The following is a 72089-nucleotide window of genomic DNA, read 5'->3' as shown; positions in this document are numbered from 1 at the left end:
TCGTAGATTGACGACTGACGAGCACGTCTGTTGCTTACGCCACCGCCGAGTGATTCAGTTCTTTTGCGGGCGCAAGTCAGCCCATATAGAGAGCTTCGTTTCCAAGACTGGTTGGTGTCTTCCTGACTGCCGTCACTACAACGTTACATCTGGTGGAGGTGCGGGTTAGCCTTCCATGTTACGGACATCCCCTACAAGTCATGACGCCAGTCCTCTGAGTCATTCACCGCAGGACCTGAGTCCAGTCCACCGCGCAAGCCGACGTCTGCTAGGGGACGACACCGAGTTCGGGATTCTGCCGTACCCTACCCGGAAGCGAAAGCCAGTAGCAACGTCCACCATGAGCTTCCCCCAGACGACGACTCCAGTCATTCTTCAGCAGCCCCGGGTGCTACCAACTTTCGACGCTTCGTCTGGCGCCGACCCCGAAGAATGGCTAGAATAGTTCGACCGTGTGGCTATTTTTAACCAATGGGACGATGCCACGAAATTAAGGTACATCTTCTTCGCCTTGGACGGACCAGCAAGAATCTGGTTTGAAAATGAGGAAGCTAGTCTCACGAACCGGCAAACCTTCAAGGAGCAGCTTCTCAAGACCTTCACAAACGTCGTGCGAAAGGAGAGAGCCCAGCAGCTGCTACAGTCTCGCATACAACACCTAAACGAGACCGTTGCAGTGTATACTGAGGAGATGAGGCGTCTCTTCTGTCGTGCCGACACCAACATGAAGGAAGAACAGAAGGTGAAGTTGGTTATGCGAGGAGTTAAAGAACAACTCTTTGCCGGCCTCGTCCGCAACCCACTGTTAAGGACGAGGTAGCAGCATCCCACCGCTGCCACCAGTTTGTTAAATACGAGGTAGCAGCATCCCACCGCTGCCACCAGTTTGTAACATACGAGGTAGCATGGTCGTGTGCCCGAGAGAGAATGAGGGACTCCTGAGACGAGGCTGCTGGAAAAAGACAATGAAAGAGGACTTTATACAATATTTACACTTTTACAAGTGAGCTGCAGGAACGGTGCATCACGACAGCTCATCAGGAGATCATTCAAAGAAAAAGCTCTTCGGCCGTGCCGCTGCGGGCTTTTTAAGAGTTCCCTTCCCTAGGGTCCCTAGATGGGGGCCGGGTTTCACTGGCACCAATCACAGACACACACGCACTCACTCACTCCCGAGAGATCACGCCGTCGTCACGCGCTATGAGAGGGGAACGATGCCATCCACGTAGCGCAGACGCCGTAATGTCCATGAGCGGCGTTCGCGCGCATTTCGAACGCGCGTTCACACTCGGTGTACGGGAAACGCTCGCTCAACCGGGCAGACGGACGCGGCTTCCGTGGCAATCCAGGCGCTCACCCAACGCGCGTCTCGGGGTTTGTCGGTGTTTCGCTGCTGCCATGTCGTTGTCTTCCCCACGACGAAGGCGAGACGTAACAGACTGCCCCGCCGGGGGAAGGAGATCCTGATGGACAGGGGACAGCATCCGCTGTCCGGAGGGATGTCGCTTGAGGCTGGTCTCAAGCGGAGTCAGTTGTCTCTCGGCGGTTCTGGAGCTCAGCGCACCCCGAAGTCTTCCTTCGCATGTGCAGGTTCCCAAAGGGCACTGGAAAGTGACTCGTGCTCCGCTAGCGTTAGAACCACGCCGAAAACCCAACCGCTCAGTCCGCAAGCAGGACACAATCCCCACTAAGCAATGCCAGGCTCTTTCCCTCTTACAAAGTCAATTAGACCCTGGGAGTGGTCCAGCAGCACTCAGAAAACTCCCACAGATCGGCACATTACACCACAAAGCGCATCTCAAATTTAAAACAATAAACAAAACCAATAGGTGCAAAATCCTACATCAGGAAGAAAACTACCAGCAAACTGCAATTATGATGCTGACTCTTGCGCTAGGGTCTTCAATTTAAACTATCGGCTTTACCTTTGAGACTTCCCTTTTTGTGATGTATTCCGATTAGTAATGACCACAACATTTCATTCTGCATAGCAGCATACTGCCGTCACCTTGCATATCCCCGCAAAGATTCGCTCAACATCGAAGCCAAAGTCACCTTAATTTCCCAAATTCCAAAAAAAATCAAGCGACTCCAGCCGCGTATGCTAGTGGCCTAAATGGCCCGTCTGGCTAGCACTTCGCGTTTTAACGGACGCTGCTACACATGGGCACCACTAGTGCATTTTTCGAAACAATCTTTGTCAAAAGAAACGCTTTCAATGCAAACAACGCGTTGGAAACCTATTCCTGCTAAAAACGTTTTTTTTCTCCAAACTTATTGTCTGCAGGAATGGTTTAAAAAAAAGAAAAAGCAAACAGCAGAGACATCCTCGGAATCCGCTGCTAACGAGCCGCGCCGCGGCTCAAAGGGGTTGCTATTCTTCAACCGCGCCCTGCGCGGACGCACAACAACATTGGCTTTAGCAGCCGACAATTCCCAAAAATCGAAGGGCTTAACTCCGCTTTGACATCTGCGAGCCCCAGACGCCACGCGACATTGATTTGTTCCGCACCCCGGCCGCGTGTCTCCAACACCTGAGCCGCGTCTGAACATTTGAATGCGAGGGGATGACGGTCGCGTATGAAAGAAACGCCTACGAGGACTCCTTTCTCGATTCAACAGTGTCCTTCGACTGCAACGCGTTCTGCGGCGTTCTTCCATGCGGTAGCTGGGCGTCCTCTGAGGCCCGCTGCGAGTTTTACGCGTCCTGCTACCATAGCGTCTCCACAATGGGTCAGGTGGCTTTCGCGCTGTCTGTACACGCCAAGCTAGTCTGGCCTTAGCGCGGTGCCTGACGCATATGGAGTGCCGTGATGATAGCCTCGGACGATTACGCTGCTGGCCGGCCTCTAACTTTACAATGTCCTCGGCCCGTACTTCGTCCGTTCTCTCGAGAGCACCCCTCGTCTTGGCTTTCCTTGCGCGTGGTCGCTTTCCTAAATCTGCCTTCGCAGAACGGCCCTGCGCGCCTCCCTTTCTCGCGGTTCCCTCAACCTCCGCATCTTCTCCCTGACGCAGCACCGAGCCGTATTTCACCCTTAAGTTCGAATTATCGGCTCGTGCTTTCGGTGAGTCACTGCAGGTCGCAGTAGCTAGCTGTCCCGAAAGCACTTTACCTCCTGCTGAGCATAACTTGCTCTCCTGAGGCTTGCTAATCGATCCTACTACCCTAACGCTCTTGTCCGGAACTTGAACTATGAGACGCTGTTCGGCTAACGTAGCGTTATTGTCCTGGGTACTACCTTCTCGATCGCAGCAATCAGCCTCCTTCCCGGAAAGTGCATGCTTCTCTGGGCTCAAAACCAACGCATTGCCCCTTTCCTTATTTTTAGCAGTAACTACATTATCCTCCGAGCCCTCATGGCTGGCGGATCTGCACTCTTCCTCATTGCTAGCCTTAGTGCCTATATTATCCCCCGAGCCCTCACGGCTTGTGGATCTGCACTCTTCGCTAGCTTCTTGACCGAACTCCTCGGTCCTCGCTGCCGAAGTGGCCTTTCTTTCCTGGACCAAACCTGTCCTATGCCGCCACTTCTGCACATCACTCGTGTCATCCGGCGACTGAGCGGAGCTTCTAACTCGATCCCTGACACTATCGCGGTGTAGCTTACCACCGTCAATTTGGCCTTCCAAATCTTCCTCCGCGGGAATACGAAAGTATCGGAGGAGCGCACTTTTGGTTATCGCGTAGTTGTGGGCATCCTCGTCAGACAACCTCGCCCAGACATTACAAGGTTCACATGAGAGAAATCCCATCAACACAGTTGGCCAATAACTCTGGTCAAGCTGCTCCTCCATGCAAATGCTCTCAAAATTTTCCAGAAAAGTTCTGAAATTTTCCCCTTTTCTGAAAACTCTTAAGCGAGATCGCGTTCTCATACTTCTGATCGCGTTAAGTTCACGCGTGAGTTCCCGCCTCTCTCTTTCGTATTCCTGTTCCCGCAGCTTTGTTTCGCGTTCATGTTCCTGCTGCTCTCTTACGCGTTCCTGTTCCCGTAGCTCTCTCTCCTCAATGGTCTCGAGGCATTCCAAAAGCTCGTCATCATCAGCCTCTAACGCAAGAATAGCCTTCAGCAGTTCTGGTTTTCTGAGTTTGTCTGATACCTCCAGACCCAACTCTTTCGCAAGCTCCAGTAACTTTGGTTTGCGCAGCGTCTTCAAATCCATGGCTGCTCCGAGTGCTGTTTCTCTACTGCCCGCTATTGTCTTGCTGCAACTAACCCAGCAGCAAAGACAACCCAATTACCAGCTCTGTTTCTGACACTAACAAAAGCCTGGCAAAACTCAGCAGAAGAAAGTCCCGCACTCACCAAACCTCGCAGCCAAGAATCCAGCGCAGTCGTTCCGCTGCAGGCAACCAGTCATCCTGGGTGTGTTCATCAATAACAAACTTAGGCCGGACTCTACTATAGCGAAACTCAAGAGCATAGGTGAACAGGTAGGGCGCATGATCCGCCGTGTTTCCAACAAGCGGGGTGGTCTGCGGGGCAGGGACGCGCTACGGCTCGCCTATGCCTTCGTGACCAGCCGGATCCTCTACGCCGTGCCGTACCTACGCACCACCAAACAAGACGAGCGCATTGACGCCATCATCAGGAAGGCAACAAAGCGAGCACTGGACCTCCCGGTGGCTACCTCCAACGCCGAACTGAAGGCGTTGGGAGTGGTAAACTCCTATCAGGAGTTGCGGGAGGCCCACCTCGTGAACCAATATACGCGGCTATCGCAGACGGTGCCTAGGCGCCGCCTGCTAAACCGCTTACACATCCAACACACATGCATACCAGAGGGGACGGAGAACATCCCGGTGCTGTGGCGCCACATGCTCTTGGTCGCTCCGCTCCCGCGTAACATGGACATGCCTTCACATGAAGGCAGACGACAAGCGCGGGTTCGCACGCTTGAGAGGCAATATGGCTATAAAGAGGGCGTCTATTACGTTGATATCACAGGGCCGTCGCCCGCGGGATTCTTCACGGCTGCCGTAGTCCACCGGGGAATGAATGTCGATAGGCTATCTTTTCGGGCCCCAAATTCAACACGAGCGGAGGAAGTCGCAATAGCTCTCGCTGCCGCCGATCCAAAATCGAAAATGGTTATCACAGAGTCTCGCCGGGCCTGTGAACATTATCTTGAAGGCGAAATATCACCTCTTGCCTCGCAAATTCTAAGACGCGCTCTCGCCGATCCAACTCGCACAAAAGTGATCTGGGCTCCTGGCCACCAGGGTCTACGAGGCAATGAGGCCGCTGATGCGGCCGCCCGAGCGCTCACACACCGGGCTCCTCATCCTAGCTCTCATGGCTCAGAAGCTCATAAACCGCTTCTGCGGTTCCGCGAAATCCTAATTTATTATTGCGACAGCCACCGTCTCTACCCGGCACCTGCCAAGGGGTTGAGTAAGGCGGAGGAGCGAACTCTGCGGCGCCTGCAGACAGGAACCCTTCTCTGTCCTGCAATAGTAAAACACTTCGATCCGAACACAGATGGGCGCTGCCCGCACTGTGGAGAGATCTGCGATATCTTTCACATGGTGTGGGCATGTACTCAGAATCCTCACCTTCCCCCCTCCCCCACCCCCACCCGAGAGGCATGGGAGACTGCCCTCCTGAAGTGCTCCACACTGGAGTCCCAAAGGGCTCTGGTCAAGCGGGCGCGAGACGGGGCCTCGTCATGCGGTGTCCCGGACTAAGGACACCGACCATGCAGCAGGGTTTTTTTTTAACCCTCAAGCTCTCTTTGATTAAAGTTTTTCACCACCACCACCACAAAGGGCTGTTGCACTGCCCCCGACTCGCCGTTCTGCTGCTCAGCGTCTCGTTGTCCGCAACTCTCCGCTGGCGTCCGATGTTTCGCGTCCCACCGCTGCCAACCAGTTTGTAAAGGACGAGGTAGCAGCATCCCACCGCTGCCACCAGTTTGTTAAAGACGAGGTAGCAGCATCCCATCGCTGCCACCAGTTTGTTACATACGAGGTAGCATGGTCGTGTGCCGGAGAGAGAATGAGGGACTCCTGAGACGAGGCTGCTGGAAAAAGACAATGAAAGAGGACTTTATACAATATTTACACTTCTACAAGTGAGCTGCAGGAACGCTGCATCACGACAGCTCATCAGGAGATCATTCAAAGACAAAGCTCTTCGGCCGTGCCGCTGCCGGCTTTTTAAGAGTTCCCTTCCCTAGGGTCCCTAGTTGGGGGCCGGGTTTCTCTGGCACCAATCACAGACACACACGCACTCACTCACTCCCGAGAGATCACGCCGTCGTCACGCGCTGGGAGAGGGGAACGATGCCATCCACGTAGCGCAGACGCCGGAATGTCCATGAGCGGCGTTCGCGCGCATTTCGAACGCGCGTTCACACTCGGTGTACGGGAAACGCTCGCTCAACCGGGCAGACGGACGCGGCTTCCGTGGCAATCCAGGCGCTCACCCAACGCGCGTCTCGGGGTTTGTCGGCATTTCGCTGCTGCCATGTCGTTGTCTTCCCCACGACGAAGGCGAGACGTAACACCACCGAAAACCGTCGCGGAATTCGTAGAGGAGGCATCCACGATGGAAAAAATTCTTGATGCCCGAGCCCGCCAGTATGACCGCCAGCAGTGCGTTTTCTCAGCAAGCTGTCTGGACACCGCTAACAACAATGACCTGCGGGAGATTATACGTCAAGTTGTGCGCGAAGAGCTCCGACGATTACTGCCAACGGGAACGCAACCGCAGCTTACAGCGCTCACTGACGTCATCCGGGGCGAAGTTAAACAGGCCTTGGGTGTGACGCCGTCCACCACGCAGCCTATGGAGCCCCCAGCCATGACTTACGCCGCAGCAGTGCACCGTCCTGCACCTCGACGACGGGACCCAAGCCCCTATCACCCTCAGCCAGCTGCGCTAGACAGCCGCCCTCTCGCCGCAACTCGCCCGTCCTAAGAGCGTCGCACAGGGCCGAGGAAATGCGACGAGTGGAGAACACGCGATCAGCGCCGCCCATTATGCTTCCACTGCGGCGAAGCCGGTCACATTCTTCGGTACTGCCTATACAGGAGAATGGGCATCCGAGAGTTTTCTTACGACGCCCCACGACCCCGACCCGGCCAGCGACCAGCCGAATTTGAGGAGTTTTCGCGCGGGAAGAGTACTCATCGCCGAGCCGCATATCGCGTTCTCCGTCGCCATCCTCACCGCGCTATGTGTCTTCTAGCCGAAGCTACGCAATGCGTGGACGCTCCCCAGCCGCCGAATGTTAAACTAAATAAAGCAGCCTCTGGAGGTGAGGTTGCTTCTGAGTGCAAGGAAAAATATCCTCCATCGACGAAAACGCAAGGCCATGCCTCAACTACGACGGCAACACCGACGACGACGACGACGCGGCCAGAGTCGAAGCTTTCACCGCCGCCCAGAGAAGTAACGTCGGAGTACGCCCACCGCAGCCTCACTGCTCGACGAAGTCGAGATCGTGCACCGAAGGCTACGTGTAATACGAAAACGCGAACAAGTGACCTTGAAGTTACGGTCGACGGTCACGCGGTTATTGCCCTGGTCGACACGGGAGCTGACTACTCCGTCATGAGCGGGCCACTTGCTGTCCGACTCAGGAAAGTGACAACAACTTGGGATGGCCCGCTTCCATGGACAAAGGCGTATCTGCAGCGACGACAACGACTCATCACGTTGCCTTAAACGTCCTTGACGAAGCATTGAGCGTGCCGCTACGATCACGTGCCGTCGCCTGCATAGGTACTGGAGACATCGAAACTGCCGAAGGCGTCGTCGAGGGGAACACCCAGTTACTCCTGGATCGAGGACTGGGCGTCACAAGGAGAGTCGCGCAAATCTGGAATGGCCAAGCCCAAGTGCTGCTAACGAACTTCACCGAAGAATACCGGCATCTAAACAAAGGTACGACGACTGCTTTTTTCAACAAGCTGGCAGACATCAGAGGCATATTTCCCTCCCCGACCAACCCGTAGCACCATCTGACCAAGGCCAGCAACCCAGGTTTGATATCAACCCAGCATTACCCCGGAGCAGACAACACCAAATACGCAGTCTTCTTCAAAGATACAGCGATTGCTTCTCATCGGCATTGAATGTGCGACGAACCCGGCTTGCCCAGCCCCGCATTGTCACCGAAGAACACGTCCGACCATTGCGGCAGAGCCTCTACCGCGTATCGCCGCTGAAACGCCAAGCCATATCCGCAAGCAAGTAGAGGAAATGCTACGTGACGACGTCATCCAGCCATCCAGGAGCCCCTGGGCAGCACCAGTCGTCCTAGTGAAAAAGAAAGACGGCACCCTTCGCTTCTGCGTCAATTACAGCTGCCTGAACAGCATTACGAAGAAGAATGCCTACCCCCTCCCTCGCATCGATGACGCATTGCATTGGCTGTGCAACGCTAAGTACTTCTCATCGATGCACCTGAAGAGCGGATACTGGCAAATTGAAGTCGGCGAACGAGATCGCGAGAAGACTGAGTATATCACGCCAGATGGACTCTTCGAGCTCAAGGTGATGCCATTCGGCCTCTGCTCTGTCCCAGCGACGTTCCAGCGAGTAATGCATACGGTGCTCGCAGGATTGAAGTGGCAAATTTGTCTAGTCTACTTAGATGACGTTGTTGTCTTCTCCTCAAGATTTTAAGACTATCTAAGAAGGCTTCGGACAGTCCTAGAAACAATCAAGTCTTCAGGACTAACACTGAAACCAGAGAAGTGCCACTTCGTCCACAAGGAGCTGCTGTCCCTTGGTCACGTCGTAAGCAAGGATGGAGTTCGCCCCGACCCTCAGAAGACGGCTGCGATCGCAGTTTCCACAGCCTAACGAAAAGAAAGCTATACGCAGATTCCTTGGATTGTGCGCTTATTACCGGCGATTCGTCAAGAACTTTTCGCGCATCCATGAACCTTTGACCAAACTTACCAAGGCTGACGTGCCCTTTAAATGGGAAACGCCGCAAGTGGAAGCTTTCAAAAAGCTGAAGCACCGCTTACAGTCCCCTCCTGTGCTCGGGCAATTTGATGAAAACGAGGAACCCGAAATTTATTTATTTATTTATTTATTGATACTGCAGGCCAATAAACTGGCCCTAGCAGGAGGGGCAATACAGTAAAAAGTGTGACAATGCAAAACAACAACAAACACTAACGAAAACGAAAAATAATGCTGGATGTAGCAGTGTTACTCAATGAATACATTCTGGCACCAGCACAATAACTAACAAAACATGAAGAGTGGCACATGTGAAATAACAAACAGGCGGGCAATTTTTACTCATAACAACAGAACTGTTTCTGGGGGAAAAAAAAGGCATGACAGAGTGAAGGAGTTAGGAAAACAACAGATTGTGAACACTTTTGTTTCAGTTAGTTTATGGAAGAAAGATGTTTTTCTAGCTCTTCTGCAAAGTTTTGTGACTGCAATACCTCGACAGGTATAGAATTCCATTCATGAATAGTACGCGGAAAGAAACTATTCATATGGGATTTTGTTTTAGAAAATATTGGCGTAAGTGAAAGGTTATGTCTGTGTCTTGTCTGGCGTGAACTTAGAATGCAAGCAGTGTGGGCTTAGGAGCGCTCGTCGTTCAGAAAAATGGCAGACAGGACAAAGTTATCGCGTGCGCTAGCCGTTCCCTGTCGAAAGCCGAAGCCAACTATTCGGCGACCGACAAAGAATGACTCGCCATTATTTGGGCTACGTCCAAATTTCGCCCCTACCTATATGGACGACCATTCAAGGTTGTGAGCGATCACCATGCTCTTTGCTGGCTGGCAAATTTGAAAGACCCTCCTGCCGCCTTGCTCGTTGGAGCCTGCATCTTCAAGAATTCGACATAACTGTAGTCTACAAATCTGGCCGCAAGCGTTCCCACGCAGACTGCTTGTCGCGAGCCCCCGTCGACGCATCACCGGATGAGGAAGTCGACGACGCTTTCTTAGGATCGGTAAGCGCCAGCACTTTCGCGCAGAAGCAGCACCCGGATCCTGAGTTGCAAAGCCTAGTTGATTATTTGAAAGGCAGGACCGAATCCCCCGCCCCCCACGACGGTTCAAGCGCCAACTGTCGTCCTTCGTCTTTCAGAATAATGTCCTCCTGAAGAAGAACTTTGCGCCCAACAGGACAGTGCATCTTCTTGTCGTGCCCAAAAATCTCAGGCAAGAAATTATGTAGGCATGTCATGATGAGCCGACTGCAGGGCATCTTGGCGTTGCTCGCACGCTGCACCGCATCCAGGAAAAGTACTATTGGCCGCGGCTAGCTGCCGACGTTTCCCATTACGCGAAAACGTGCCGTGAGTGTCAGCGACGCAAAACGTCTCCGATTAGACCAGCCGGACTCCTGAACCACATACCACTTCCAACTAAGCCCTTCCAGCAAATAGGGATGGACCTCCTCGGCCCCTTTCCGACTTGATCATCAGGTAACAAGTGGCTTATCGTGGCCACCGACTACATGAACCGCTACGCCGAAGCAAAAGCATTGCCTAATGGTACCGCAACAGAAACCGCAAATTTTTTTTGTCGAACGAATTCTCCTGCGACACGGCGCCCCCGAAGTGCTCATCACAGACAGACGAACGGCGTTCACAGCGGAGCTGACACAAGCTGTCTTACACTACAGTCAGACAAGCCATCGGAGGACAACTGCCTATCATCCGCAAACCAACGGACTGGCAGAGCGTCTGAACAAAACCATCGCAGACATGCTCTCCATGTACATCGACGCCGAACACGAGACGTGGGACTCCATTCTGCCTTACGTGATCTTCGCCTATAATACTGCCGTCCAGGAGACAACCAGGTTTACCCCATTCCAGCTGGTATACGGCAGGAAGCCCACGACAACACTCGACGCAATGCTCCCGCACGTTTCCGACGAAGACAACCTCGACGTCGCCGCCTACCTTCATCTCGCCGAGGAAGCGCGAAGACTTGCGCGGCTTCGCATTCAAGACCAGCAGCACACCGACGCCCGACACTACAATCTGCGCCGACGAGACACGCATTACAAGCCAGGTGATCGTGTTTGGATATGGACACCAATTCACCGCAGTGGATTGAGTGAAAAGTTGCTGCGACGCTACTTTGGCCCGTATAGGGTTCTCCGCCGCATTGGTGACCAAGACTATGAAGTCATCCCCGACGGCACGACAGTATCTCAGCGAAGCGACGACGCACACGCCCGGAAGTCGTACATGTAGTACGCCTTAAGCCCGATTATGAACGCTACAGAACTCGAAGGTTACATTCTCCGTGTTTATTTTCATTTTAAAGCAACGAGGCGATGCTTCTTTGGGAGAGGGGTAACGCCAGGTATCATTGTAGTGTCTCTTCGTTCGCACTCAGGGCTACAGGAAAGGTGTGTTATCATTTTTGTTCGTTTCGTTATGTCGATGACTCCTGAGTAATTGCTACCATTGTGGCTTGCGGTAGACAGTATGTAGGTGTTGGAAAAGAGCAGGCATGGGTTAGCTTTCACCTTTGAGCAATGAAAGCAAAAAGCTTTCGTATTTATGCATTTGCCGTTAAGCTTTTTATCGTATCATGGCCGCTGTGAAGCCATTACTGCATTTTTTATAGCACCCTGTAGAGTTATGAGGACTGTATTTCTCTGTCGATACTGAAATAAATTACCTTATTTGACTTAGTAGCCTTCTCTTAGAGTAAAAAATGTTACTGAATTTTAAGAGCACACATTAAGGAAGCTGTGCAAAATTATGGAGTCTTTTCCACACTGAAGAGTGCTTTGTCACTTCCTTGATTGTAAGCATTTTAGCACAGCTTTCATGTGGAGGTCGACAGGTTGCACGTATCGTGTTTCAATGATACAGCATATCCCGTATTTGCGAAAGGCTTGTGAAGTCAGTAAATACCTGAAGGAATGGATAAGTATGAAACGCTAACACAAAAAATAACAGTGGCAGTCATTTGTTACGTTGAACATACAATACTAAAGGAAAAGACGGTGCGGTGATAAGCTGTTGACATATCCTCAGCTTCCCCGGCGAAAGTTGAAAAGTGTCTGCGGCGGTTGAGAAGAATCTAAAACTGTTGAAAGGTGATCAAGAGCCATTATTTCCAAAATTACATTTATAATGTCACCAGAGGCCACCTGCACTCGGTTCGAGACAACCATGATTGGAGTTCTTGAATGTCGTTGCCCCGATGTTCCAAAAGCTGTCTTTGCGTCATCATGACCACGCACTGCCAATCCTTGGCACTCTAAGTACTGTAATGAAGATAATACCACTATCAATGCTTTCACTGAGTCTTTCATTTCCTTTTGCTTCCGAATTACACAAGCAGATGCTACGTTCAACTACGCTTTTGTAGCTGCGGTTCCGCTCATGGCCGCACGATGCAGATTCGAGGACTCATGTCTCTAAAATCTTCTAATAGCTTTCTTCCAGTTAGAAAAACCCCTCGTCACAAACGTCAATTGAGAGTCCTTACCCCTGCCGGTATTTGGCAGAAAGGCGTTCATAGCACCAGTAGCGTGACAAGTCTCACAAAATGCCTTGTCCACTGATGCCTCATAAACAAGCCATTCGTCCGCCTTTTGAAGCGAAAAGCTTCACTAGGCTCGTCAACATCGCGTTTCGCGTGGGCCACCCCTGGGCGCCGCCGCGGGGCGCCCTTCCTCCTCCTCGCCACCGGTTTACCCTTCGCTGCTGCCGTGCGGTCTCCGCCGCCCTCCAAGGGGAGAAGGTTCTTCCGCAAGGCGTTGCGATAACGCGTGAGCGGCGGCCACCGTTTGACCTCTCGTTGCGGCCGCGTGTTTACCACAGTTACTACGCATGCGGAAGGAGGGCTAATAACGCGCTTGCCTACACCGTTATCGTGGTGCTCCCAGTGCAGTGTGCGCGGACTGCGACAGCCGTGACGTCAAACAAAGCATGACTGCAGCTTTTCGCTTGTACATCCAGGCTTAACTAGAGCTAAGCCACTGCCAATTTTTTACACATTCGTTGGTAACGCCACACATGCTGTGCTTTAGCAATAGGGGCTGCATCCCTAAAAACAATTTGCATGCATGCGGAGGCAGTGGTTAGAGTAGCAGATGTCGAGCCTGGGTCGCCAAGACAAACCTCAGTGTATTGAGAGGAGCTCGTTGAAGGACCCGTGCCGGGTAAACTGGGTGTCCTTCCATCGCCCTCTTTGGGAAGTTATTCTTTCTTGATGAAATATCTGCCATTGTTCACTGTTTTTCACAGCTTCTTGAAAATGCAATACCAAGAAGGTAAGGCGACCAAGGGATTGAGCGCCGAAACCGTGAGAAAAATAACGCCCATCGCTAATTTATACTAAGTGGCGCGGTCTGTACGCACATCGAAAACAACCAACCGCAAAATCGGCCCTTGAAGAGCAACCTCCAGGTGACATTGCCGAATTCGATAAACGCCTTGCACTTCTGCAGGAAGAGGTGCAACGTCTCTCTCATAAACGGGCCTTGCAAAATCGTCCAGTCACCATACTACTCACCCATCTCCTGTGACGCAGTCGAATGCGCATACATCGCTTGCCCATTGTGCAACACCACAGCCTGCTCAGTCGACTTCTGTACAGCTTTTCCGCTTCATGTCGCGACAACTGCAGCCACCGACAAAGGTGTTGATAGCAAACCTTCCTGCGATTTCCTAAATATGGATACATTTAAAACCCACTCATATGTGTTACAATGGAACTGTCCGGTTTTCCTCAACAAGCCAGGCGAGATCCATCATCCACTGCGCTTAAGTAAACTTTCTGCGTGTACATCACTTCTACAAGCGACAAATGCAGCTCTAGTTTCTTGCGCTTTCTCTGATTCGTCGAAAAACACTGTAATTAATATAACATTGATAGAAGTTTACAATTGTTGTGGTGAGGAAAAGAAAGGATAAGAATACATGAATATCATGTAAAGATTTTTAGACAACGCATTCACTTTTAGAAGGGGAAGCCGCCTGCATGTTTCTCCCACGAAATACGCCTGCCGTGATAATTGTGTTTCGGTCAATATTTGTTTTTGTGCCCTTTTAAAAAGACTGCGTGTTCTCGAAAACCAAGAACGTCAAGCAGAATACTTTACTTACCTATGAGGAGTGAGAGTGTGCACTGCAGATGCTTTCACCATGCTCAAGAGGCGGTGACTCCTGACGACATCCCACTGACCAGCGACTGCAACTTCATCACCAGTGCAGACTGAGAAGGCCACGTGAATTCTTTCGCTGGTCTCACTGGAGCATGTCAATCTCAACCGAGATCACCTTGCCACACTGTTTTTCTCAACTTTGCATCGCAAACAACTCATTTAAAAAGCCCGACAGGAAAGTATCAAACGAGAATCTTCGCAATGCCTTGCAGAGGCACGGACATACTCTGCCACTTTAAATCTGTTTATTCCTCTCTGAGAAAGAACTATTGCTTTTTAATAGTTTTCTGGCCCAGCGGACATCGGTTAGGCTGTATTGAACGTAATTTACCATTGCCGTCATCCCAAGGACCCCCACCGCGGTGCCCAGACAGCGACAACTCAGACTTCTCTCCAGGTATGTGGGAAGGCTTTTCCCATGAATGGTGGCGGCAAAAAATAGGAAAAGGTGTGAACTGTTGAGTCGCTGCACAGTGCTGCATAGAAAGCGCCAACGGGCGTTGAAATGCAACGCAAGCATTAGTCCGGCAGCCATCAATGAAACTGCGAAACCGAGAAGCGAACCATAGGAGTCGATGAAGGTGTGTTCGTGAGCCCTGCGAAGCGAAGTGTAAAAACAAAGCGGAGCAGGAGCATAGTGTGCATACGCATATAAGTCTCATTTCTGTAGGGCAGCGATTCCGACTGAGAAAGCCATGAAATCCACGCGCTTCCGGTTTACGTCATGCCAGTCTCCCCCTTCAGTAGTATCAATTGTGTTGTTCAGTGCAATGTAAGCCTGTAATAATGCCAAAGCTTCAGGCTTTGTCTTAACGTCGTCTTTGTAGCCACCCATAGTGGACGCCATTGCAATCTACTTGAACCCCCTTAGTAATGTTCCTTCTGATTTTTCGTGCAAGAAAACCTGCGACGCAAGAATTGCTTTCCGAGTCGTGCATCTCCGGAACCGGTCCTCGGGAACGCTGACCACATCGGCACTAGTGCTGACAATTTGGTACAGTCCACTTGGAATTAACGCAGTGCAACTTCGGAAGACTCTGCAGAAGCAAACAATAGGTTGCGCGCCTGGGTTGCCACTAAGCTTCAAACATAGATCCGACGGGCCCTGCAACTTTATGCTAAGTAGAGCGCAAAAATACTATTCTTTTTTCGCGCCAGAATTACAGTGTTTTTGAGTGAGGGAACCCCAAGCTCTTGTAACATCTGTGGCTCAAGAATTCGCACCTTATTTGATCATCTGCACCGACAAATTTCAGTGAAAAGGTGAACTCTTGGGCGCTTTTGCGAAGAAGACACTTTCAGCGATGAGTACAGCATCACTGGTCAAACTGTAAATTCTTTAGATGCATCCATGATGGCCAGCATATGTCCTGCTTTTCCATCCCCATCACAATACTCCTGCCAATGCTCCAATTATTATCAAATATCGCCAGTTTTTGCCGCTCACATTCATTGCTCATTAAATTGTGGGTAGCGAACGAGGACGAGCATGTCCATTTGGCGAACGGCAGAACAGCAGTCAAGGTGAAGCCTGGTAGTTTTATGCATGGGATTTTCATGCATAATGGTTTCGTTTTAGTTGCCACCTTGGACGGGAACAAGCGGCAGCATAAACCGGCAGCCTTCCTGTTCCTTTCGGAAATCATGCATCTGTTTTACCTTTTCCTCTTCGCATTTCACAGAGTTCGCTTTTGTAGTTGTGGTGTCAGCGAATTTTGCTGCATGCGCGCTTTAGACACAGAGCTCCAAGAAGCCTAATGTGCACTTCCAGTATCAGCCTCTTCCATACCGATCCCTTTGCAAGAAGAAAGAAAAAATTCATTCGGAGAAACGCGGAGTACAGTGGCTGAACCGTATATTCAGTTGTCCTCTCTTTTTCTCTTCTCTAACTTCAGTATTAGTTTCTCTTCTATATCAGCTGCTGACAACCGTCCAGAGGTTTTAACACCGTACAACTCAATAGAAAAGCAGCTCAGTGCATAAGGCTTCTTCAAGAGCTTGCACTCGGCTAGCCAGCATAATTGCGGTGCCGGCTCGTACTGTTCCCGAAAATTCATCGGCCGTGCATTATAAAGGTGATTTTACCGCCGTTAACCTTTGCGTTGCTTTGGAAAGCGGTGCAGATGCCAGTGGTGCTAAAAAGCAAGATGGATACGATTATGCATACTTCAATGCAAACATTGATGCATACGAAACAAGAAAGCTTCCCTAACGACAATGCGACAGTCTCTGAAGTGCTTCCTGGTGTTGACGGTCAAATGCCTTCGGAGAACATTTATCGATTTTGCTGTACGACAATCATACTGATGCTTGAATACGACGCCTTTACCCCATTGTGCAAGCCCGGGAACTTGCTCAAAACCAGCCCATCAATAACTACTAATATGGGAAGTATTTGCCACCCCAGCAGCTACCTCGCTCCATCATGTACCAGGAATTACGACAACTTTTGCAAGCACGAAGGCAGCAGTACTGTGTGTTAGACGCACGCTTCTATCTGTGCTGAAGAGCATAAATATTAATAGTTTTTATTTGTTCAACATTTTTACGCTCCTGAATTTGGATCGGGAGATTGCGACTAAACGTTACTCTAAGTGCTTGCGTTTTTATACCGTGTTTACGCATTCGAAGTGCCGATGTTGCTGGTTCGGTCGGTTGAAGCTTATCATAATAGACTCATAATAGAGCAGTCTGGAAACATGGAGGTGACACGATTGAGCCTTTTGTTTTCTTTTTCTTGTAGTCCTATAAAACACAAGGCGTAAACTTCTCAACATGGTGCAAAATGAGCATTTACTTCATCACCCAAGCGTTAAAACTGTATATAGGGTGGCAGCTTGTGCACGACAAACTATACCCCTTTTTTCTGAGCATGCCTTCCGGAATTCTTCGTTCAGTAATGGAGTTTTTTTTCTGTTTATAGACAATTTCTTGCAAAATAGGGGTGCTCGCCCCACACCTTAATCCACCAGAGCCGCCGTGTATATTGAAGTTCAAGTGATTTTAACATCATGTATAACTGCCTCCACATAGCTGTTGGAGCTTTGTTCCTCCTTTTGTGTTTTGTACGCCGGCGACCGCCGTCAACACCCACAGTCCGCTCTCGCTCTATATTCGTGGTTGTCAGGTGGGGCGCACGATCTAACGCGAACGCGTGGCCGCAGCGTGCACGCAGGCTTTGCTTCGAGCCTGGTGCAACCTCCGCCATCTTATGGGGCAAGCGATCGTAAGACGCCACAGAGTCCTCAAAATACCTCTCTGAAATACATCTGCGAACTGAGCAGCTCCTAACTCACATGTTTCAATCTTGGTACACCAGTCGTTCTTTCTGTTGTCATGAGCGTCAACGTCATTAAGCTCTAGGAATTCATAGTATCCCTTGCATTTCAATATTTCACATTGAGTACTACCTAGATATGCTGCCCACAAACGCGGGGCCATATAAGATTCACTATGCTCTCCCCACACATTTTATCTGAGATACTAATGTACTCAGATTGCGCTCCAGGTTTCACTGTGAATCAGTGATACTGTACCACCCCCGTCCACTAAAGGGAAGCTTCGCGACGGGAAAAGCCCAGCGTAAAAGTTTGTCATAAAATTCGCTAATTGTAAAGGAACTGCATTTTTGACACGTAATGTATTTAGCTTTCCCCATTCGTTTTCGACATGCGGGCATTCTGCAAAGACAGACACTAAAACTGCACATGGAACCAAAGAGGCAGCACGCGCTCGAAGTGGACTGTGTTCAGCGAGTGTGTTGCAGAACGGGGGAACTGCAGTTTACCGCATCGAATCACTATCGAAGTGTTGGACGCCGTTACCGACTGGCATGCTTAGCGAGAAATGGCCAGTGTTGGCAATTAGAGGCTGATTATCTCTCGTTGTAGAAAAGTTTTACGTAAAAAGCGAGATATCAAATACATCGGATTCTCTGCAATCTTCCAAGGGGAGCAGAAATTGCTTTTGTTATAGGCGAATTTCTTTACATCCGTAAAGCAGTATTGATTTCGAGTTACAATTAATAACAGAGAACCACACATTGCTTTCAGTAGAGGCTGCCGGCCATGCGCATCGAGCTATCGGATCGAGCGGGTTGATAGCGGTTGCCCCATATAAATGAAACTTGGTTCGCGCCAGTTAGTCGTCGTCATAGAAATCATCACTGCATGCTGCAAAACACACCAGAAAAAAAAAATTAATCACATCAAGCCCAGTGTTTCTTTTTTATTTAAGAAACTGATTGAGGAATATTAAGTTGAGAGTTTGAAAAAAAGGCAATTTAGCTTTTCAGTCTCCATGTTATCTATCGTGGTTTCAGAACGGTTACGATAAGGATCCGCTGGTGGTGGTGGTGAAAACATTTATTAGGAAGGGACAGGAGGCATGTATCGAACCGCCCCTAAGGGACCGAGTTAAGTGTTTCGTAAACGTCGGATTGGCAGTTTGTACTGGTCGGATGTTCGTCGCAGGCGACGATAACGATGGTACGTTGGTCCATGATCGTATACACGGCGGTTAGCAGTACGAAGAGCCCTTCGCGTCTTCCTCGACTCGCCCGGCGACATGTTGCCTGTTGGGGCAGCAACTCCAACATTTTCACAAACAAAACTGATTTATTAAAGACAGGACCAAAATACAAGCCGTAAGAGAAAAAGGCGGTTTAAAAGAAAGGCTGTTTAAAACCGGCAGAGATTAAGACTCGGTGCGCTCCTCCCAACTCTGTTTGCGGTTGGCTTTAAATCCTTCGATAATTGGGTGGAGATTCACTAAATCTTCTCTGCGCAACGCCACGATGCATACAAGTGGGCGAAGCCCAGGGCTCGCCAGAGCCCGACACAGCGGACCAGGCGATTCCTGGAACATGCAGGGTGCGCGGTTTCGCATATGCATCGCGCTACACCTGCAACCTGTCGAGGCGTCCCCGTTTCGGCTTTACTGTCACTGCCGCCAGTAAACAGAATCTCATGGCTAAGCTGGACAGTCGGGTGGTTTGAGAAGTCGTCGATCCTAATCACCCCCCCCCCCCCCCCCCAACCTGAGAACTCATTCCTCCTCAACGGAAAATGGTCGTCGGCCCTTTGCGACCCCGACAAGGTCGTTCGCGATGTCACTCCCCATTTCCCACGGCCTTGGACAGCCTACGAAGCGCGCGATGCGCTGACATTTTTCTTAACCCCTCGAGACTTCCCACGGACACGGCAGTTGGCGGCGAAAGGGGGAAAAGAGCCAACGGTGCCGTAGGCTTCTAGCTTAACACTCCGTCGCCGAGAATGCTTGGGGGACGCCTGTCGTACACGCAACATGCCAAAGTGCGCAAAAGCACCAGGGACCCTGCCCTCAACAGTAGAAAAAAAACGCACAACAGCACATGGAACATGGACCACAACTGGGCGCGGCAACAAAAACTGAAAAAGGGAGCGCTTCTCAGGAAGAAGCCTTCAAGTATGTCGATACAAGCGCAATACTTAGCTTGCACATTTCATTAGAGGCAGACAAACAAATGGAACCCCCTGGTAAGCTCATTAGAAAAATCATAGGTACATGCAACAACACGGCAATAAATACGGAATGCAGAGAACATATGCCTGCACAGTTTACGTGAAGTTGCATATACATCGCAACATGATCCCGACGAGGGCAACAATGCCATTAAAAGACGGTGCTCTTCGGTGCTCTTAATGACATTATAGCACGGTGCTTTTTGTCAGACGCCAATAATATCTCATCACAAAAGAAAACACTTCACACAAGACAAAATCAGCACACCAGGATGGCTCTGTCCATTAATTTTCAGAGTCTCTTAGCTGTGAACTGCTCACGTTCCCCCACTCTCACCCCCTGCCCCATCGTGTGCCTCAGCGTATTTTTATGCTTATCGCGACCTGCTAGTGGCAGAGTGGGTTAAGGCTGTGGACATTGGGCGCTGGTCGCTGTCCGCCAGGATCGTGCGCGAAATCTGGTCGCATACATTTGAACATTCCGTGTTTGCGAGGTGCACAATTCTAGCATTCGTCCTCCTTTCCAGTTGTGTCGCTCATCTTCTGCCTCGGTGAAGCCGCCGACTGTTTGCGCATATGGGTCGCAAGCCTCCGCGAAAGGCTCTAAGCGCTCTTTCCCAGAGGGCCCCTTGGAATGTGGCATGGCCAGCTGAACCAATTCCTCATCAGCGAACTCTAATATTGCAGTAAACCTTTTGGGCAGACCAGCAAGAAGATCGCAGCATGGGCTGCGGTTCGCCCCTGTAAGAGGCACTGCAACTTCGCTTCTCTGTGCGCATGGGGCGAATTCGCCATCGTCAATGCTCAGGTTGTGCTCATTTACCACTAAGCTTATCGCGGCGATACACGTGTCTGGGTTGTCGGCTCAAAACAGCCTCGCTTACTAAGCTGTGCTGCTTGTTTCTGCGACGCCGCTGCGTCGCTGCTTTAAAACAGTGCTGCGCATGCTGTTTTAAAGCACACGCCCCTTTCTCCAAAACCTATCTGGCATACTGGCGCTTCAGTTGGCAACAAATGGTCGCACTGGGCACCTCTATCGGCCGAGCATTTCATGTATTTGCGCTAATCAGTGCCATTAGAATCGCTAATAACATGCTAGCCTGCACAGTCGATCATAGGTCGACTTTTTCGCAGTCATAGCCCTGGAGCTCATCTCCACCATGTGAATTAAGGACAGCTGGTCAGTGTGAACATCATCGACTGACTCCACAACTTGTAGCTCCTTGAGGATAACGACCGCTGCACTGTTTGCAGGAACCTGTGATGCCTCTTGTCTGTCTCAATAGCAACTGACTGAATTCCGCTGCTGTTATCCTCTTTATACGCCACCCCGCCTCTGGAAGTGCACACGCAGCTCTCCGTGAGCGTTACTCTTCAGTTATCTTCCACTCCTGCCGTAGATTCTCCTTGGTTATTGCTTATTGGAGCTTCAGGACACGAATATACGCGTCGCTTCTCTCCGTTTTTCTCTGGTTCGCTCGGCCTCTGACATTTGCACTCGCTCCTGGCCATGCCGATACCCACAGCCATACCCACTCCGCCAACTGAATGTAGCCACGTGCCTTGGATTTTTCTGACCTTGCAGAAATTGATGGCACTTGCTGCGCAGCAGCGGCAGGTTGCGTCCTTAGGCACAGATGTGTGGTCGGCATGGAGTTCGCAGCAGGCCCATCACGTCATCCCGGCCCAACCGCAGGTGCCGCCGAAATCGCACGCTTCGGTCCAGTCGGCCAACTTTCGCTCACTCCTCGGCGCTGTCGTGGATTCTTGGCTCCGAGGCCTCTGACAAGGATATCGCCTCATTTGGACCTTGGTCCCCGGGGCTTCCCACCAGGATGCTGCCCCGTCAGTCTCTCGCAAAGTGCTGCCTCCAACCCATTTGCATAAAGCCGCCCTGACGATCCTGATCACGGCACAAGTTAAGTTTTTCTTAACCGTCGGATGGCCAGTTTGGGCTGGTCGGATGCTCGTCCGAAGCGAGGAATAACGATGGCTAGTTGGTCGATGATCGTATGGACGGCGGTTAGCAATAAGAAGAGCACTTCGCGTCTTCGTCCACTCGTCCGGCGACACGTTGCCGGTTGGGACAGTAACGCCAACTTCTTGACAAACAAAACAGATTTATTAAAGACGGCATCAAAATGCAAGCAGAAACAGAAAAAGAAAGCCTGTTGAAATGTAGCCGAGCTGAGAAACGGCGCGTTCCACTCAACTCTGTTTGCAGCTGATGTTACATTTTTCGATAAATGAGCAGAGCTTTACTAAATCTGCTCTCACCAAATTTCTACCAGTAACAGTGCAATACCATTATACATACAAGTGGGCGGAGCCCAGGGCTCGCCAGAGCCTTGCTCAGTGGACCCGGCACTTTCTGGAACATGCAGGGTGCGCGGTTTCGCATATGCAGCTCTCTACACCTGCAACCCTTGCAGACGCCCCCGCCACGGCTTTGCTGTCCCTGCTTCCAGTAAACGGAACCCCAGCGCTTAGCTGGACCATCGGGTGGCTTGAGAAATTGCCCACCCTAATGATTTCCGCACTTAAGTGTTCATCCCTCCTCAATGAAATAAGGTCCTCGGCCCTTTGCGACCCTAACAAGGCCGTTCGCGGTCTCACTCGCAATTTCCCACGGCCTTGGAAAACGTCCAAGCGCGCGACGCGCTGTCATTATTCTTAACCTCTCTACACTTCTCATTGACACGGCAGTTACCGGCGAAAGGGGGAAAAGTGCCACCGGCTCCTCATGCTTCTAGCTTAACAAACCAATACATACAAGCACTAGGTGGAGGTCCCGTGTTTGGAACACCAGTGGCGGTGGCCACCACCCTTGCGCGCCCATCTAAGGCTTGTTGGGTCTGTAAGTCGTGGCAGCCGAGCAGGGCTGCCTCCCAATCCTCCCGGGTTGGGTTGGAGATGTGGGGTATAGCAGGGTTACAGCGGCAGGCCCATAGCATGTGATAGGTGTCCTAAGACACCCCTTTACAGGGCGGGCAGCTGCATTTTGAAGGAGGGGTCATTGCTGTGCTGCCAGGCACAGCAATGTATTGGTGAAAAGGCGGAGAAGGAGCCGCTCATCCGACTACTTGAGGCCTTTAGATGGGTGAGGGTAAAGGCGATGATTATCCTGATAGTAAATTGTAGCATCTTTGAAAGTATAGGCCGGAATAAAATCGGGTTCCTGATCGGATAGGGAGGAGAAAACAGCCCTGTAAGAGAGCGCGCGGGCGGCTGTATCTGTTGCCTTGTTTCCTGCCAGCACCGCTTTCATCATCATCAACTACAAAGAAACCCTCACATTTTTCATGCAGGATGAAAACACCAACGCAATCCGTATCTTGATTCACCTTTGAGAAGAAGCGTACAGACAGATTACCAATATTACAAAAGCAACACGTAATATGCCCTTCGGGGCTTCCGAACCATCAAAATCAAACAGGCAATTCGCCATAACCGTCACTATACTCGCTTGAAAAGACGACGGCTAAATAAATCATCCTCTCTATGACAGCTTTAAGCAGAAAAACAGGAAACGCTCTATGGGATTACCACTGCCACAATATGACTCGAAGACGCTAACCAGCTCTTGCATTTCTTACCCCTCATGCGATTATAGAGGCCTCATTAGGGAGGTCATGAACCTTCATTAAGTGCCCAGCATCTTAGAATTCCGGGTCAATATGCAGGGTGTGGACCAAGATTTGTAAAAACTTGGACCAGGATGTATAAAAAAACTAATCGTTCTTCAGAACTTAAATCGCGTGTATGTTGTTAGGGTTTAACTAAAGTTACAATAACATCTTTTTCGCTCCTTCTATTTGATTAATTAGTCGAGATAAATAAATTAACTTTTTAAATATAGCGGTAAACGTTCAGGCGTCAACAAGAAATTTGTGGAGCTCCACAGATATTGTCCAAACCATTAACTTCCAACGAGATCGACTTAGCGTGGACATTTTTATTCGGGAATAACGGAAGCTCGCAAATTTCAAAAAGTACCACGAGACAGCACGCTACATCGTTCTCATCCGTGCTTTGTAAAAAGCATCACTCGCTTTGCGCCTTTCGTGCTGCCCAAGACAGGGCTTCGTGTTGTGCTTGGTTCCAAGATAAGCGCCAGTGGGTTCGGGCGGCAGTTGAAAGGAAGCGCGGCTTCCGTTTTTCTTCGTGATTCACATTACGTTATCAAGCTTGTTATATACATCTTTGCTTGTTGGAATCTTGCTCCCAAATTCGAACTCATGAGATTGCCATTGTTCTTGCTACATGCATTCTGCCCACGTCAGAGCGCAATTATCGCTGCAGAAACGGAAGCCAAGCTTTCTTTCAACTGCCGCCCATGCCCACTGGCGCTTATCTTAGAACCAAGCTCAACGCAAAGCTCTCTCTTAGGCAGCACGAAAGGCGCGATGCGAGTGATGCTTTTTACAAAGCATGGATGAGGCGCTGTAATTGCGGCGTATTCGGGCACACGGAGCGGGCTGTCACGTGGTATTTTTTAAACTCCGCGGGCTTTCGTTTTCCCGGAATAAAAACGGCCACGCTAAGTCTACCTCGCTGTAAGTGCCCGGGTTGCCCAATATTGTTACGTAAGCCTCCACATGTTTCCTCTTGACGCCTGAACATGTCAAGCTATATTTAAAAAGTTAATTTAATTTTCTCGACTAATTAATCAAATAGGAGGAGCGAAAAAAATGGTACTGAAACTTTATATAAACCCTAACAACATCCACGCGATTTCAGTTCTGAAGAACGCACAGTTTTTTTTATAAACCTTGGTCCATGTCAGCTGGGGCATCCTGTATTACTAACGACGGAAGTGAAACAAAGCGCATCAAGCCTCATTAAAAAATATATTTCTCCACAGCAGTGCAGAAACACATTCAAACTTTCCTATTGCATCGAGCGAAACACAGCGGATTAGGACGAATTTATCAGATTTCTACAAAAGCATAGTCAATGAAATAATGAATTCCAAAAAGCTCCTGGCTGAATTCAAGGCGCCAGATATTAGTAGACAAGTATTTATGAAATGGTGACTTACTAATCAGGCTTTATGCTGCAGAACCGATTATTCACTACACGTTACACTCGTTTATATTTGATACATGTAGCTATGCCCTTAACCCATGAGGTACTTTCGTTACCTCGCAAGAAAAGTTTGTATGTGCTTAACTATGCCCTTAAGTTTTCTTACCACCATGGCAGAAATGAAACTGACCTTCCTGCTCAAATCTTTGCAATCGAAAAAAAAAATTGCCGTCTAATCCGTGCTACATCTAGATTACACCGCTGCAGCGGTGAATGCGTGATTTGTCTCATTTTGTTGTCATGTGTGCGCAATCGGTAGAGCTAAACAAACCTTTATACGCTGGTCGGGTCTCTCGAGAACCAAAGACTCACTGGAAAAAACGGGGACCTAGCGGTTTCGTCACACCTGCTTAAAGCCTACGCCTGTTCTCGGCGCGACCGTTAGTTTTTATTCTCATTTTCTTTCCGTTGTTTTAACGCGCACCTTTATGATGGGCTATAATGAACGGGAACCCTAGCTTTGGCGCTAGCACCGATATTTTAATTCACGCGACACATTGAGAGAGAGTAGGCCACATTTGCACCACCACGCGGCTGCTCGAGATAACGACATTGTAAGGCTTAACCGGCGCCTGAATTTGACGTGAACCCCGCCATGCGCCCTATCTAGGCGGCCATGCTCAAGTTTTCCTGTGGCCCTTTTTCCGAGAACAAATAGGGGTAATAAACTCTGCTTAGGTCTAGTATCAAATAATTCAGCGCACCTGGCGACTGGAAGTGAACTGATGCTTAAAACTGAATTATCCCAACCCACTCTCAAAGCGTGGTAAGGCTGCGGCCGTGGTCGAATTGCCTATGTGACCGGGACAGGGATGCGCTCTTTTTTCCATGGTGATGGTTTGAATCACGATCGGGGATGAAGTTTGTTTGTGCTGGATACCGCTGTCACGGCGGCGATACGACGTCCTAGTTCTCTTCCCTCCAGCCGCTATGGGAGGAAGGTTGCTACCCTTGGCCAAAAACCGCTGAAAGAGCTTCAAACCGTTTCGCGGCGAAGTGTGTCAGCGGGCGCTCTCCGCCGCAACGCCGTGATGGCAGAATTGGCAGTCGGGATATATTTCTGCTCTTTGGAAGCGGCACGTCTCATTTTTCCTACAGGTCCATCGCGTATTCATCAAGTAAATGACATGCCGCCTTTGTCAAAAGTAACCATGCTACATGCTTTGCTTCTAGCTTGTATAGTGGAGCCCTTGTGGATTTCCTAAAGATGTAAAGTTGTTGGAATGTAAGAAGACCCCCAGTCCTTACCGTTAACGACCAATTCAGCTTCAGGGAAGCTGTAAGGGCTCCACTGTACAACCTAGAAGCACACCGTTCAGCCTGGTTACTTTTGACAAAGGCTGTACCGGCGCTTATGTTTTGTGGGCCGTTCGAATGCGAAAGGGTTCCCGCACTCTCAGTGGGGGTTCTCGCTACAGGGCCGACACATTTCCACCCAGAAAAAACGCCGGTAATGTCTCCAAATAGTAATCAATGCATCTCGCGTACCAACTTCTCACATGGACATCAAGAGGGCATGTGACAACACCGCCCACACAGCCATCATTAACGACCTTATTCCTATCAATTGCAGCGCGCGCATTTATCAGTACATCATCTCCTTCCTTTTCAACAACAGCGCCACAATCGGCATGGGCACCATGCGATCCCAGCCCTTCTACACTCCTAATATGGACACTCCGAAAGGATCCGTCCTCTCCACCCTCCTTCTTAATATCAATATGGCCCCTTTGGCCCACGGACTAACTGCTGAGGAGGACATCGGCTACACCTAGTATAAAGGCGATGTTACCTTATGGTTTACTCGTGGCGCCCTCGGGGCTAAGGAAAGGCTCTTCAATGAGCCATTCTAATCGTCTAGGAGAAGCGGCATGCATTGCGCCGCGGTAAAAAATTCAAGTCATTTGAATACACCGACCCGCAACATCTCACTTAGCAATATCTGTCTCCGAATCCATGACCGGCTTATAAAGGAAACCCTGCTTATCCCAGTCCTCAGCCTCTGGGTTCAACGCGACGGCAAACCTACCAACATTCTCCAGATCCTCTGCACCCCCGTTGCCCAAATCACCACACTTGATCCCCGTCATAAAGGGGGACTGAAAGAGCGCGCGCAAAGAGGACACCCTTCGACTCGTCAGAGGGCTGGTTATCAGCCTCATTCAGTACAGCCTTCCCCACTTCCACCTCACTAGGACCAAGCAATACAAGGCTGAAGTCCTAATTCGTACTCCATTACAGACCACTCTCAGACTCCATATGTGCACGGCAACGTCTCGATTAGTGACTCTGGGCATTCCATTACAAATTCGGTAAAACTCGAGATCTGGTACTCTCCTGCTCATGCACGCGCTTACACACCACCTCCGCGTGACGGGCCAGTGGCCAGTAAATAATCTCTTCTTCATCCTTCATTGCACCGCATTGCACAAGTACCCGCCATGTAAAATTTGGTGGAGCTTGCGGGATACCACCGAACTCACGTCCTCCTGGTCATGGTTCATCAGAGCGCTTTGTCTGCATCCTTCTGTTCGATTCGGCGCGCTGTGCTTTAGTTTTTCACACCTGAACCGACCTCGCCGTTGCTTCCGCATCCCGTCCCCTGCATCGACCACCCGACCCGACGAACTGGAACGGACGCCACAACCGACCTGGCCTACCGAGCCTCCCGATCCGAGATGTCACTCATATGTAGACGCCATCTCTCTGTCCATGCCGTTCGGTGCGTTCAAGGGCCTAGGCCGTCAGCTCCTAGTAACCAGCGGTTCGGTAGCTACGTGGACTCATTCGCTCCACGTACTCCCTGTACTCATTCGCTGATCCCTTTCATCGAGGCGGAGAGCCCTATACCGCCTGTTGTACCGTCATCTCAAGCCTATCACCTCACGTGCATCTTCGTCATTCTCTTCCAATCACGATCGGGGCGCTCGCACAAGGGTAGAAGTCATCAACCTCTTGTCCATCGTTCATCGCGCGTCATTTTTTCGGCTCGACGGCACATAACAATATTGAGGCGAACGCCTTTTATGGCTCTAGAGTGGCGTGGACAGGATGTGTCAACCTTGCACCAATCCATAGCCAATCCACAATTCAATGTACAGGCATCCGACAACGAAATCCATATTCCAAGCCAAGTCATAACTCACAATCAATATACACAGTCGCATAACCTTTTAGTACTGAGTCACAACACTACTGCATGCAATCGAAATCCGCAACACCAGCGCTTCTCTCAACACTATCAACATGACCAGTTCAAGCTTGGGTCCTATGTCACTACAGCTGTCATCACATAAGCAGCTGCATCTTGCACATTTGCAGATTACAAAAAGCACTTTCCCGTCGCCGCCGGTCTTATCCCACTTAGCACACGCACAGATCACCTTTTAGGTTTTGTTAAGCAACCTCCGATGCAGCATTATTAGGCGCCGCCTGAGACGTGACTGCATAAAGAGCTCGCCAACCAAAGCCCCACATGACACCGCGCAGCCTAGGAGGTACACTGCACAGTACAAGACCACTGGCTCTTTTTGACCCCTGTCGGGGCTCGCGTGCTGATTACCCGCCAGTCGTCGGTGACGGACGGCGAGCCCCGCTTCCGCAACGGCCAGAACGAGGCGACGATGCTGGTACCTGCGGAAACATGCGTCCGAGAATTCATATCGATATGGCGGCGGCAGAACGAGGTAGTTTGACATGCTTTAATATCAAACTGCAATGTATTCCACGAATGCACCGGCTTTTTTTGTTCCACAAATTTGCACCCCTGCTTGCTAAGAATGAATAACTTCTACTGCAATCGCGCAATCTAGAAACAAAATATGTTTTCTTTGAGCTGCAGGCAAATCTTGTTTCTTTATGCTCCGCAAAAAGCTATCCCTGTGGGTCTAAACAAAGCAGGGAAAAAAGATCGCCTAGTGGAGACGACCATCCAGCAGTTTGGGCGACCATGTGAAGGCTTCGAAAAAAACTGTTCGCTTGGCTGAATTGCACCCGCAAAGATATGAAAAACTCGGCTACGGTGATACCATCAAACATTCTCGACGGCCGTCAAAGAACACTCTCTCTACGGCTCTCGGCCACGCTGATTTTGGAGCTACAAAAATGCTTCAAAATAAGACACAAAAGTCACTACGACAATCTCAAACAAAGTAGAAGCCCTTGGGCGTGGCTTTGATCATTCCAGACAAATGTCGTCGCTTCTTCGATCAAAAACAAAATGGAAAAGCGTCCTGCCCTTCGGCTTTCAGCAAAAACAAATATTAAAACCCGTAGAGACCATACTCCACTCTCTCACAAGCATCGACACGATGCTTTGCAATGAAAGGAAAAAAGTACAAAAATAAACTCTGTGAATACAAGAGCAAAACATATGTAAACGCCCTCAAAATGGCTTTATATGCACGACATCTAGGCCTTCTTGTGGCCAGGGTCACTGGTATCCTGTCACCCCATCAGGGACAACTTCGTGGTCTAGTTCCCTAGACTGCAAATGATGTTATATAGGCCGAAATCGCGGCGTAAAAGTTTCTCGTTCAGACCGTGGCGGTGAACGGGTGTCAAAACAAAAAACTCTAGCCGGTCACCTCGCTTGCATGCTGCGTGGCATCGACGCAGATTGTAGCTTCGGGTGCCGGTGTGCTGTGCTGGGGGCAGACGGTTACGTCGAGGTTGTCAACGTCGGTGACGACCGGCAACACTGCTTGGAGCGTTGTCGCACCCTTACCTTCTCAATAAAGCAATCGGTGGCGCCCAGGGGCTTTTCAACCGATGGGTCACGTCGTAGCGTAACATTTCTTCCGCTTAATCTCCGATGGCTTAGCATTCTGGCGGCGACAGGCGGTAGGTGCTTCGGCGGAAAGGTCGGGAGTGTTCGTCGGCTACAATGCGATGTTTCTTAATTGGCGCTTGTGGGACCACTGACCACGACAAAAAGCGTTCGCTGTAACATTGACTAAGACTTCGTGCCTGGTCTTGTCTGTTACGGGGCAGGGCTGGGGTGGTGTCAAAGGCGGGCCAGTTCTCATGGTTGGGCCAATCTCCGGGAGATCTATAGGACATGGCGAAGGCATCTGGTACGTTGGATAGCTAGTCTAATAAAGCAACTCTTCGTGCCTGATGAGGTGTCGGCATTCTTCGCCTATTTGTCAACACCACTTCAGCTTGTACATCTCAGAAACAGGCGATGCCTCTAGCGATGGCCATTCTGCTCTAAGACCAACTGCATATTTATATCGAGGATGCCCTCGGTTTTCTCTGCAATCCCGGGAAGTGACGTTTTGCCGGCCTGGAATGTTCACTTGTTATTAAGTAGACTCAATATGACGCGATGCTTTGTTGTTTTCTCCGAAGTCAGGGCTTCGTCCATCGAAAACGTGCTAGACTTTACCGAATGAAAATGGCTGCTTGATGATCAGTCCAAAGCAACATGCCTAAGACCACGTCACGGGAACAGTGCTAGACGAATATATAAAGGTTGCAGGGTGCGTATGTTCTCCGACTGTTATAGACCTTATGCGAAATGCATTGCCATCTAGCGGTCGCCGCGCGCGATCCGCCATGTTGGAGGATAGCCGCTTGATGCACAGCACGTACTGGTGCACGTTCATCGCGCGGGCTCGAGTTTAAACGTCCTCAATATGCCCACGTATTCCTTAGTGTCTTGCTGTATGGAGAAGGGTAACAAAGAGGCCCAGGGAAAAAAGGCAAGAGGGCTTGATTTGAGCGCATTTCTATTTTTGGACTGCGATCCCCGACATCCGCGGCACAAATGTTTCACAACCGTCGCTACATGTCGAGACATCGCGCAACATATTTCGTTATCGCCATGTAGCAAATGAAATTAGAAATAAGCTTTGTAGGCACGAAGAAAATATCACACAAAAGCTGTTTTTCGCCTGCGATTGCCTGTGAAGTGCTGCGATTATCGGCCTGGCAAGAGAGTAATAGTGATCAGCTGTTCAGTGGTACGGGTCACGCTTTCTGTGAACCGTCGGTCCTAGCGTTATCCACCGCAGCGATTACACGCGTTAGTTTTAGTGCGAATATTTGTTTCGATGGAAACACTAGGACGGATTCACTTCATTTATCATGCAGCACACCACAGCGAGGCTCTTCGCAAAGCTGCTCATCACTAGTAAGAACTGGCAGCTCAACGCACGAAGCAACTTTAAGCACTAGAGCAAACAAACAAATGCTGCATGAACTTTTCAAGACTACCAACATAAGCGTGAGGTTTACTATCGTTTGCTTTCGGCGCCGACGCAACACACAGAAAACGCTACCACAACAACAGTAATTTAAGCGGCACGCCCATTCGCAAAAAGTATCGAAACAAATAAAAACTGACTCAAACTAGACCGAAATGCGCACATTTTTAGCCGCAAACGAGAATTGTATTTGCCTCGTACATTTCTTGGTCTTCGGCGTCGGCAGACTGACGAAAGACTCCGTGAAAAACTTGTAGCTCCGTAGCGCTGGCGTTCGGAAAGCGTTTTGGATGCCTATTAAGTGTCTGCGAAGTCACTTGGAAACGTGGGCAGCAGAAACAGGTCGACTGACCATTCAGTCATGTTTACAGGCTCAAGTGAGAGGAAATAAGACTTTCGAGCCAGCACAGACGCAAGGAAGCTATCGCACGGCGCACCTAAATCCAGCGAGCAGAGGCGAAACGAGCATCAGTCATCCTCCAACATGGCCGCTATCCACTAGTTCTTCTTTTCTCCGAAAGATAGCAGCAATTTTGCATAAGGTCTATAGTCACTCTCTCTGAAAAACTGGCTACGGTCTTTGGCGGGTTTCGGACCACCCCGGCGAAAAAGGTTTTCTTTGATGTCCCGCATGACGGGGCACACCTTCTTCTCCTCGGTCATGCTAGAGTCTTTGCGAGAGAATACATGCTACAGATCTTCAACGTATGGAACGGGGCTCTCATGGAGCAGCGAATACAATTTTTCCGGGCAGACGAAGTTCGTGAATGATTTCAGGACTCCGTTTTTAAATAAGTTACAAGATTGCGCGGAAGCCTCGTGTTACTCGTGTCAGGTACTTGCTTGGCCATTTAGAAACAAAGAATGCTTAGCGTAGTTTTTCTTGGTCGTCCTATCCGCTGAGGGCCGCCACGCGCTCTTACTGGCCCAAAGATTCCTGGCGCCTGCCTGGGGCAGTCCAGAGAACACAAGAGAATCACGTGGCTTTTGAAGAACCATCGCTGATGACACAACGCCACCCTCCATTTTCTGATCATTGCAGGTTCGCGGTGCACCATCTCCAGCAGATGCCACGTATTGTTAAAGATGGACAAATGTTTTTTCTCAAATGAAAGCCTTTATTTGGCTGATTTCGAACAAAAATAGCGGAACAACTCGGCGAAGGCAATAGAATCAAACATTCTGGGTGGTCGTCGTAGAGAAAAATCTCCACTGCTCTCGGTCGCCCTGAATTTAAAGCAAGAAAATAACCTTCGAGATAACACTAAAAAATTACGCCATTCTCGAAAAATGTAAAGCGCTTGCGCATGTCTGTGACCCTTCGAGTTAAGTATGTTGCCCTCTCCTGCCCCAAAGTGAAAAGACGCATGCCGGCGGCTTTGAACAAAAACAAACAAAATCCTTCGTAGGAAACACTTCGCGGCAATATTTTACTCGTCAATGCTGCTGAAAACAAAATTGGGCGCTCCGGTTGCTCCCGATGAGATATATCGCTATACTTTTCTCCGTAAGCCAGGACTGCTCTTTAGAATTCATCAGCCTTACGCAGGGCCGCACTCTCTAAGGAAATATATCCACCCGTACCTCACTCGCTGAACACTATTTATGTAAGCTTGCCAATGAGGTGCTACAGAAATGGTCATCTCTGTTATAAGTTCGATACCGAATCATTCCGAGAAGTGTGTTGCGATATGGCAATGGTGAACCAGAGGAATAACCTGTAAAACAGTTTTTTTTTACTTTGGGTTTTGTAAATCTGTTATAGTAGTCGAAATACGACGTCTAAGATTACGTTTCTTAATTTTACTGGCGGTGCATCGCTTTTAGACGCGCATTTGAAGGGTGGAAGAATGACTTCACAAAAACTTGCGTATCGCTAACAGGACACTGAATGTGAATGCTAAGCCGAGATAACTGACTGTGCCGGGATCTCAAGTTAGTCGTCTTTACCTGTAACAACACTAAGTCAACTCAGGAATTACAAGAACAAATACACGCAGCGGCTTCTGTCACGCACCCCGGTAAGTGCACTCCTTCAAGAGAATTCTTCACCGTCCCTATTCGTTTCTCATTTTAACGCCCACTGCAGTTTCTGCTGAAACGAACCACGCAGTGCCCAAACAGCGTGGATACAGGGCTCTGTGAGACTGCGGGTGGTCTTCAGATACGTGAATAGGAAGCGTCGCTGGCTTCGTGTAGTGTGAAACATGGCCTTAAACAAGCGGTCGTGCACAGCAACTTCATCAGCTCAAGCTATGAAATCATAAGGTCAGTCACATGCATTCATAACTGTTAGACAGTTATGACCCCGATAGGCCGGTCTTCACAGGCGAGAAGTCAGCTGGCGAATTCATTCTGTTGACACACCTGTTTCCAAAGGTTCTCACAGAGAAAAAAACATGAGCTGTCTCCGACGCAAGCTCCAAAACGTCTTCAGGCTAATGTGTGAACCGTTTTTGGAAGCCTAGTTTAGAATTCCTATTTTCGTAGCATAGTTTTACATAGCTCGACTTCCTTGTGGGGGTGGCAGTGTGGCCGCATATGCATATAATACCAAAATAAACTGTCGTTTAATTCTGAAAAGTTCGTAAAGGCGAGTGAAGCGTTTTTTCTTTATTCATTATTCTTGATTCGACGAGAAAAGTTTGGGATTCATACGTAATAAACAAGACGCAACATCGTATGCGTTGAGCCTAGAGTGAGACCCAAGGCAAGAAACGAGAATTTCCGAATTTACACAAAAAAATGTATATTTTGCGGATATGTGCCCAACGTAATTTCTTGTGTAGATTATTATTTGTTCTTATTGTATCTATAAAAATAGATGCAAAGTGCTAAAAAGCTACAGGGTAATATATTCTTAACGCAAAACAATAAACATCACTTCCAAGAAAACTATGCTTACCTATGCGGGTTGAGTGTGTGCATTGCGGTTGCTTGCAACATCGTCAAGTGGTGCTCACCCGGGACGAGGCCCCACTGTGAAGCGACTGCGACTTCGTCGTCAGTGCAGACTGAGAGGGCCACGTGCGTTCCTTCACTTGTTTTCTGGTAGCACTGGGAGATGTCAATCTGGAGAATGTAACCCTCACCGCACAATTCCTCCCATATGCGGGTCATGGCCAGACCCCTTAAAACATCTAGCCGCATACCGTTTGAATAGAAGTTACGCCATTCTTTGCTAAGACATGGACATACTGTGCCACTTTTAATCTGCTGCTCCATTTCAGAGAAAGAGTTAATGCTTTTCACTGTTGTTGTTGTGCTGCGTACAGAGGTGATACTAGACTGCACATAATTTACCAGCACCATCATGCCAAGGATCCAGGCAGCGGGAGCTAGACCGCGAAAAGAGGGACTGTAATTCAATGATGTAGGCAAGCCGTTCTTAAGAAACGTGCAGATGAAAAAGAGAAAAAAGGCCGAACTGCTGGGGCTCTGCAGATTGCTGAATGGAAGGCGCCAGCGAATTTTCAAGTACAACGCAAGGAAGAGCCCCACTAATATTAGGGAAACAGCGAAATGAAGGAGCGCAGTCCAAGAGTCCATGAAGGTGAACCTGTCAGCCCTACGAAGGGACGTGTAAAAGCAAAGCGGAGCAGGAGCATAGAGTGCATATAAGATTAATTCCCCTGTCTGCAGGGCATCGGCTCCGACAGGAACAACAGTGAAGTCAACTAGCTTGCTGCTTACTTCATGCCAGTCTTCGCCTTCAGTCGCATCAATGGTGTTGTTGAGTGCCCTGTAAGCGTCTACCAATGCCAAAGCTTCTGGCTTTGTCTTAATGTCTCCGTCCGCACCACCGGCAATAGACGCGATTACTCTGTACTTCTGCCCTTTGGGGAATGTTTCTTCCGATTTCTTGCGGACAAAGACTTTCGACGGGTGGGCCGTTTTTCGAATCCCACATCGCCGAAATCGGTCCTCAGGAACGTTGACGTCATCTTCACCCACACTGACCACTTGGCACAGTCCACGGGGAAATTCGCGCAGCGCGTCTCTATGCGAATCCGCCGAAACAATCAACAAGTTGCGCGCTTCATTTACTACGAAGGTTTCAAACAGAGACTTTGTGGTCAGTGGCACGTTACGCCATGAAGAGGGCACAAATACTATTCTTTTCTCAAGCGTGAAGTCCGCTATGTTTTTGCGGTATACACCGCATCTCCTTCCGCGTACGAAGCCTCGAAATTCACACTGTATCTGATAATCAGAAGTACTGACAAATTTCAGTGCAATGGGAGACTGCTTAGCGATTTGGTGAAGCTTACTCGTGTCTAGCAATGAGTACAGCATTACTGGTCGTGAAGTATACGATTTTGACGCCGCCATTACGGTTAACAGGGGATCCTGCGTTTTCATGCCCTTCACAAGGGCACTCAAGAGGACATATGTTTGAAATGTTAGGACAGTTAAACCGCTTTTGCAGTTCAGATGCATTTCTGGCAAAACTGGTGACAAAGTTTCGATAAGCAGCAGAGGATACAAATGGAAGGATTGCAGACCATCAAATTAGGGGCCTAGTAGCGTTTCAGTTTGACTTAATAAGCCTATGATCCTCTCCAGTGACCGCGTTCTGCAACTGCGCGCCATGGCAGAAAGTCGCCCTATTCTTGGCTGCTTCAGAAGTCGCGTTTCTCCTCAATGTTATTATTTCACGTCTGCTGCCGCCTGTTGGATATTTGCGGCAGGGTATATAACTTCGTTGCACGCTCTCTTTCGGAGGTAGAATGGAAGGATGAGGTATTTTGAATCCCAGCGTCCTGCTTTTTCTTATCGAAACAAGAAAAGAATTTTAGCTAGTGAAGAGTACAATTTTGTTGCTCCATCCAAACTTCGGCTCTAAAACGTCATTTCATTCTCCTCAATTAAAATAGTTGCTCTTCTCAAACAAGATCTTACTGCTGCCGATGCGGCTTAGTACACTTCAAATCGAGAAAAGTTCACCTGTGCAGCTACCTCTTCCGGAAAAAGCTTACGTTTCCCTTAGCATCACAATAAAGGTGCTCCTCGCAGTTTAGAACAGCTGTTTCTGAAGACTTCTCGATCAGTTAATGAAGTCTTTGCCGGAATGAACTCCACTTGCGGCCAACCGCTCCTGACTCCCCGAAACGTGTCACTGTGTTTGGCCCCTAGCACTCGCTCTAAAGCACACTCTCCATCAAATTAGCGAAGGAGTGAGCACGATAGCAACGAGGAGCCACTTTGAACACAAACGGAGGGGATCGAAACTGTGGCCTGTTTTCCAGCGTCGTTCGACGCCGCCAGTGAATCAATATCAATACAAAAAGCGTGAGGTGACAAAAGTACCATGGCACCACTTCCACAAATAGAGAGCTTTTGTTGGCAACGTAAAATGAGTAAAAATTTTTCCGGCTGCACAATGCCCCCACCCCGGCAAGGCAAGAGCACCACCCTTCTCCGGAGTCGTGCCAAGCAAAACAAAGAACAAGGCCTCAAGCTGTGGTGCTCGATTAACTCCCCTTTTGGCTGCCCCCTCAGGCGGTCTGGTTGGGTGAGCTGCGGACGTGGCCTATGCGGGCGATTTAATGCCACCGCATTTTTCAGTTTTGAAACAGGTTTTGTTCGGGAGAAATTACAGCTGCCATTGCGATTCACAGACCAACGGCCCAGATAGATCCGACGAGAAGCTGGTAGAGCGTTGCTTTCTGCTGGGCCGACTTCAGGTTAGCCTCAACTAGCTCTTTGCACGACTGAAGCCGTCCCAGTAGCTGAATTACATCCTCGAGGACGGCGAAGTCCTCGCCTCTGCTCTCCCAAGATTCGCGAAGCATGCGAAGGGGCGACCTTATCGACCGGCCGTATACCAGTTGAGCTGGAGTAAATCCGGTAGCTTCATGCGGTACTGAGCGAAGCGTGAACATGGTGGCTGGCAAACACGCTTCCCAGTCTCGTCGGTGCTCGTAGCACAGGGCCCTGAGGACTCTTTTCAGTACAGAATGCCACGCCTCGACGCTGTTACTTTGCTGGTGTCTGATAGAGCTGTGAATAATGCGAATCCCGCATTTCTCAAGAAAGGTGGCGGTGAGCGCGCTCGTGAACACGCTACCTTGGTCGCTCTGCAACTCGGCGGGGAAACCGATCCTAGAAAATACCTGCAATAGCCTGTCGACAACTCCCACAGAGTTCAGCTCCTTTAGGGGAATTGCCTGCGGAAATTTTGTTGCTGGGCAGATGATTGTTAGGATGTAGCGATAGCCTGATGCAGTTACAAGTAGTGGACCTACAACATCCACCACCAGGCGCCGGAACGGTTCGCTGCTCAATGGCACAAGTTTCAGAGGTGCCTTATTTTTATCTTGTGATTTTCCCACCCTTTGACATGCGTCACACGAGTGCACAAATTTCTCAACATCTTTAAAACCCCCTGGCCAATAAAATTCTCTCAAAAACGGGCCTTTGTTTTTTTTTGATGCCGAGATGGCCCGACCAGCCGCTCCCGTGACACAACTTTAGGAGGCTAGCCCGATATTTTTGTGGCACCACTAGCTGGTCGTGGTGCACGCCTTTGCTCTCTTTGTGCTGCCGATACAGTGCTCCTGCCCGCCGCTTCAGAAGGATGTTTTTTTCCGCCAACCCCTCACCGACATGTTGACTCAAATCCTGGAGAGTCGCGTCATTTGCCTGCTCAGCTGTAATGGTCTCCCGGTCTACTTTAATCAGCTCGGGAAAGCCATCCAATAAGGGGGGCACTAGAGAAATTTCTAATCCGTCATTTTGCCTGACTAGGTGGCGCAACAGGCAGCTCATCCGCGAGAGCCATGGTCCGTGCATCTACCACGGCATTTATTTCGCCAGTTGCATGCTTTTCAGCTTCCTCAGAACTCAATTGGGCCGCGATCTCACGGGCTTTGGAACGCGTCAGCGCGTGCACGCAGTGGTCGCCATAACTCAAGCCCCTCTTCTTTAGCTCGTCCTCCGAGCGGTTTGAAAAGAGGTAAGGGCACTCCTCTGGCAAGGTCGCTGACACCGCCGCTTCTGCATGCAGGACCCCAAACGGGCCCCCAATGGTGACGCGCGCGACAGGAAGACAGACACTGTCCTCCTGAGCCACCTGCCGTATCCATGCGCACTCGCCAGTAAAATCTTGCGGTTAAACTAGCGAAGGGTGCATTAGATCCATTGTGGCGGCGGAGTCGCGCAGGACGCGACACCGTCGCCCATTCAAGGTCATTTCACGCATGTACGGCTCAACTAGGCGCATATTTTCGTCGCCGAGGGTAGTGAGTGAAAAAACCAGCTAAGACCTTCGACAGCCACTCTCGATGTGCCCGGGCTCGTTACAGCGGAAACAGACTGCTGGTTTCCTCGCCTCGAAGGATTTAGCACGATCCTTCTCTTTTTTTTCTTTGTCAACGTGATTTCTACCTACGGGGCCTTTTTCGCGGTCCCCCTCACTTGCCCCTTTCTCTACCCTCGGTGGAGCCGCTCTATTCTCGATCCGCAATGGGCGCCTCCCGAAATCCCTGTAGGGCTTTGTTATTGCCCGCAAGCTTTCCTTTCCTGTTTCGCGCCTCACCTGGAACTCTTCTGCGAGTTCGGCGGCGCGCTCTAAGCTTTTCTTTTCGGGCCTGTCTTGCACCCAGAGCCGCGTTTCCTCATTTAAACAGTACTGTTCTAAACATATTTCTTCCACAACTTTGTCACGGTCCTCGTAAACCTCCGCGGCCTTGAGCCATTTGATCAGATTTGCCTTAAGACCGTTGGCAAAATCTTGGAATGACTCAGAGGGCCGCTTTCCCGTGGTTCTGAAACGTCGACTGAAGGCGTCGGCTGACAGGTGGTACCTTTTTAGCAAAGTGGCCTTCACTTTATCATAATCATCTGCCTCCGCATTAGTCAGCCGAGCAAGCACGTCGGCAGCCTCACATGGCAGAACCGTCAAAATGGGCTGAGGCCAAGTTGTGCGAAGAAAGTTATGCCTTTCGCACGTGCGCTCGAAGTTCACAATAAACAGCCCGATATCCTCGCCCATTTAAAAAGGTGACATAAGGTCTTTAATTTTGGGCGGCTTTGATGACTGACTGCTCACCACAGAGGTCGTGCCTGCTTTTGCTTGAGCTTCAGCTAGCTTCACCTCTAGTCGCTTCTTTTCTAGCTCCACCTCATCTTTCCTCTTTTGTTCCGCTAATTCCAATTCCTGTTTTCTTTTATGTTCCTCTAATTCCTCTTTTCTTTTGATTTCCTCCCAGTGCTCCACTATCTCCTCATCCTCAAAACCCGGGTCCTCTATCGCACTGACAACCTGCAATTTCTTCATAGTTTTCCCACAATCAATCCCTAATTCCCCCGATAAGGAGATCAGGTCCATCTTACGCAGCTTTCTCCAGTCCCTGACTGCCCTTAAGTGCTCGCAAATAATGTGATTGCAAGTCTCTCAAGGATGTTGGTGCAAAGCAAGGTTCAAATTCGAACAGGCTACTACAACCAACGTACACTACCAGGAAGAGCAGCACAAATGCTAAGCCTGGCAATACTCAACGAGAGAAGGCAATGCACTCACCAAAACCGGAGCCAGGACACCACGCAGACGATCTCACTGCTGCCAACCAGTTGTTGCGACCCGGGTAGCATGGTGGGAGACCGGTGATGGGGCGAGGAGGATGGGAGACTGGGTTTAGAGGAAGGTAACAAAAAACTTTATACACTTATTTACATTATTTACAAAGGGTAACTGAGAATGGCTCTCAGGGGAAGGGTACGTCTTCGTGAACCGTAGTCGACTGGAGCTAGCAGGCTTCTCTCGGCCACCTCACAGCCGAGTTAAATAGGGTTCGGATTCCCCAGATCCCTGGCTGGGGAATAAAGTTCGAAGAGCACTGTCCAATCGGATGGACTGAAGGGGACGCTGGTATTACCACCCACGGCAGGGGCGGTGCTGTCTAGTGTATTTCCGACACGTAAGGTATTTACCTGTCTCCGCTGATCCTGGTCATGCGGCCGCGCTGCAAAAACAAGCACTAAAATTGCACATGGAACCAAAGAGGCAGCGCGCTCTCGAAGTGGACTGTGTTCAGCGAGTGTGTTGCAGAACGGAGGAACTGCAGTTTACCTCATCGAATCATCATAGAAGTGTTGGGCACCGTTACATAGAGGCATGCTAACGAGAAATGGCCAGTGTTGGCAATTAGATACTGATTATCTCTCGTTGCAGAAAAATTTCGCGCAAAAAGCAAGATAATAAATACATCGGCTTCTCTGTAAGCTTCCTATGGTCGCCGAAATTCGTTTTGTTATAGGCTAATTTCTTTATATCCGTGAAGCAGTATTGATTTCAAGCTACAATAAATAATAGAGAGCCGCACATTGCTTTCAGTAGAGGCTGTGGGCCATGCGCATCGAGCTATCGCAACGAGCGGGTTGACGTTGGTTGCTCCCCCATAATTTAAAAATCGGTTCGCGAAACTTAGTCGCCGTCATAGAAACCATCACTGTATACTGAAAAACACACTAGAAAAAAATTAATTCTATCAGCGTATACATGAGCTCAAAAAGATTGTGAGCCCAGTGTTTTTTTTTTCATTTCAGAAACTGATTGAGGAATATTAAGTTGACAGTTTGCAAAAAAGGCAATTTTGCTTTTCAGTCTCCACGTTATCTATCGTTGTTTCAGACCGGTTACGACGATAAGGATTCGCTGGTGGTGGTGGTGAAAACATTTGTTAGGAAGGGACAGGGAGTATGTTTCGATCAGCCCGTAAGGAACCGAGTTAAGTTTTTTGTAAACGTCGGATGATAGCCAGTTTAGGCTGGTGGATGCTCGTCCCAAGCGAGGAATAACGATGGCACGTTGGTCGATGGTCGTATAGACGGCGGTTAGAAGTACGAAGAGCATTGCGCGTCTTCGTCCACTGGTCCGGAGGCACGTTGCCGGTTGGGGCAGCAATTTAAACAGCGGACCAGGCACCTCTTCGAACATGCAAAACGCGCGGTTTCGCGTATGCATCTCGCTACACCTGAAACCCGTCGAGGCACCCCGAATCAGCTTTACTGTCACTGTAGCCAGTAAACAGAACCCCATCACTGCGCTGGAAAGTCGTGTGGCTTGAGAAGTTGCCGACCCTGATGATTGCCCTACTTGAGAGCTCATCCCTCCTCAACGGAAAAAGGTCGTCTGCCCTTTACGACCCTAACAAATCGTTCGCGGTGTCACTCCCCATTTCCCACGGCCTTGGACACCCTACGAAGCGCGCGACGCGCTGTCATTATTCTTAACCCCTCTAGACTTCTCACGGACATGGCTGTTACCGGCGCAAGGATGAAAGAAGCCACCTGTGCCGTAGGCTTTTAGCTTAACACCTCCCCGCCGAGAATGTTGGGGGACGCTTGTCGTGAACGCAACATCCCAATGCGCGCAAAAGGACAAGACACACGGTTCTCAACAGCATAAAAAAAAACTCGCAGCAGCACAAGGAACCCGGACCTCAACTGAGAGCTGTACCAAAAACTGAAAAAGGGAGCGCTTCTCAGGAAGAAACCTTCAAGTATGCAGATACAAGCTCAATCGTTAGCTTGCATATTCCATTAGAGGCAGACAAAGAAATAGAACCCACTGGTAAGCTCATTAGAAAAATCATAGGTATATGCAACAACATGGCAATAAATACGGAATGCAGAGAACATATGCCTGCACAGTTTACACGAAGTTGCATACACATCGCAACATGATCCAGACAAGGGCAACAATGACATTATAACACGGTGCTCTTGGGTGCTCTTAATGACATTATAGCATGGTGCGATTCGTCAGACGCGAATGATATGTCACCATAAAAGAAAACATTTCACACAAGACAAAATCAGCACACCAGCATGGCTCCGTCCATTCATTATCAGAGTATATTATTAGCTGTGAACTGTTCACGTTCCCCTACTCTCACCCGCTGCCCCATCGTCTGCTCGAGCCTCAGCGTATTTTTGCGCTTATCGCGACCTGGCAGTGGCAGAGTGGGTTAAGGCTGCGGATATTGGGCGTTTGTCACTGTCCGCCAGGATCGAACGCGCCGTCTGATCGCGTACATTTGAACATTCCGTGTTTGCAGCGTGCACAATTCTCGCATTCGTCCCGTTTTCCGGTTGTGTCACTCATCTTCTGCCTCGGTGAAGCCGCCGATTGTTTGCGCATATGGGTCGCAAGCCACCGCGAAAAGCTCTAAACGCCCTTTCCCAGAGGGCCCCCTGGAATTTGGCATGGTCAGCTGAACCAATTCCTCACCAGCGACCTCTGTGATTGCGGTCCACCTGTTGGGCAGACCCGCAAGGAGATCGCAGTATGGACCGCGGTTCGCCCCTATCAGCGGCGGTGTAATTTCGCTTCTCTGAGCACATGGGGCGAATTCGCCATCGCCACTGCTCAGAATCTGCTCATTTTCCACTAAGCTTATCGCGGCAATACACGAGTCTGGGGTTTCGGCTCGGAACAGCCTCGCTTACCAAGCTGTGCTGCTGTCTTCTGGGACGCCGCTGCTAGTGCTGCGCACGCTGTTTTAAAGCACATGCCACTTTCTCTAAACGCTAATTGGCATACTGGCGCTCCAGTCGGCAACAAATGGTTGCACTGGGCACCTCGGCGGGCCGAGCATTTCATGTCGTTGCGCTGATCAGTGCCATTAGGATCGCTAATGACATGCTCCCCTGCCTCACAGCACTCGACCTGAACAGTCGATCATAGGTCGACTTTTTCGCACTCATAGCCCTGGACCTCATCTCCACCATGGGAATTAAGGACTGCTCGTCTGTGTGAACACTATTGGCTGACTCCACAACTTGCGGCTCCTCGACGCTAACGATAGCTGCACTGTTCGCAGGAACCTGTGATGCCTCTTCTCTGTCTCAATAGGAACTGACTGAATTCCGCAGCTGTTGTCCTCTTTATTCGCCACACCCCGGCTCCTGCAGTACACACGCAGCTCTCCGTGAGCGTTACTCTTGAGTAATCTTCCTTTCCTGCCGTAGGTTCTCTTTGGCTACTGCTAATTGGAGCTTTAGGACTCGAATATACTCGTCGCTTCTCTCCTTTTCTCTGGCTCGCTCGGCCTCTGACATTTGCACTCGCTCCTGGCCATGCCGATACCCACAGCCATACCTACTCCGCCAACTCAATGTAGCCACTTGCCTTGTTTTTTCTAACCTTGCGGCACTTCATGGCACTTGCTGCGCAGCAGCGGCAGGTTGCGTCCTTAGGCGCAGATGTGTGGTCGGCATAGAGCTCGCAGCAGGCCCATCACGTCATCCCGGCCCAACCGCAGGTGCCGCCGAAGTCGCACGCTTCGGTCCAGTCGGCCAAGTTTCGCTCATTCCTCGGCGCTGTCGTGGATTCTTGGCTCCGAGGCCTCTGACAAGGATGTCGTCTGATTTGGACCTTTGTCCCCTGTGCTTCCCACCAGGATGCTGCCCCGTCACTCTCTCGCAAAGTACTGCCTCCAACCCCTTTCCATAACGCCGCCCAGACGATCCTGATCACGGCACCAGTTAAGTTTTCCTTAACCGTTTTTTTAACTGATTGAGGGATATTCAGTTGAGAGTTTGAAAAAAGACAATTTATTCTTTCGGTCTCCACGTTATCAGACCGGTTACGATATGAAGCCGCTGGTGGTGATGGTGAAAACATTTATTAGGAAGCGACAGGAGGTTAGTTTGGATCAGCCCGTAATGGACCTAGTTAAGTTTTTCATACACGACGGATGGACAGTTTGGGCTGCTCGGATGCTCGTCCCAAGCGAGGAATAACGATGGCACGTTGGTCGATGATGGTATGCACGGCGGTTAGCAGTACGAATAGCACTTCGCGTCTTCGTCCACTCGTCCGGCAACACGTTGCCGGTTGGGGCAGCAACGCCAACTTCTTGACAAAGAAAACAGATTGATTAAAGAGGGCACCAAAATACAAGCAGTAATAGAAAAAGAAAGCCTGTTGAAATGCAGCCGAGCTGAGACTCGGCGCGCTCCACTCAACTCTGTTTGCAGCTGATTTTACACTCTTCGATAAAGGAGCGGAGCTTTACTAAATCTGCTCTCGCCAAATTTCGACCAGTAACAGTGCAATAGCATTATACATACAAGGGGGCGGAGCCCAAGGCTCGCCAGAGCCTTGCTCAGTAGAGCCGGCACTTACTGGACAATGCAGGGTGCGCGGTTTCGCATCTGCATCTCTCTACACCTGCAACCCGTGTAGGCGCCCCCACATCGGCTTTACTGTCACTGCTGCCAGTAAACGAAACCGCACCACTTAGCTGGACATTCGGGTGGTTTGAGAAGTTGCCGACCCTAATTATTGCCCCACGTCAGAGCTCATCCTTCCTCAACGGAAAAAGGTCGTCGGCCCTTTGCGACCGTAACGAGGTCGTTCGCGGTCTTACTCGCCATTTACAACGGCCTTGGAAAGCGTCCAAGCGCACGACGCGCTGTCATTATTCTTAACCCCTCTAGTTTCCTCATTGACAAGGCAGTTACCGGCGAAAGGGGGAAAAGAGCCACCGGTGCCTCATGCTTCTAGCTTAACAGACCGGTCCTTACAAGCACTAGGTTGAGGTCCCGTGTTTGGAACACCAGTGGCGGTAGCCGCCGCCCTTGCACGCCCGTCTAAGGCTTGTTGGACCCAGTCGTGGCAGTCGAGCAGGGCTGCCTCCCAATCCCCCCGGGTTGGGTTGGGGATGGGGGGAATAGCAGGGTTGGAGCGGCAGGCCCCCAGCATGTGACAGGTGTCCTAAGACACCCCTTTACAGGGCGGGCAGCTGCCGTTAAAGGAGGGCTCAAAATGTTTTAGTGCTGCCGGGCACAGCAATGTATTGGTGAAAACGCGGAGAAGGAGCCGCTCATCCGCCTTTTTGAGGCCTTTGTAGGGGCGAGGGTAAAGGCGATGATTATCCTGATAGTAGATTGTACCATCTTTGAAGGTATAGACAGGAATAAAATCGGGTTCCTGATCGGATGGGGATGAGAAAATAGCCCTGTAAGAGAGCGTGTGAGCGGTTGTATCTCCTGCCTCATTTCCTGCCAGCCCCGCTTTCGTGGTCATCAACTACGAAGAAACCCTCACAGTTTCCATGCAACATGAAAACACCAACGCAATTCGTATCTTGATTCACCTCGGAGAAGATGATTACAAAGACAGATTACCAAATATTACAAAAGGAACACGTAATATGTCCTTCAAGGCGTGCGAACCATCAAAATCAAACAGGCAATTCGCCATAACCTTCACTATACTGGCGTGAAAAGAAGACGACCGCTAAAGAAATGATTATCTTTATCACAGCTTTCAGCAGAAAAACAGGAAACGCTCTATGGGATTACCACTGCCTCAATATGACTCGAAGACGCTAACCTGCTCTTGCATTTCTTCCCTTCATGCGATTATAAACGTCTCATTAGGAAGGCCATGAAATTTCAGAAAGTGCCCAGCATCTTAGAATTCCGCGTCAATATACAGGGTGTGGACCAAGATGTATAAAAACTTGGACCAGGATGTATAAAAAAACTAAGCGTTCTTCAGAACTTGAATCGCGTGTATGTTGTTAGGGTTTATCTAAAGTTACAATAACATTTTTTTCGCTCCTTCTATTTGATTAATTAGTCGACATAAATAAATGAACTTTTTAAATATAGCGTGAAACGTTCAGGCGTCAACAAGAAAGTTGTGGAGCTCCACAAATATTGTGCAAACCAGGAACTTCCAACGAGATCGACTTAGCGTGGACGTTTTATTCGAGAAAAACGAAAGCCCGCGGAGTTTAAAAAATACCACGTGACAGTACACTCCGTGCGCCCCAATGCGCCGACACTACAGCGTTCTCATCCGTGCTTTGTAAAAAGCATCACTCGCTTTGCGCTTTTCGTCCTGCCCGAGACAGGGCTTCGCGTTGTGCTTGGTTCAAAGATCAGCGCCAGTGGGTTTGGCCGACAGTTGAAAGGAAGCGCTGCTTCCGTTTTTCATCGTGATTTACATTACGTTATCAAGCTTTTCATATACATCTTTGCTTGTTGGAATCTTTCTCCCAAATTCGCACTCATGAGATTGCCATCACTCTTGCCGCATGCACTCTGCTCACGTGAGAGCGCAATTATCGCTGCAGAAACGGGAGCCGCGCTTTTTTTCAACTGCAGCTGTGCCCACTGGCGCTTATCTTGGAACCAAGCTCAACGCAAAGCTCTCTCTTAGGAAGCACGAAAGGCGCGAAGCGAGTGATGCTTTTTACAAAGCACGGATGAGGCGCTGTAATCGCGGCGTATTCCGGCGCACGGAGCGCGCTGTCACGTGGTATTTTTTAGTTTTCGTTTTCCCTGAATAAAAACGGCTACGCTAAGTCTACCTCGCTGTAAGCGCCTGGGTTGGCCAATATTGTTATGTAAACCTCCACAAGTTTCCTCTTGACGCCTGAACGTTTCAAGCTATATTTAAAAGTTAATTTACTTATCTCGACTAATTAATCAAACAGGAGGGGCGAAAAAAATTGTACTGTAACTTTAGGTACAACCTAACAACATCCACGCGATTTCAGTTCTGAAGAACGCATAGTTTTTTTTTATAAATCTTCGCCCTTGTCTGCTGGGACGCCCTGTATGACTAACGACGCGAGTGAAACTAAGCGCATCAAGCCTCATTAAAAAGATATTTCTCCATAGCAGAGCAGAAACACATTCAAATTTTCCTATTGCGTCGAGCGAAACACAGCGGATTAGGACGAATTTATCAGTTTTCTACAAAAGCATAGTCAATGAAATAATGAATTCCAAAAAGCTCCTGGCTGAATTCAAGGCGCCAGATATTAGTAGAGAAGTATTTATGAAATGTTGACATACTAATCAGGCTTTTTGCTGCAAAACTGATTATTCACTACACGTTACACTTTTTGATATTTGACACATGTAGCTATGCCCTTAACCCATGAGGTACTTTCCTTACCTCGCAAGAAAAGTTTCTGTGTGCTTAAATATGCCCTTAATTTTTCTTACCGCCAGGGCAGAAATGAAACTGAGCTTATTGTTCAAATCTTTGCAATAAAAAAAAAATTCCCGTCTAATACGTGCTAGATCTAGATTACACCGCTGCAGGGGTGCATGCGAGATTTGTCTCGTTTTGTTGTCGTGTGTGCACAATCATCAGAGCTAAACAAACCTTTATACACTCGTCGGGTCACTGCAGTACCAAAGAGTCACACGGAAAAATCGGGGACCTAGCGGTTTCGTCACACCTGCTTAAAGCCCACGCCTGTTCTCGGCGCGACCGTTTGTTTTTATTTTCATTTTCTTTCCGGTGTTTTACCGCACACCTTTATGAGGGGCTATCAGGAACGAGAACCCTAGCTTTGGCGCAAGCGCCGATAATTTAATTCACGCGACACATTGAGAGAGAGTAGGCCACACCTGCACCACCACGCTGCTCCTCGAGATAGTGACATTGTAATGGGGCTGAGCTTAACAGGCGCGTGGATTTGACGCGGACCCCGCCACGCGCCCTATCTAGGCGGCCATGCTGCTGTTTTCCTGTGCCGCTTTTTCCAAGAACAAAGAGGGGTAAGGAACCCTGGCTAGGTCCAGTTCCAAATACTTCAGCACACCCGGCGACTGGAGGTGAACTGATCCTTAAAATTGAACGATTTCATCCCACGCTCAAAGCGTGGTAAGGCTGCGACCGTGGTCGAATTTTCTATGTGACCGGGATAGGGATCAACTCTTTTTTACACGGTGGTGGTTTGAATCACGCTCGGGGATGTTTGTTTCTGCTAGATACCGCTGTCATGACGACGATACGACGTCCTAGTTCTCTTCCCTCCGGCCGCTATGGCAGGAAGGTTCCTACCCTTGGCCAAACCCCGCTGAAAGAGCTTCAAAACGATTGGCTGCGAAGTGTGTCGGCGGGGGCACTCAGCCGCTACGCCGTGATGGCAGAATCGGCAGTCCGGATATATTTCTGCTCTTTGGAAGTGGCGGGTCTGATTGTTCCCACAAGTCCATCGTGTATTCATCAAGTAAATAACGTACCGCCTTTCTCAAAAGTAACCAGGCTCCATGGTTTGCTTCTAGCTTGTATAGTGGAGCCCTTGTGGATTTGCTAAAAGATCGAAAGTTGTTGGAAGGTAAGAAGACCCCCAGTCCTTCTTACCGATGTCCCTGAAGAGAAGATGCAGGCGATATTATGCAGGCGATATTACCTCAGGGTCTACTCCTCGCTCCCTCGGGGCTAAGGAAAGGCTCTTCAATAAGCCATTCTAACCGTCTAGGATTTCGTCGCCAGATGCGGCATGCAGTGCGCCCCGGTAAACAAAAATCAAGTCATTTGAATACACGGAACCCGTAACAACTCACTTAGTAATATCTGTCTCCGAGTTCATGACCGGCTTATAAAGGAAACCCTGCTTATTCCCGTCCTCAGCCTCTGGGTTCAACGCGACGGCAAATCTGCCCACAGTCTGCATATCCTCTGCATCCCCGTTGCCCACATCACCACACTTAATCTCCGTCATAGCGGGGCACAGTAATAGCGCGCGCGAAGAGGACACTCTTCGACTCGTCAAAGGCCTGGCTATCAGCTGCGTTCAGTACAGCCTTCCCTACCTCCACCTCACTAGGACCAAGCAATACAAGGCTGAAGTCCTGATTCGTACTCTTTTACAAAGGACCCTCGGACTCCCCATACACACGGCAACGTCTCGATTAGTGACTCTGGGCATCCATAACACCTTCGGTGAAATCCGAGATCTGGTCCTCTCCTGCACACGCACGCGCTTACTCACTACCTCCGCGTGACGGGCCAGTGGGTATTAAATAATCTTTTGTTCATTACACTGCTTTGCTCGGATGGCCGCCAAGTAACATTTGGTGGAGCTTGCAGGATACCACTGAAATCACGTCCTCCTCGTCATGGTTCTTCAGAGCCCTGTGTCTGCATCCTTCTTTTCGTTTCGTCCGGCTGTGCTTTAGCCTGTCAGACCCGAACCGACCTCGCTGTTGCTTCCCCATCCCGCCCCTACCTCGACCATCCGACTCGACGAACTGGAACCGACGCCATGACCAACCTGGCGTTCCGAGCCTCCCTATCAGAGGCACCCCGCGTATGTAGACGCCATCCCTCTGTCCATAACGTTCGGCGCGTTCAAGTGCCTAGGCCGCCAGCTCCTGGCAACCAGCGGCTCGGAAGATCGTGGACCTGTACTCATTCGCTCGTCTCTTTCATCGTGGCGGAGAGCACTACACCACCTGTTATACCGTCATCTCAAGCCTACCATCTCACGCGCATCTTCGTCATTGTCTTCTAATCGCAGTCGGGGCGCCCGCACGAGGGTACAAGTCATCAACCTCTTGTCCATCGTTCATCACACGTCATTCTTCGGCTGGACGGTACATAACAATATTGAGGCGGAAGCCTTTTATGGCTCTTAAGTAGCGTGCACAGGATGTGTCACGCTTTCAGCAATCCATAGACAACCCACAATTCAATCTATAGGCATTCCACAACCAAATCCGTATTCCAAGCGAAGCCATAACTCACAATCAATATACACAGTCGCATAACCTTTTAGTACTGAGTCACAACACCACTGCATCCAATCAAAATCCGCAACACCTCTCAGCGCTTCTCTCGACACTATCAACATGACCACTTCAAGCTTGCGTCCTATGTCACTACAGCTATAATCACTTAAGTAGCTGGGCAGATGGATCCCGTCGTAGCGTAACACTTCTTCCGCTTGATTCCCGATGGCTTGGCTTTCTGGCGGCGACACGCGGTAGGGGCCTCGGCGGAGTGGTCGGGAGTGTTCGTCGGCTACAATGCGATGTTTCCTAATTATCGCTTGTGGGACCAATGACGACGACAAAAAGCGTTCGCTGTAACATGGATTAAGACTTCGTGCCTGGTCTTCTCTGTTACGCGGCAGGGCTGGGGTGGTGTCAAAGGCGGGCCAGTTCTCTTGGTTGGGCCAATCCCCGGGAGATAAGTCGGACATGGCGAAGGCGTCTGGTAAGTTAGATAGCTCGTCTAATAAAGCCAATCTTCGTGCCTGATGAGGTGTCAGTATTCTTCGGCTGTTTGTCAACACCACTTAAGATTGTACATCTCAGAAACAGACGATACCTCTAGCGATAGCCATACTGTTCTGAGACCAATTGCGTTTTATATCGAGGATGCCCTCGGTTTTCTCTGCAATCCAGGTGCCTGCAAGAACAGCGACGTTTTGCCGGCCTGGAACGTTCACTTCTCATTAAGTAGACTCAATACGACGCGATTCGTTGCTGTGTTCTTCGAAGTGAGCGCTTCATCCATCGAAAACGTGGTACACTTTAATTGAATGACAATGGCTGCTTGATGATCAGTCCGAAGCTACATGCCTAAGACCACGTCACGGGAACAGTGCTAGAGGAATATATGAAGGTTGCATGGTGCATATTAGTCACTCCCTCTGAGAAGTTGGCAACGGTCTTTGGCGGGTCTCGGACCACCCCGGCGAAAAGGTTTTCTTTAATGTCCCGCATGACGGGCGCACCTTCTTCTCCTCGGCCATGTTAGAGTCTTTGCGAGAGAATACATGCTACAGCTCTTCGCCGTATGAAACGGGGCTCTCATTTTCCTGTTGATGCGCGTCTGGAGGAGCGAATCAAATTTTTCCGGGCAGACGATCTTCGTGAATAATTTCAGGACTCCGTTTTTAAATGAAATCCTAAATTTCGGGTAAGCCTCATGATACTCGTATCAGGTACTTCCTTAGCCATTTAGAAACAAAGAATGCTTAGCGTAGTTTTTCTTGGTCGTCCTATCCGTTGAAGGCCGGCACACGCTCTTACTGGCCCAAAGATTATTGGCGTCTTCCTGGGGCAGGCCAGAGAAAATAAGAGAATCACGTGGCTTTTGAAGAACGATCGCTGATGACGCAACGCCACCCTCCATTTTCTGAGAATTCCAGGTTCGAGGTGCACCAGCTCCAGCAGATACCACGTATTGGTAAAAGTGGCCAAATTTTTTAACCCAATGGAAAATTCTCAAAAGAAAGCTTCTATTTGGCTGATTTCGACCAAAAATAGCCGAAAAACTCGGCGAAGGCCATAGAATCAAACATGCTGGGCGGTCGTCGAAGAGCGAAATCTCCACTGCTCTCTATTGCGCTGAATTTAAAGCAAGAAAATAACCTTCCAGATAACACTAAAAACTTACGACAGTCTCGAACAATGTAGAGCGCTTGCGCATGTCTGTGATCCTTTGAGTTAAGTATTGTGCCCTCTCATGCTCCAAAATGAAAAGACGCATGCCGGCGGCTTTGAGCAAAAGTAAACAGAATCCTTCAAAGAAAATACGTCGCGGCAATGTTTTACACGTCAATTCTGCTGAAAACAAAATTTGGCGCTCCGGTTGCTCCCGATGAGATAAATCGCTATACTTTTCTCAGTGAGCCGACAATGCTGTTTAGAATTCTTCAGCCTTACGCAGGGCCGCACTCTCTAAAGAGATATATCCACCCGTACCTCACTCGCTGAACACTATTTATGTAAGCTAGCCAATGAGGTGCTACAGAAATGGTCATCTCTGTTTTAAGTTCGATACCGAATCCTTCCGAGAAGTGTGTTTCGATATGGCAATGGTGAACCAGAGAAATAACCTGTAAAAGAGGTTTTTTTTTACTTTGGGCTTTGTAAATTTGTTATAGTAGTCGAAATACGACGTCTAAGATTAGGTTTCTTAATTTTACTGGCGGCGCATCGCTTTGAGACGCGCATTTGAAGGGTGGAAGAATGACTTCACAAAAACTTGCGTATCGCTAACAGGACACTGAATGTGAATGCTAAATCGAGATAATTGTGCCGGGATCTCAAGTTAGTGGTCTTTACCTTTAACAACGATCGCTCAACCCAGAAATTACAAGAACAAATACACGCAGCGGCTTCTGTCACGCACCCCGGTAACTGCACTCCTTCAAGAAAATTCTTCACCGTCCCTATTAGTTTGTCATCTTAACGCCCACTGCAGTTTCTGCTGAAACGAACCATGCAGTGCCCAAACAGCGTGGATACAGGGCTCTCTGAGACTGCGGGTGGTCTTGAGATACGTGAATAGGAAGCGTCGCTGGCTTCGTGTGGTGTGAAACATGGCCTTAGACAAGCTGTCGTGCACAGCAACTTCATCAGCTCAAGCCATGAAAGCATAAGGTCAGTCATAAGCCTTTGTAACTGTGAGACAGTTATGACACTGATAGGCCAGTCCTCAGACCCGAGAAGTCATCTGCCGATTCATTCTTTTAACACAGCAGTTTCCAAAGGTTCTCACGGAAAACAAAAAGATGTGCTGCCTGAGATGAGAGCTCCAAAACGTCTTCAGGCTATTGTGTGAACCGTTTTTGGAAGCCTAGTTTGGAATTCCTATATTCGTAGCATAGTTTTACATAGCTCGACTTCTTTGGGGGGTGACAGTGTGGCAGCATATGCGTATAATACCAAAATAAACTGTCGTTTAATTCTGACAAGGTCGTAAAGGCGAGTGAAGCGTTTTTTCTTTATTCATTATTCTTGATTCGACGAGAAAAGTTTGGGATTCATATGTAATAAACAAGGCGCAACATCCTATGCGTTGAGCCTAGAGTGAGACCCACGGAAAGAAACGAGAATTTCCGAATTTACACAAAGAAAAATTGTATATTTCGCGGATATGTGCCCAACGTAAATTCTTGTGTAGATAATTATTTGTTCTTATTGTATCTATAAAAATACATACAAAGTGTTAAAAAGCTACAGGGTAATATATTCTTAACGCAAAACAATAAACATCAAAGCCAAGAAAACTATGCTTACCTATGCGGGTTGAGTGTGTGCATTGCAGTTGCTTGCAACATCGTCAAGTGGTGCTCACCCGGGACGAGGCCCCACTGTGAAGCGACGGCGACTTCGTCGTCAGTGCAGATTGAGAGGGCCACGTGCGTTCCTTCACTTGTTTTCTCGTAGCACTGGGAGATGTCAATCTGGAGAATGTAACCCTCTCCGCACAATTCCTCCCAAATGTGGGTCATGGCCAGTTCCCTTAGAAAATCTAGCCGCATACCGTTTGAATAGAAGTTACGCCATTCTTTGCTAAGACATGGACATACTGTGCCACTTTTAATCTGCTGCTCCATTTCAGAGAAAGAGTTAATGCTTTTCACTGTTGTTGTTGTGCTGCGTACAGAGGTGATACTAGACTGCACATAATTTACCAGCACCATCATGCCAAGGACCCAGGCAGCCGGAGCTAGACCGCGAAAAGAGGGACTGTAATTCAATGATGTAGGCAGGCCGTTCTTAAGAAACGTACAGATGAAAAAGAGAAAATAGCCTGAACTGCCGGGGCTCTGCAGATTGCTGTATGGAAGGCGCCAGCGAATGTTCAAGTACAACGCAAGGAACAACCCCACTAATATCAGGGAAACAGCGAAATGAAGGAACGCAGTCCTAGAGTCCATGAAGGTGAACCTGTCAGCCCTACGAAGGGACGTGTAAAAGCAAAGCGGAGCAGGAGCATAGAGTGCATATAAGAATAATTCCCCTGTCTGCAGGGCATCGGCTCCGACAGGAACAACAGTGAAGTCAACTAGCTTGCTGCTTACTTCATGCCAGTCTTCGCCTTCAGTCGCATCAATGGTGTTGTTGAGTGCCCTGTAAGCGTCTACCAATGCCAAAGCTTCTGGCTTTGTCTTAATGTCTCCGTCCGCACCACCGGTAATAGACGCGATTACGCTGTATTTCTGCCCTTTGGTGAATGTTTCCTCCGATTTCTTGCGGACAAAGACTTTCGACGGGTGGGCTGTTTTTCGAATTCCACATCGCCGAAATCGTTTCTCAGGAACGTTGACGTCATCTTCACCCACACTGACCACTTGGCAGAGTCCACGGGGAAATTCGCGCAGAGCGTCTCTATGCGAATCCGCCGAAACAATCAACAAGTTCCGCGCTTCGTTTACTACGAAGGTTTCAAACAGAGACTTTGTGGTCAGTGGCACCTTACTCCATGAAGAGGGCACAAATACTATTCTTTTCTCAAGCGTGAAGTCCGCTATGTTTTTGCGGTATACACCGCATCTCCTTCCGCGTACGAAGCCTCGAAATTCACACTGTATCTGATAATCAGAAGTACTGACAAATTTCAGTGCAATGGGAGACTGCTTAGTGATTTGGCGAAGCATACTCGTGTCTAGCAATGAGTACAGCATTACTGGTCGTGAAGTATACGATTTTGACGCCGCCATTACGGTTAACAGGGGATCCTGCGTTTTCATGCCCTTCACAAGGGCACTCAAGAGGACATATATTTGAAATGTTAGGACAATTAAACCGTTTTTGCAGTTCAGATGCATTTCTGGCAAAACTGGTGACAGAGTTTCGATAAGCAGCAGAGTATACTAATGGAAGGATTGCAGACCATCAAATTAGGGGCCTAGTAGCGTTTCAGTTTGACCTAATAAGCCTATGCTCCTCTCCAGTGACCGCGTTCTGCAACTGCGCGCCACGACAGAAAGTCGTCCTATTCTTGGCTGCTTCAGAAGTCGCGTTTCTCCTTAATGTTATTGTTTCACCTCTGCTGCCGCCTGTTGGATATTTGCGGCAGGGTATGTAACTTCTTTGCACGCTCTCTTTCGGAGGTTGAGTGGAAGGATGAGGTATTTTGAATCCCAGAGTCCTACTTTTTCTTATCCAAACAAGAAAAGAATTTTAGCTAGTGAAGAGTATAATTTTGTTGCTCCATCCAAACTTCGCCTCTAAAACGTCATTTCGTTCTCCTCCTTTAAAATAGTTGCTCTTCTCAAACAAGATCTTACTGCTGCCGATGCGGCTTAGAACACTTCAAATCAAGAAAAGTTCACCTGTGCAGTTACCTCTTCCGCAAAAAGCGTACGTTTCTCTTAGCATCACAATTAAGGTGCTCCTCTCAGTTTACAAAAGCTGTTTCTGAAGACTTCTCGATCAGTTAATGAAGTCTTTGCCGGAATGAACTCCACTTGCGGCCAACCACTCCTGACTCCCCGAAACGTGTCACTGTGTTTGGCCCCTAGCGCTCGCTGTAAGGCACACTCTCCATCAAATTAGCGAAGCAGTGAGCACGATAGCAACGAGGAGCCACTTTAAACACAAACAGTGGGGATCGAAACTGTGGCCTGTTTTCCAGCGTCGTTCGACGCCGCCAGTGAATCAATATCAATACAAAAAGAGTGAGGTGACAAAAGTACCATGGCACCACTTCCACAAATAGAGAGCTTTTGTTCGCAATGTAAAATGAGTAAAAAATTTTCCGGCTGCACAGTGCCCCCGGCCCGGGAAGGCAAGAGCACCACCCTTCTCCCGAGTCGTGCCAAGCAAAACAAAGAACAAGGCCTCAAGCTCTGCTGCTCGATTAGCTCCCCTTTTGGCTGCCCCCTCAGGCGGTCTGGTTGGGTGAGCTGCGGACGTGGCCTATGCGGGCGATTTAATGCCACCGCATTTTTCAGTTTTGAAACATGTTTTGTTCGGGAGAAATTTCAGCTGCCGTTGCGATTCACAGACCAACGGCCCCGATAGATCCGACGAGAAGATAGTAGAGCGTTGCTTTCTGCTGGGCCGACTTCAGGTTAGCCTCAACTAGCTCTTTGCACGACTGAAGCCGTCCCAGTAGCTGAAGTACACACTCGAGGACGGTGGAGTCCTCGCCTCTGCCCTCCCAAGATTCGCGAAGCATGCGAAGTGGCGACCTTAGCGACCGGCCGTATACCATTTCAGCTGGACTAAATCCGGTAGCTTCATGCGGTACTGAGCGAAGCGCGAACATGGTGGCTGGCAAACACACTTCCCAGTCTCGTCGGTGCTCGTAGCACAGGGCCCTGAGGACTCTTCATTACAGAATGCCACGCCTCGACGCTGTTACTTTGCGGGTGTCTGATAGAGCAGTGAATAATGCGAATCCCGCATTTCTCAAGAAAGGTGGCGGTGAGCGCGCTCGTGGACACGCTACCTTGGTCGCTCTGCAAATCGGCGGGGAAACCGATCCTAGAAAATACCTGCAATAGCCCGTCGACAACTCCCACAGAGTTCAGCTCCTTTAGGGGAATTGCCTCCGGAAATTTTGTTGCTGGGCAGATGATTGTTAGGATGTAGCGATAGCCTGATGCAGTTACAGGTAGTGGATCTACAACATCCACCACCAGGCGCCGGAACGGTTTGCTGCTCAATGGCACAAGTTTCAGAGGTGCCTTATTTTTAACTTGTGATTTTCCCACCCCTTGACATGCGTCACACGTCTGCACAAATTTCTCAACATCTTTAAGACACCCTGGCCAATAAAATTCTCTCAAATGCCGGGCCTTTGTTTTTTTTTTTTGATGCCGGATGGCCGGACCAGCCGCTCCCGTGTCACAACTTTAGGAGGCTAGCCCGATATCTTTGTGGCACCACTAGCTGGTCGTGATGCACGCCTTTGCTGTCTTTGTGCTGCCGATACAGTGCTCCTGCCCGCCGCTTCAGAAGGATGTTTTTTTCCGCGAACCCCTCACCGACATGTTGACTCAAATCCTGGAGAGCGGCGTCGTTTTCCTGCTCAGCTGGGATGGTCTCCCGGTCTACTTTAATCAGCTCGGGAACGCCATCCATTAAGGGGGGGCACTAGAGAAATTTCGAATCCGTCATTGTCCTCACTAGGTGGCGCAACAGGCAGCTCATCCGCGAGAGCCATGGTCCTTGCATCTACCGCGGCATTTATTTCGCCGGTTGCATTTTTCTCAGCTCCCTCAGAACTCAATTGGGCCGCGATCTCACGGGCTTTGGAACGCGTCAGCGCGTGCACGGAGTGGTCGCCATTTTCTTTAGCTCGTCCTCCGAGCGGTTTTAAAAGAGGTAAGGGCAATCCTCTGGCAAGGTCGGTGACACCGCCGCTTCTGCATGCAGGACCCCAAACGGGCCCCCAATGGTGACGCGCGCGACAGGAAGACAGACACTGTCCTCCTGAACCACCTGCCGTATCCATGCGCACTCGCCAGAAAAACCTTGCGGTGAAACGAGCGAAGGGTGCATTACATCCATTGGGGCGGCGGAGTCGCGCAGGACGCGACACCGTCGCCCATTCACGGTCATTTCACGCATGTACGGCTCAAGTAGCCGCATATTTTCGTCGTCGAGGGTAGTGAGTGAAAAAACCAGCTTAGACATTCGACAGCCACTCTCGATGTGCCCGGGCTCGTTGCAGCGGAAACAGACTGCTTGTTTCCTCGCCTCGAAGGATTTAGCACGAGCCTTCTCTTTTTTTTCTTTGTCAACGTCATTTCTACCTAGGGGGCCTTTTTCGCGGGCCCCCTCACTTGCCCCTTTCGCTACCCTCGGAGGAGCCGCTCTATTCTCGATCCGTAATGGGCGCCATCCGAAATCCCTGTAGGGCTTTGTTACCGCCCGCAAGCTTTCCTTTCCTGTTTCGCGCCTCACCTGGAACTCTTCTGCGAGTTCGGCGGCGCGCTCTAAGCTTTTCTTTTCGGGCCTGTCTTGCACCCAGAGCCGCGTTTCCTCATTTAAACAGTACTGTTCTAAGCATATTTCTTCCACAACTTTGTCACGGTCCTCGTAACCCTCCGCGGCCTTGAGCCATTCGATCAGATTTGCCTTAAGACCGTAGGCAAAATCTGGGAATGACTCAGAGGGCCGCTTCCCCGTGGTTCTGAAACGTCGACTGAAGGCGTCTGCTGACGGGCGGTACCTTTTTAGCAAATTGGCCCCCACTTTATCATAATCATTTGCCTCCGCCTTTGTCAGCCGAGCAAGCACGTCGGCAGCCTCACATGGCACACCCGTCAAAATGTGCTGAGGCCAAGTTGTGCGAAGAAAGTAATGCCTTTCGCACGTGAGCTCGAAGTTCACAATAAACAGCCGGATATCCTCGCAAATTTTGAAAGGTGACATAAGGTCTTTAATTTTGGGCGGCTTTGAAGACTGGCTGCTCACCACAGAGGTCGTGCCTGCTTTTGCTTGAGCTTCAGCTAGCTTCACCTCTAGTCGCTTCTTTTCTAGCTCCACCTAATCTTTCCTCTTTTGTTCCGCCAATTCCAATTCCTGTTTTCTTTTGTGTTCCTCTAATTCCTATTTTCTTTTGATTTCCTCCCAGTGCTCCACTATCTCCTCATCCTCAAAACCCGGGTCCTCTATCGCACTGACAACCTGCAATTTCTTCATAGTTTTCCCACAATCAATCCCTAATTGCCCCGATAAGGAGATCAGGTCCATCTTACGCAGCTTTCGCCAGTCCATGACTGCCCTTAAGTGCTCGCTAATAATGTGATTGCAAGTCTCTCGAGGATATTGGTGAAAAGTAAGGTTCAAATTCGAACAGGCTACTACAACCAACGTACACTACCAGGAGAGAGAGAGAGAGAAAAGGACGGAAAGGCAGGGAGGTTAACCAGGCGATGCCCAGTTGGCTACCCTACGCTGGGGGAGGGGAACAAAGGGGAAAAAAGGAAAAAGAGCGGCAAAGAAATGAGTCTGTCAAGTGTCCATCGACCACTATGTCACAGGGACAGAGGGCGCGCACAGAAAACTTAGATTATAGGCGGGAATGCAACTCCGAGTTCCTTACGAAATTCAGGAGCGGTTTCACCGCTTTCCGTTCTCTGGAAGGTTGCGTCCAAGGCCCCAGAACGTTAGACTCTGATAAAGGACGCGAGTCCAAGCGGAGCAGAGAAGCAACTAGGCAACCGCGCTCTCGCTCAAAACGAGGGCAGTCACAGAGGAGGTGGCTGATCGTCTCGTCACAACCACACTGGCCACACGCAGGAGAGTCAGCCATTGAGATGAGATGGGAATAGGCGTTTGTGAACGCCACTCCCAGCCACAGGCGACACAACAGCGTAGTATCACTGCGGGGGAGGCCGAATGGTATATTATGTTGGAGCAAGAGGTTGAAGTGATGCGAGCGGGGTGTCAAACCTCCAGGGGCAGACCACGCCGTTACAGTCAGGTTTCGGGCGAGCAGTTGAAGGTGCCTTGCTGCGTCAGCTCTTGTCAGGGGTATGCGGACAGTGTTGGTTGTCTCGTGATCCGATCGAGCAGCATCGTCAGCTAAGGCGTTACCAACAATGCCGCTATGGCCTGGTACCCACTGGAAGATGATTTCATGGTCTTGTTCGATTGCCTGGTGATGCAGATATCGTATCTCCGCTATAAGTTGCTCATGGTCGCTATGTCTCAAGGCAGATCGAAGACATTGTAGGGCAGCTTTTGAATCACAGAAAACAGCCCATTTTTGAGGTGATTGTTGTGAGATATACTGTACCGCCGCAAGAAGTGCGGCCAACTCTGCTCCAGTAGAGGTAGTCCGATGCGAAATTTGTTGGTGAATTTGAGTCTGTCGCGCAGGAACGACCACAGCGCTAGCAGAACTAGTAGAGGTTACTGATCCATCCGTATAGACGTGAGTACGGTCCCAGTATTCGAAGTGGAGCATGGACAGTGTGAGTTGCTTAATGGCTGGCGTCGATTAATTTGACTTCTTCGCTATCCCCGGAATAGCAAGGCGCACACATGGGAGCCGCGTACACCACAGAGGAGAGGGAGGTAGTGCTGCCGGGGTGAACTGTTGTGGGATCGACGACTGTTGCGTCGTTATCACCTTCGCAAATGCAGAATGTGGTCTCTGCAGTGGCAAGTGCGCAAGGTGATGCTGTGGAATCCTTGAGATATGACGTATGTGCATTCGCAAGCAGTCTAGGACAATATAAGTAGAGATCGGGTGGTCTTTGGCGAGAGCAATGCTACCCAGTGTTGATGCGCTCCGAGGGAGACCTAGGCATGTGCGAAGGGCCTGACCCTGCACTGACTGGAGGGCACGCATGTTAGTTTTGCACGTGTTTCAGAGTACAGGTGTACTGTACCGCAAGCATCCCACAAATAGAGCTCTGTACAACTCCAGCATTGATTGGACCGACGAGCCCCATGATTTTCCTCCCAGAAATCGAAGTAAATGAGCGATAGATGTTAGCTTTTTTTTCAGTAGAGTGCAATGCGGGCTCCATGATAAATTGCGGTCGATCAGGATCCCTAGGAAACGATGAGATTTGCTGTAAGAAATGACTTGACCGTCGATGCGTACCGGATATGGAGTCATACATTTACGTGTAAATGCCACTAGCGCGCACTTTTCCGGTGAAACGCTGAGACCTTTCTTCTGGAGATAGGAAGAAGTGATTGATGCTGCCCGCTGAAGTCTTGCCCGCACCTGGGGACGCGTCACAGAGGAGGCCCAAATGCAGATATCATCGGCGTACATACACACCTGGACGGTGTTGGGGAGGTTCTCAGGGAGGGCGATGAGAGTCAGATTAAACAATGTAGGGCTAAGGACACCGCCCTGGGGCACGCCACGGTAGGTGTAATGCGCAGGCGTCGGGCCATCATCACATTGGATAAAAAATGATCTTTTGGACAGATAGCTCTCTATCCACGCAAACATCCGACCACCGATGCCCACAGTTTCCAGCGCATCAAGGATGGCCTCATGGGTCACGTTGTCGTAGGCACCTTTTACATCCAGAAAGAGTGCCACTGACAAACGTTTCAAGTGCTTCTGTTGTTGAACCGTGGATACGAGGTCAACGACGTTCTCAATAGAAGAGCGACCCCGCCTGAAGCCAGCCATAGCGTCGGGTATATTTTGTAGTGTTCGAGGTACCACTCAAGGCGCGACAAAATCATTTTCTCCATGACCTTTCCTACGCAACTGGCCAAAGCTATTGGCCTATACGATGACAGCTCGAGTGGAGATTTCCCTGGTTTTAGTAGGGGTATCAATCGACTCGATTTCCATTCTTGAGGAACAGCACCGTCGAGCCAAGAGTCGTTGTAACGTTTGAGGAGCTCTTCTCGCGCGTCGTGGCCAAGGTGGCACAGCGCAACATATGTGATTCCATATGGCCCTGGTGAAGACGAACGCCGACATCCTGCAAGAGCAGCGTCGAGTTCCTCGCGAGAAAAAAGGACATCCATGGCTGAGACCCGTGAGGCAGGAGGAACACGCCGGGAACTCGAAGCAGTTGGTACACCAGCAATTTTCCTGCAGTAGTCCGTTGCTACCTCAGACTGCTGTCGATCTTGATAGACAGCCAACGCATAGAATGGTTGTCTTTGTTGCGGAAGCGTACGGAGGCCCCGCACAGTACGCCATATGAGGGACACGGGCTTGCGGGGATCCAAGTGCTGACAAAAGGACCTCCAGCGCTGGTTCGCCAGCTGATCCAATCTTCGTTTGATTTTTTTCTGCGTACGTCTCGCCTCCCGTAGATCATTTAAGCACTTGGTTCGTCTGTATCGCTTTTCTGCTCGCCGCCGAAGAGCACGCAGACGTTCTAGTTCAATATCGAAATCACTGCGTATTCTTGAGGACGTGATGTGACTTCTCGCAACGTTCATAGCATTAGCTATAGTGTGCTCCAGCCTGCCAGTGAGGGCTTCTTTGCTCGTCTCCTCCATATGTTTTCGAAATACTGCCCAGTCGATTCGCGCGAGTTGGGCTGGGGTGGACGCACCAAGGCCGTTTATTTTGAGGTAGGTAGGAATGTGGTCACTTCCATGGGTCTCCACAACACAAAACCAGCGGACACTCCGGTGCAACGACCTTGAAACTAATGTCAGGTCCAGGCAGCTGCTGTAGTGACAGCCGCGCAGGTATGTAGGACTGCCGTCATTCATAACATATAGATCATTGTCGGCAGCAAATAACGCCAGATGCCTTCCTTTGGCGTTAATCCTGGTGCTTCCCCATAGCAAATGGTGGGCGTTAAAATCGCCAGTAATGATCCAAGGAGCACGGGTTTCTTCCATGATGGCCTTCAGCCTTTCGCAGTCTAATTGAGAGGAGGGTGACACATATGCTGCAATCAGTGTGAATTCTAGCGTTTTTGTCTTGATTAAGAAACACGCGTATTGATTGTCATTGTGAGGTGGAACTGGGCAGCAAACATACGTCATGTCAGTGCGGAGGTATACCAAGACTTGGCTGCGCTCCCCGCATGTAGGGGCGAAAAAAGATTCGTACCCGGAGAGCCTGATTGCTTCTGATAATTTGGGCTCGCAGATTACCAATATCGGGAAGTAGTTAGTGAATACGTAAGGACGAAGACTTGACATTCGCGACCTCAGACCTCTTGCGTTCCATTGGAAGATCGTGGCGCCTCTGACTTCCTCACGAAAGGTGGAAAGGTGGCCAGCCATTATGGATTAAAGTCCTTGAAGTGCTGAACCCAGGGAGTCCAGCACTAGTAAAACGCTTCGAGCAGTTGGGGATTGCAGAGCCTGTAGGAGAGGCCGAATTGCGTTGACCACGGTCTTTAAAATCACAAGGGTTTGGCGGTCTTGCTTCGGGAGCCCGTCTGCAGCGGCCGACGTGCTCAGCGATGGGAGCTTACGTGGAGGGGCCTCAGGAGGACATAATGGCGGAAGCGCTGGCGCAGGATCGGAACCTGATGACATCTGGCCACCCTTGTCCACAGAGGGCGGACGGAGCACACTGGGGCGAGGAGGAACAGGAGGTGGAGGAGGGTGAGCAGGAGGCGCCAACAGCGCGTCGTTGCGGCTGTCATTGGCAGCAGCCTGTCTGGATTTCCTCTTGCGTCGGGCACGTCTCTTGCGAACGATCGCGGCGGCTTCGCAGTGCGTCGAGTTGTCTCGGACCATTTGTCTTAGGACAGCACGCTCTTCTTTTAGCCGCGGGCAGTCTCTAGATGAGGCGTCATGGGGACCGTTGCAGTTTGAACACCTGAGAATTTGTGCTGTGCATGTCTCAGAATCATGAGGCTCGGCACACCGGGAACACACACTCGCGTTGCCGCAGACTCCGCTAACATGGCCCAGTTTCATACAATTGGTGCATTGTAGGGGCTTTGGTATGAATGGCTGTACTGCGTGACGAAAAAGGCCATCCTTCACATGTGACGGAAGGCTGTCGCCTTTGAAGACAATCTTGACACAGCGAAATTTCCCAAGACGTGAGACTCGGAGAATCACGGTGCCTTCGTTTCCTGGCTTCACAAGTATGGGCAGATCTTCTTGCGTGATCGTCTCATCGACGTCATAGATGACGCCAGAAGAAACGTCCTCGCCGAGCGGGATAACTGTACGGACCGACATGCCTCCGAGTTCAGTGATGGCCCGCAGTGATTCGAGTGCTGGCGCATGATGGACATCAACAGCAACAACGTTTTTGCGCGAGTTCACGCGAACGTCTTTAATTTCGTTCGGCACAAGGGCCTCAGGTTGCATTGAGACAGCTTGCCTGTTAAGCCGCCTCATGTTGTGGGATCGATGCGCAGGCAGGATGAGAATAGTATGCTTCGATGCTTGGCCAGTTGTCTTCTCCGTGGACTGGCTCGATGAGGAGCTGGCTCTTAATAGTCTTCTTCTGGTCCTGCGGCTCAGGTATGTCTCAAATTCACCTTCGGTACTGTCCTCGCTGAAGTACTCTATGGTATCCTCGCTGTCGGGGTCACTGGGAAGGCTGCAACGCTTCCTCGAAGAACTCGAGGAAGGAGCCGGCAGTCTGGTCGGATGCCCAGGAGGATCCTCATCCATCGCCGTATGACGGGGGCGGCGTCCCCGCAATACACACACAAAATTCAATTCAATTTCAATTCAATTCAATTTATTCTCCAGTTATACACTGGAACGTTCTCCGGGCTAAAAGGACCGACTGGGCCTTGACTGAGTCCCGGAGACGTTTACAGAGCAGCGACAGGCAGTACATACGGAGAAATACTATACAATACAAAAGTTAAACAGAGTTTACACATATAAAAAGTACATACATATATACAAAGCACACAAAAGAAGGACACTTATACAGAGTTATATAACTACAAAATGCGAGGAAGAAGGCAATTACAATTTACTAAAGTAGTCGTGTAGTTTTTTACGCGAAAAGTTATTCATATCTTTATGGCGATTTAATATAACAGGTAGATTGTGCTTTATGGACTGCAATTTATAATTGGTGCGAAAATGAGGAACGAGCCAAGGGTCGGTGTTACGGGTAGCAACATTGTGTTCGTGGCGTGTCAATGAAGATACACGTTTAAAAAAAGATTGGAACTCTTTTGTGGAAAAGAGAAATGACTTCAAGATGCGATACTCATAAAAGTGATGAATTCGGATAATATTGTAGTCAGCAAAACTATCGGCGGTGGTCAAGCCAGGATCAATATTTGCGATGTGGCGCATAATTTTCTTTTGAAGGATACTGATTTTGTTTATGTTGGTTTGTGTTGTGGTAGCCCAAACTAGATTGCAATAGTTTATTTGAGAGAAAAATCAACCATAATATACTTGAAGCCTAGCTTTTACAGGAAGTAACATTCGACAGCGGGATAGCGCGCCAGCAACGACAGAAAGCTTCTTACAGATGTGACCGATATGATTGTTCCAGTTCAAATCGCTGTGAAACGTTACGCCTAGGATTTTATGTTGTTCGACGAGTTCGATAGGTTGGCCTTGATATTGTAGTACGCTGTTCATTTTAAAAATCTTATTTCGGGCGCGAAATAATATTGCTTTGGTTTTGGTAGCATTAAGTTTAAGAAAATTAGACTGTGACCACATGCATATTTTACCGAGTATTTCATTACATTTTACAACTAGTGTGTTTGGGTCACTACCGGTAATTAGAAAGCTACCGTCGTCGGCATAAATGAAAAATTTAACTGTTTTGTCAATTTCCACTAAATCGTTAATGTACATGTTAAAAAGAACGGGGCTCAATATACTTCCCTGCGGCACGCCGCAGACAATAGGTAACAAGGAAGATTGTTGGCTGTCTAGGGATACGCATTGTCTTCTGTTACTCAGGTAGGACTCAAGCAGCATTAGCGGTTCTCCACGAATGCCGTATGAATGTAACTTGCCAAGAAGAATTTTATGGTTTAGGCAGTCAAAGGCCTTACTAAAATCAATGAAAACGCCTAGTGTAAATTGGTTGCTGTCAATGTTTTGTACAATTTCTTCTTTTATTTCCAATAATGCTGATTCTGTTGATCTACCCTTTCGAAATCCAAATTGCGCATCGCTAAGAATATGAAATTTTTCTATGAATTTTGTTATGCGGAAAAGAATTATTTTTTCAAGTCCTTTTGAAAAGACGGGAAGCACTGAAATTGGCCGATAGTTAGACATTAGGTTTTTGTCGCCGCTTTTTTAAATTACCGATACTCTGGCTACTTTCATGGCGTCTGGAAATGTATGTGTTGCAATTGCCAAATTAAATATGTGGACAAGCACAGGAGTAATATATTCAAGGACATATTTGATTGGCTTGATTTGCAAGTTATCAAAGTCGAGGGCTCTACTGTTTCTAAGGTTCAGAAATGAACTGAAAACTTCAGATACATTTGTTGGTTCGAAGAAAATACTTCCCAAAGGAACGTTAGTGATATTGACTGTGTTTTGGGGCACGTGTGTGGCATTACTGATTGGCCCTGCTATATTTACGAAGTGATGATTAAAATGGTCAGCAAGCTCTTTTCCAGATAAGTTTTCATTGGCATGTAATATGAATTTCGGGGCTTGATCAATGTTTCCACGATTTAAGACCCTATTTAATATTTTCCAGACAGCAGTGGGGTGCTTTCTAGAAACATCGGCGAACAGCTGCTGGTAGTAGGTCATTTTCGCTTGTCGTAGTGTAGAATTTAACTTATTCCTAGTAGTCTTAAATTCTTTCAATGCCATTTCTGACCTTGAGAGCAGAAATCTGTGGTAAAGACGGTTTTTGTTTCTGATCATGCAGATATGCTCGTGTGAAATCCAGGGTTTTCTATGCTTTTTCGATCGCTTACTAGTTTTTAGAGGGAAATGCTTAGCGTAAATACGTGCGAAGCCTTCAATAAATTTGGAATACGCTTTGTTGACATCATTCTCGCCGAGAACAGTAGACCAGTCATGTAAGCTTATCTCATATTTGAACGCTTCGAGTGCCGTATCAGAGACAGGCTGGAAACAGAAGGCCTCGTTATGAAATGCATATTTCCTGGTGTTACTGGAGTAGAACATAAAGATCGGACAGTGGTCGCTATTATCGGAAGTTATAGTGTTGGCGTCTGAAATACTGGTTTCCATATTTGTAATGAGAAGATCAAGGGCAGATGAGCAACTGGGAGTAATTCTTGTGGGACTCGTAATGACGTTTGAAAAACCAGATGACTGCAGCGTAGTTACAAGATCATATGTTCTGTTATTGTCTTCAAGGATATTGATGTTAAAGTCACCAGCACAAATAAGATGGAAGTTGTTTAGTGAAACATATTGCAGAAAAACATCGAAAAACTTCAAGAACTCGTTAATATTCCCATCAGGGGGCCGGTATAAAACAGATATCACTTCACCTCAGCTCCTCAAAGTCAGTATCTCATATTCATTCGTGATAAGGCTAAATTCTGGTATCACAGTGCACTGCGCACATTTTTTAGCATAAATTGCCACACCACCACCTCTCCTATTTTCTCTATTTATGAAATAATGATTGTAACCATCAAGGAGGAGTGGATTACAGTTTTCTTGATACCACGTCTCCGATATCATTATGATATCAAAGCAAAATTGGAATTGACTTAGGAAGCATACTATCTGGTCGTGTTTGTTTGTAGCTGAGCGGGCGTTGAAATGCAAAACAGACTTATGCGAGGGGTCTTGAAGGTTAAGATGATTGGGAAAGACAAATTCAGTGTACTTCATGGTGATGGCTTACACGCAGTAACAAATGACTAGCATATTTTGTAGATATCTGCGTTATGCAGAATCTTAATGACAGGTGCACCTTCACACTTCCTTGCAAAAATTTGGCCATTGTACACCCAAACTGACTTCCATTCATGTTCGCGCTTCCTCTGTATTGCCGTTCCTAGAAGTCGTTTCAGCGACGGACACAAATGCTCATTGACATAAAATGGCTCTTTGCTTTCAATGCCGATGTCTTCGTTTGTCAAACGCAGGCGTTTCGCTTTTGTTAATGCAGCATCTCGCTTTGACCGGGATTTAAACTGAACTAAAATGTTGTGCTTATCAGGGTTCCGAGTGGGCACACGATGACATGCCTCAATGTCACTTTCTGTGATTTCCTCACTTATGGCACGGCCAATTTGTGAAACAATGCTAACAACATTTTCATCCTCAAGCTTTGTTACGCCCTGAATTTCGAGGTTCTTATTCCTGCTGTATTGTTCCATGTGAACAATGCGAGTATCATGCTCTCGATGCCTGCTTTCCAGATCCAAGATCTTGGCCTCCAGGGCCTCGTTTTCAAGTACTACCTTTTGTTTTTCTGATTCTAGAGCTTTCACCTTAGTTTCCAGCTCGTTAATTGACGTATAAGCAAACTCCAAACTGTCTTTCATGTTGTTTATCTCGGTCTTCAGTTCCCGGATTTCAGCTCTGCAATCTCTTTCTAATGCTTCTTTGTAGGATTTCAGTTCTTGTTTGCATTCTTCTTTAAAGCGAGCAAATTCTGCCTTTAGTTCTTTTTCCATTTTCGCTAGATCTTTCGTCATGCTCGGTACAACAAAAAGTGATCAAAATACAACACACTCAGTACAAAACGTTGGCAGCAGCGACTTGGCAGCGGCGACGGCAGTGGTGGCTTAGTTACGCAACGCTGAGCACTTTTCTGCTTCTTCACTGCAGATAGCCTATCTGGGAAGCTGCAAGCCGGACCCACCACCAGTAGAGCTGTTCGCACGTGCTCACAAGCAACTGACCTGGTGCGATATCAACAGTCATCAGAGGGCGCGGCCGTCAGCGATTCCTATCAACGGCATTGTAGGCGGAAACGTCACAGCTTCGCAACTACAAAAGGAGACATCCATGGTCCCACCGGTTCACTTGGCAGCGGCGACGGCAGTGGTGGCTTAGTTACGCAACGCTGAGCACTTTTCTGCTTCTTCACTGCAGATAGCCTATCTGGGAAGCTGCAAGCCGGACCCACCACCAGTAGAGCTGTTCGCACGTGCTCACAAGCAACTGACCTGGTGCGATATCAACAGTCATCAGAGGGCGCGGCCGTCAGCGATTCCTATCAACGGCATTGTAGGCGGAAACGTCACAGCTTCGCAACTACAAAAGGAGACATCCATGGTCCCACCGGTTTACTTGGCAGCGGCGACGGCAGTGGTGGCTTAGTTACGCAACGCTGAGCACTTTTCTGCTTCTTCACTGCAGGTTGGTTATTCTTGATAACTTATCTTGGATATTTCTGGTTATCATTCTGTCGTCATGCACTAAAAACACTAAAATACACTAAAAAAACACTGGAGACGGATAGAAAGCGATTCCACAAGGATGCCACCAGGAAAAGCAGCAAAAATGCTAAGCCTGGCAATACTCAACGAGAGAAGGCAATGCACTCACCAAAACCGGAGCCAGGACACCACGCAGACGATCTCACTGCTGCCAACCAGTTTTTGCGACCCGGGTAGCATGGCCGGAGACCGGTGATGGGACGAGGAGGATGGGAGACTGGGTTTAGAGGAAGGTAACGAAAAACTTTATACACTTATTTACATTATTTACAAAGAGTAACTGAGAATGGCTCTCAGGGAAGGGAACGTCTTCGTCAACCGTAGTCGACTGGAGCTAGCAGGCTTCTCTCGGCCACCTCACAACCGAGTTAAATAGGGTTCGGATTTCCCAGATCCCTGGCTGGGGAATAAAGTTCGAAGAGCACTGTCCAATCGGATGGACTGAAGGGGACGCTGGTATTACCACCCACGGCAGGGGCGGTGCGGTCTATTGTATTTCCGACACGTAAGGTATTTAGCTGTCTCCGCTGATCCTGTCATGCGGCCGCGCTGCAAAAACAAGCACTAAAATATTGCACATCGAACCAGAGAGGCAGCGCGCTCTCGAAGTGGACAGTGTTCAGCGAGTGTGTTGCAGAACGGGGGAACTGCAGTTTACCTCATCGAATTATTATAGAAGTGTTGGGCACCGTTACATAGAGGCATGCTAGCGACAAATGGCCAGTGTTGGCAATTAGAGGTTGATTATCTCTCGTTGCAGAAAAATTTCGCGCAAAAAACGAGATAATAAATAGATCGGCTTCTCTGTAAGGTTCCCATGGGCGCCGAAATTCGTTTTCTTATAGGTTAATTTCTTTATATCCGTGAAGCAATATTGATTTCAAGCTACAATGAATAACAGAGAGCCGCACATTGCTTTCAGTAGAGGCTACGGGCCATGCGCATCGAGCTATCGCAAAGAGCGGGTTGACGTTGGTTGCTCCCCCATAATTTAAAAATCGGTTCGCGCAACTTAGTCGTCGTCATAGAAACCATCACTGTATACTGCAAAACACACCAGAAAAAAAAATTAATTCTATCAGCGTTTACATGAGCTCAAAAAGATTGTGGGCCCAGTGTTTTTTTTTTCACTTCAGAAACTGATTGAGGAATATTAAGTTGACAGTTTGCAAAAAAGGCAATTCTCCTTTTCAGTCTCCACGTTATCTATCGTTCTTTCAGACCGGTTACGATAAGGATCCGCTAGTGGTGGTGGTGGTGAAAATATTTGTTAGGAAGGGACAGGGAGTATGTTTCGATCAGCCCGTAAGGAAGCGAGTTAAGTTTTTTGTAAACGTCGGATGATGGCCAGTTTGGGCTGGTGGATGCTCGTCCCAAGCGGGGAATAACGATGGCACGTTGGTCGATGGTCGTATACACGGCGGTTAGCAGTACGAAGAGCATTGCGCGTCTTCGTCCACTGGCCCGGAGACACGTTGCCGGTTGGGGCAGCAATTTCAACAGCGGACCAGGCACTTCTTGGAACATGCAAAGTGCGCGGTTTCGCGTATGCATCTCGCTACACCTGAAACCCGTCGAGGCACCCCCGAATCAGCTTTACTGTCGCTGTAGCCAGTAAACAGAACCCCATCACTGCGCTGGAAAGTCGGGTGGCTTGAGAAGTTGCCGACCCTGATGATTGCCCTACTTGAGAGCTCATCCCTCCTCAACGGAAAAAGGTCGTCTGCCCTTTACGACCCTAACAAATCGTTCGCGGTGTCACTCCCCATTTCCCACGGCCTTGGACACCCTACGAAGCGCGCGATGCGCTTTCATTATTCTTAACCCCTCTAGACATCTCACGGACATGGCAGTTACCGGCGAAAGGATGAAAGAAGCCACCGGTGCCGTAGGCTTTTAGCTTAACACCTCACCGCCGAGAATGTTGGGGGACGCTTGTCGTGGACGCAACATCCCAATGCGCGCAAAAGCACAAGAGACCCGGTTCTCAACAGCATAAAAAAAAACTCGCAACAGCACAAGGAACCCGGACCTCAACTGAGAGCTGTACCAAAAACTGAAAAAGGGAGCGCTTCTCAGGAAGAAACCTTCAAGTAAGCAAATACAAGCACAATCGTTAGCTTGCATATTTCATTAGAGGCAGACAAACAAATGGAACCCTCTGGTAAGCTCATGAAAAAAATCATAGGTAAATGCAACAACACGGCAATAAATACGGAATGCAGAGAACGTATGCCTGCAGAGTTTACACGAAGTTGCATACACATCGCAACATGATCCCGACAAGGGCAACAATAACATTATAACACGGTGCTCTTGGGTGCTCTTAATGACATTATAGCACGGTGCGATTTGTCAGACGGGAATGATATGTCACCGCAAAAGAAAACATTTCACACAAGACAAAATCAGCACACCAGCATGGCTCCGTCCATTCATTATGAGAGTATATTAGCTCTGAACTGTTCAAGTTCCCCTACTCTCACCAGCCGCCCCATCGTCTGCTCGACCCTCAGCGTATATTTACGCTTATCGCGACCTGGCAGTGGCAGAGTGGGTTAAGGCTGTGGACATTGGGCGTTTGTCACTTTCCGCCAGGATCGAACGCGCCGTCTGATCGCGTACATTTGAATATTCCGTGTTTGCAGCGTGCACAATTCTCGCATTCGTCCCGTTTTCCGGTTGTGTCACTCATCTTCTGCCTCGGTGAAGCCGCCGACTGTTTGCGCATATGGGTCGCAAGCCTCCGCGAAAAGCTCTAAACGCCCTTTTCCAGAGGGCCCCCTGGAATTTGGCATGGTCAGCTGAACCAATTCCTCATCAGCGACCTCTGTGATTGCGGTCCACCTGTTGGGCAGACCCGCAAGGAGATCGCAGTATGGACCTCGGTTCGCCCCTATCAGCGGCAGTGTAATTTCGCATCTCTGAGCACATGGGGCGAATTCGCCATCGCCACTGCTCAAAATCTGCTCATTTTCCACTAAGCTTATCGCGGCAATACACGAGTCTGGGGTTTCGGCTCGGAACAGGCTCGCATACCAAGCTGTGCTGCTGGCTTCTGTGACGCCGCTGCGAGTGCTGCGCACGCTGTTTTAAAGCACACGCCACTTTCTCCAAACCCTAATTGGCATACTGGCGCTTCAGTTGGCAACAAATGGTCGCACTGGGCACCTCGGCGGGCCGAGCATTTCATGTCGTTGCGCTGATCAGTGCCATTAGAATCGCCAATGACATGCTCCCCTGCCTCACAGCACTCGACCTGCACAGTGGATCATAGGTCGACTTTTTCGCAGTCATAGCCGTGGACCTCATCTCCACCATGGGAATTAAGCACTGCTGGTCTGTGTGAACATATTGGCTGACTCCACAACTTGCGGCTCCTCGACGCTAACGATAGCTGCACTGTTTCCAGGAACCTGTGATGCCTCTTGTCTGTCTCAATAGGAACTGACTGAATTCCGCAGCTGTTGTCCTCTTTACTCGCCACACCCCGGCTCCGGCAGTACACACGCAGCTCTCCGTGACCGTTACATTTCAGTTATCTTCCTCTGCTGCCGTAGGTTCTCTTTGGCTATTGCTAATTGGAGCTCGCTCTCTGGCTCGCTCGGCCTCTGACATTTGCACTCGCTCCTGGCCATGCCGATACCCACAGCCATACCCACTCCGCCAAATGTATGTAGCCACTTGCCTTGGTTTTTTCTAACCTTGCGGCACTTCATGGCACTTGCTGCGCAGCAGCGGCAGGTTGCGTCCTTAGGCGCAGATGTGTGGTCGGCAAAGAGCTCGCAGCAGACCCATCACGTCATCCCGGCCCAACAGCAGGTGCCGCCTAAGTCCCACGCTTCGGTCCAGTCGGCGAAGTTTCGCTCACTCCTCGGCGCTGTCGTGGATTCTTGGCTC

General features: G+C 49.3%; 2 pseudogenes; both read right to left on the bottom strand.

The window, feature by feature from the left end:
* Positions 1-38191: 38191 nt before the first annotated feature.
* Positions 38192-50453, bottom strand: LOC149343411 (uncharacterized; annotated as a pseudogene).
* Positions 50454-56760: 6307 nt separating this feature from the next.
* LOC149343410 (uncharacterized) lies at positions 56761-58167 on the bottom strand (annotated as a pseudogene).
* Positions 58168-72089: the final 13922 nt, after the last annotated feature.

Source organism: Amblyomma mixtum, chromosome 5, assembly GCF_055824585.1.
Source record: "Amblyomma mixtum isolate Tamu chromosome 5, ASM5582458v1, whole genome shotgun sequence".
Taxonomy (NCBI): domain Eukaryota; kingdom Metazoa; phylum Arthropoda; class Arachnida; order Ixodida; family Ixodidae; genus Amblyomma; species Amblyomma mixtum.
Note: the sequence above shows the minus strand (reverse complement) of the source record. Positions and strands in the feature narration are given on the sequence as shown.